Source organism: Peromyscus californicus, unplaced genomic scaffold (assembly GCF_007827085.1).
Source record: "Peromyscus californicus insignis strain IS unplaced genomic scaffold, ASM782708v3 Scaffold_14__1_contigs__length_90479793_seg_1, whole genome shotgun sequence".
NCBI classification, from domain to species: domain Eukaryota; kingdom Metazoa; phylum Chordata; class Mammalia; order Rodentia; family Cricetidae; genus Peromyscus; species Peromyscus californicus.
In genome coordinates, this window is record NW_026294435.1 from 4,143,673 (window position 1) to 4,215,761 (window position 72,089).

Genomic DNA, 72,089 nt, shown 5'->3' on the forward strand with positions numbered 1-72,089 from the left:
GTTTTTCTTTTAGGTCAGGATGTTTGGTTCTGTCTTTGGTCTCTGGACCATCCATTCAGGCAGCGTTGGGAATGGGATCCCTCTCATGGCCTATGCTCAAGTTAGACCAGTCATTGGTTAGCCACTCCAACAAACTCTCAGCCACCACTGAGTTTTAAAATGTGATTCATAAGCCATTGAGTGGGAAACCATTATAACAATTTAAAACACTGATTCTAATGCAATGACATGATTACATTGCTATGAATAATGCTACATCTCTCATTATGAAGAGAGAAGAAATAATGCGTAGGATTATTTCATATCATATGGTAATTTTGAAAACATTATCCCAGTCTTTGTTTATACAACACATACACACACACACACACACACACACACACACACACACACACACACACACACACACACTCGTACATAAGTAGACACAAACTGCACATTTATAAAAATTCTCATTGGATGTGGAAGATTTTTCATAGAAAGTAATATCTAGATATAAACCTGAAGCATGGACACAATTATCTATAGAAGGGAAAGTTCTGAGATTAGAGTGTTTGAAGAAGAACTAAGCTTGGCACATTTGAAGAGCTGAAAGGTGTTTGTTCTATTGAACATGAATCATTATCTTAAGAGTATCTAGAGATATTAGATCAGTTAAGTTCATATAAGAAAGGGATTTATAAGTCTAGATAAAGTATTAGCATTTGAGAAAGGAGGTTTAAGATGTAAGAATACCATGTGTTCACAAGATGTGAATCAGTAAGATCCCTCCATGCAAGCATGAATTCTCCAGTTCAGATTCCAGGCACACACAAAAGACACAGAGGCACAAATTTATAACCCCAATACTTAATGCAGATGTGGAAACACTGGGTCTCATTTATCAGACATCTTACCATTTATTGAGTTCCAAGTTCAGAGAAAGACCTTGTCTCCCAAAAATTAAGGCAAAAGCTATAAGTAAGTACACCCAACAAATGTCTGACCTCCATATGCACATGGATTCATACATCATGCATTTACATCCATACATGCACATGCACAGTAAGTACTGACCAGATGCTGATGAAAGAATAAAGTTGAAGAACAAATAAAGAGGAGAAAACAAATGACTAAGGAAGTCTCTGTTGGAAGTAGTGTTGGGATTTACCTTGTCTTTTTGTGTCACTTGAGGAAATGTGCTCTTTTGTTTGTCTTGTATCCTCACACTCACACTTTCACGAAAGTGTTATCTTTCTTTCCTGGCTGCTCTCTAGTCACGTTCGTCACTCTTCACCAACTATACCGATTGTCATCTGTGCTCACACTATTGAGCTTATTGACTCAAAAATTATCAATGATTTCCTTTTACTAAATCCAATGTATAGTTTATCTTACTTATGAGTTGCTCAGTGAGCTTTTTTTTAAATGTTGATTACTGCTTTCCTGGCACAGAATGATTTCATGATGCTTTTGTGTTTTCACTAAGATATATAAATTTCTCCTTCAAGATTTTTGGAATCAGCTGAAATTGGGAACATATCTCCATCAACACTATTATAGATAAATTAGTTGAGATAATTTTAGCTCATTGATGATTATAAAATAATAAAAGTGAATGGATCATTCTTACATTCCTCACATAAAGTGAAACATGCTTTGACTGTTGCAGCACTTAGAGACATCCTCACTACACAAAGTTCAGTGACAATGAATAATTAGCATTTTCTATGTCAAAGAGGTTAACAATGAGATTGTGCAAACATGCTTCTTCTCCTTCTTCTTCTTTATACACTGATCCCAGCTTTTGTTGCATGATTCAGTTTAAAATACAAAGTAGATATTTTATGTTTTATAAATGTTTCCCTGTGGATTTATTTCATCATTAAAAGATAAAGAACATTAAATTGGAAGCTATAAATATAATGAATCTCCATTTACCCTTATATCTTTCTCACTTTTATTGGCTATCATTAGCATCCTCTGCAGTATCAAAGTTTATATCAGTCTTAAATTAAGAATTGCCTGTCAATCACCCACCCCCCCCAAAAAAAGAACAGATCAACCATGACATTTTTAACAAAGCGAGTTCTGATATGTCAGTCCTCTGTTTGATCTTCTGGGTCACTTGAAGTTCTGTAAATATTTTTTACTTTACTAGATGACATTTATTAGAACAATTAATTGTGCCTTACAAAATGTGTGATGCATAAAATGTCTTACAATAAAGACTGAAACATTGCCAAACTTAAAATGTAAAAGAATATAATATTTCTCTGTAGTTACCTTGAAATACATGATCAGGAATTACTCTAACATTTTCAGAAATTGTGCTCTACACATATCTCATGCCAATAGAAAGAATGACCAGCTCGATCTATAAATATTTGTTTTATTGTTTTTTGCCAATATCAAATCAAGAAGCTCTAAGCATTGGGGGTTAACAAATATTCCTTCTAATATCAATGCCTGATGATACAACACCCTTATGTTCACCTCCTCTTCTCCTTTCCTCCTTTCTTCCTTTTTCCTTCCTCCTTCCCTTCCCTCTCTTCATATTAACATTTTTAAACTTCATATTTATCTTAAATAGAAAAAGAATTTGATATCAAGCAATCACAACACAAGGATAAGAACGTTCCTCTAGTTCTTTAATGTCTCCAACACTCAAATGAACAATTTTTCACTAATGCATACAATACTTTGTTTTATCAATCTTAAAAGCCCCTACTGAGTGAATAGTGCTAGAAAACATGAAGGTAGACTGTTCTTTAGGAATCTTTATTAAAAAATTCAGAAGAAGGAATCTAAGGGTATGGATAGTTAAAAACATGTACTATTCTTGCACAGGCCCCAAGTTTGGTCCCAGGACCCACATCAGGTGGCTCACAGTCACCCGAAACTTCAGCTCCAGAGAATCAAATGTTCCTAGTCTCCTTGGGTACCTACACTTATATGGACACACATATTATATTGACTAATCAAGTTTTATTTAGGGAGATATATATATATATATATATATATATGTGTGTGTGTGTGTGTGTGTGTGTGTGTGTGTGTGTGTATATGTGTGTGTATACATGCAATAACAATATAAATGAAATCATGAATTTGAAGGAAAACAAAGAGTGATTTATGGGTGTATATGGAAAGAGAAAAAAGAAAGGAAAATATAACTATATTATAATCTTAAACATAAAACCATTAAATAAGAAACATAAATAATTTTTTTCTTTTCTTTTCTTTTTTTTTTTCAAGACAGGGTTTCTCTGAGTAGCTTTGTTGCCTTTCCTGGATCTCACTCTGTAGCCCAGGCTGGTCTCGAACTCACAGAGATCCACCTACCTCTGCCTCCCGAGTGCTGGGTTTAAAGACGTGTGCCACCACAGCCTTGCTCATGAATAAATATTTTAAATTGCACTAGAATATACACTTGAAAACAAAATCATAAAAAGATGGCCTAATAAGAGGGGTTGCAAATAACTAATGAAAGATTAGCTTATGAGGTTTGGGAATGCACTATCAAAAAGTGAGGAGTCTGTGTTATTTGGAAGTAAGCAGACAAACGTAGAGGATTGTTAGGTCTCATTATATATATAATAAAAATTTTAAAAATAAATTAAAGAAAAGAGGACAGTAGTTGGAAATAGAGCAATAGGTGTATACATGGAGAGTTGGGAGTGGAAGGGGAAATTTTGCAATAATATTATAACTTCATCCAAACATTTTAAAATGGAATAGAGAAAGACTCAGAATGTCTTCCAGTAAATGTAGTCTGGTTATTTACTTAGCTACTATATTTCATACACTCAGATATGTATCTGCTCTACATTTACAAGTAAACCACAGCATAGTACTTACTGACTGAGATACCCAATAGTATTTAGGGCAAATCTTATAAACCAGCAATGAAGAATAATGGTTAAACATTCTCCTGAAGTAAAATGCAAAAGTTGAACAGTGCTGAAAATTCCCCATAGAAAGTATTTGAATGAGTAGGCGGTTTGGAAACACAAGCTTGTGCAGCTGTACATTGAAGTTGAGGTGTTGAGGGAATTGCATAAGTAAGGAGGTTGAGGACATGAGATTCTGAAAAATTCTTCTCAATTCTGACACTTTCTGAAAATGAGAACTTAGAAAATTCACTTAATCCTTTTGAATTAGTTTCTATATTTACAAAATATTGAAAAAATGATTTTGTCTCATTATGGAGGCATAAGGAAGATAAAGGCTAGCATCACCCGTGAAATAGTTTTATGAAAGTCATAGTCATTTTTAAGTCATCATTTTGTTCTAATTGTTACCAAGAACACTAGATACAGTGGTACAATTTTATGAACATGCCTTTCATCTTTTGGTGGATATTTGAAAGAAAGTTTTACTTCTGCATTCAGTAATAACTACAGTAGCTACTACTCCCTGGAGTCTGCAGCGTCAAAGCCAAGAATAAGGAAATGCAAGTACAGGTCTGAAACCCAACTAAAGATCAGGGAACTGGAGAGAGTCTAGTTGAAGGTAAAGCTACCTCTTGATAGCTTTCTCCAGGTGAAAAAATGAAACAGGAACATGAAGAAAGAGACTGCGACATGGATGGGAAGTCTTGATGTATAATAATGTCTTAATCTGGCTCCCTGAGAGTGGTTTAATCAGGGCTTTCTTAAGAAAGAGGCAGGAAGAAGGCCTGTCATCTGACCCCTGAGGAGAGAGGTCAGAGACCTGCCTTGGCTTTGTACAGCAATTAATCCCACTGCATTCTCCTTGTAAGATATCCTGGGGATGGAAAAGCCTTTTCACATGGGAATCTTTCTCATCATTATATATCTATGCTGCATGGAGAGTGTGTCCGTATGCTCAGTACAGTGAATATACTATGGCTAGAGAATGCTTCCAGAGACAGAAGAAAAAGTATGCTCAGTGTCTAACTGCTCACTTGCAGGTGCACTACATTTGGCTGTGGAATTGGCATATGAAAAATGTTTTAACAGAGTCACTGTCATGAAGCTTCAATGTAGGGAGTTGGGCTTTCCTGAAATGTTGAGCCCAGGATGAATTAAAATCAAATATGGATTCAATTCATTCAATTTTTTTGAAGCTAGAACCAAGAGGAAAGATTTGACCTTGACATACAATAAATTATGGCAGCCCAGTTTCATTTTCTTTGTGTCTTTTCTTCTTTGTAAAAGAATGCTAATTTTATTTAGGAGGACATGCGTTTCCATGTGTAAGCAAATGTGCACGCTGTAACCTCAGAGTCTAAAAGAGGGCAGTGGATCTTCTGGAACTGCAGCTATAAGATGTTGTAATCTGCCTGATACGGATACTGGGATTTGAACTTCGGTCTTTACAAGAGCCCATGCATTCTTAACTGCTTCACTGCACCTGCAAGAGAATAATGGGGCATTGAGCTTACCTTATATTTTCTGTTTTTATTTGTATTCTCTATCCACATTCCCACTATTTACTGTATTTAGCATGCAGACACATACTCTTTGTAAATGATATGCATATTGATGGCCCAAGAATTCAATGAACAACTCCTCCTCCTCCTTTTTTTCTCCTTCAGTTTTGTACTGAGAATGCTGAGGGAGCACTCTGCTACTGAACTATTCCCCAGACTTTGTGTTATTTTCTAAGGATAAGCAAAAGAAGGTACTGTGAGATTTGGCTTTCCCTTTCATAATACTCAATAGCCTAACTTCTTTTAAAGTCAGTGTCATTTTTGAGAAAGGCAATGGCAATAGTATCATATAGAGGCTAGCATGACCTATTTCAATTTTGCCATCTACAGGAAGTTCCATTTTTGTCATTTAATTTGTAGTAGAAGGAAATAGGATCCAGAAAAACTGAATGACTTACAAGGTCATAAAACTGAGTTATGTTTAAAGCAGCATGAGATGCTACTTTCCAGCTCCTAACCTTGTGAGGTTACTGAGTTGAAGCATCTCCCTCTCTTAACCCCAGAAATAATTTTGTGCCAGATGCATCTAACATTTTTGTCCTATAAATGTCACCTTAGATAGGCCTCAAGCCAGAAACTCTTGTGTTAATTTCTGCACTTTGATCATACTTCTGTGTCCAGAAGAGATAAAGAAGAGCTCACTGACACCTTTTTAAAGCACACCATACATAAAGGAAATTCCAGTTTGGAAATTGTACTTTTTAATTCAGAAAGTAAACATTCTAATAAATGTTTTGTGGGATTTTACTATAAATGCACCAATTTTATCACCTTTTTAAAGCAAAAAGCTGATAAAACTCTAAAGCCATTGAAGCTCTTAAAAGTAAGTGATACTTGAAGATGAAAAACAGTATTATTAGAACAAAATGTTCATTTTGAAATGAGAAAATATCACATGTGTTCCACCATCAATGCTAATTAAAAGATATATGGAGAATAGAGTGTACATTATTCTTATTCAAAACTTTTGGTCATCTTAAACATTATCTGGCAAATGGCGTTTGACTACAGATGTCTGCCACCTCTGGTCATTACAGTCCTCCAGCCCCGTCTCTCTCATTGATCCTTGAGCTTTGGAAGGTGGGAATGTGACTCCGCTGTTCCATTTAGAGCTGAGCACTCTACAGTTTTTCTTCCGTTCAAGTCAAGCAGTTGCTAGTCTCTATAATAGTCATCTTCTAGTGCAAATAAAAGCTTCTCTAATGAGGGCTGCGAGATCTATTTCTCTGCGGAGATAAAATAGGTGAACTCAAAATAATATTAAGTTCTTCCAAAGCGCTTATATACTACCCAAACATATTTTATTTCGTCCTGTTAACTAGACATGAATTACATTTTCTTTAGCGAGCTGTGAATGCAAGAAGAAGCTTAGTTACTCCTCCCTTTGGGCCACAACTGCATCAGTCAGCATGGTTTGTCAGGACTGCTACTGTTGTACCTGGCAGGGTTCACAGCTGGGTAAGACGTAAACTACTTACCACCTCCGATAGTTTGTATTGAACACCTAGCTCGATGAAAGCAGGGAGTTGGTATGAATCTTCCACAATCTGAACCAATTAGATCTCTCTGTGCCCTATGACTCAATTACGTTTTTGTCAACAATAATGTCTGAGAAGCTAGTTCTACAGGGTAACCAAGAGAAATAGCAATTGTCTCCAACGTTTAAGAAGGCAGTCTTTAGGACCTCACTGTCCTCCAACTCCAAAAGACATGACATGTACCTGGCACTGGGATAGCAAAATTAAGTTTTTATTTAAGAATATAGACTATACAACGCTTGTACATGGGCATGGCCAGAGTTAAATATGGAAAACTTACAAAAATTCTTCTGTGCAACACTATCATACACAGGTCTTATCAGGCCTGGGCAACAAAGAAAAAGGTAGATGAAATTATGTATGTCTTCTTCCCACCCTTGCTTCCTTAACACTGTTTATCTGTTAGCATGGCTCTTTTTTGGAGTGGAGGAAAATGTTCACCAAAGTAAGAGAGTCTCAGAAAGCAATAACTTGAGCAATTGGGGCTAAACTGCTTGTAATTTTGCATCGTGAAATTAGTTATTTATGTCATGGGCATTTTTAGAAGATCCCTGTAACAATAGTTTACCTCAAAAATAAGTTTTACTAAGCTTGTTTCCATGAATAATAGAAATTGTACATTGAAATTGAAAAGCAAAATCCACGGTTTCTATCTTCAAATTTCTTTCTTCAAAGCAGGACAGAAATCCACTGAAGTGGAATGCATGTGTATTGCAGCACTGTTTTATACCTTCTCTTTGATTGGGAGTGGAATCTGTGCTTTGCTCCTAATCGAAATAAGACAGCAAAGATGTGGGAGTGAGTGACGTGTCATGTGAAATCACATAAGACTCTGCATAAAAGCACAGTGATTCCTGCCATCCAATGAGAGAATCATTGGAAGAGAAGAGCTTTACTATGGAGCTGGGCCTGGCTTCCATAAGACAGTTACCACAAAGTTCCTAAGTCACAAAGCTGAAAGGAAAGTTTTTTTTTCTAACAAGTGGCGAGCTATGAAGGAGGTATCTGTGTACCAAAAAGGAACACAACTAGATGTTCACTTTCCAGCTACCTCTGGGGGACCTTGCAGGTCTAATTCCTTTACCACAGAATTTAGTCCATAATTAGTGTGTTGTATTAAACCACTTGGCTTGTACTAATTTGTCAAGAAGGAATATAAAATGACACCTAAAACATCTATAAGCCAACCTCCAAGACTGTTTATCAAATAATGTGTATAGCAAAATGATTACACAGAGATCTCTTAAGTTCAATTGTTTTATTATTTTTGAAACCATGGAATTAATAATTGTATTATTCTCTTTTTATCTATTAAAAACCTCAAATATTGAGAATTCATGTATCATCATTAGTCTCAAAATTATATAAATAATCTAATCAACCTGAAGATTTGAAACACAGTTCTTTCTCAATATTGGTCTGCTGTGGGATGTCTTTCTGAATGCTATGAATATGTGTTGCTCTGATTGGTTGATAAATAAAGCTATTTGGCCAATGGTGAGGCAGAATAAAGTTCAGTGGTACATTCTAACTGGAGAGAGGAAGAGGAAAGGAGAGGGGGAAGAGATGCTGTAAGCGGCTGCCAGGAGAAGCAAGATGTGAAAGCACGAGTAAGCCACAAAGCCACATGGCAACTTATAGATAAATAGAAAGGGATTAAATTATAAGAGCTGGCTAGAGCGAAGCTTGCTCCATAGGCCATCCACTTTGTAAATAATATAAGCCTATGTGTGTTTACTTGGGACTATGTAGCTTAAAATTAAAAGTACTCATTGATGTGCTCTTTGCTGTGAAATACTATTTCTCCTGCTCTGGGAATTCCTTAACTGCATATAGTACTTTGTGTAGGACTGGGGCCTTGTGGGTATTGTATGATATTTTGTTTGTGTTCTGACAAATAAAGCTTGCCTTGAGATCAGAGGGCAGAGCTAGCCACTAGTTAAGCATAGAGGTCAGGCACTCACATTTAATCCCAGCATTTGGGAGGCAGAAGCAAGAAGAACAGGAGTTCAAGGCCACCCTGGGCTACACAAGATTAAAGCAGTCTAAAAGAGAAACAGCCAGGTGGAGGTGGCTCATACCTTTGATCCCAACATTGGGAGATAGAGACAGGAATAAAAAGCAGATAGAGACAGGATCTTGACCCCATTCAGTCTAAGGATTCATAGAGACAGGATCTGCTTCATTTGGTCTGAGATGTTGTAGAGGTAAGAAGTCTCCTAGTGGCTGGCTGCTCTGCTTCTCTGATCTTTCAGCTTTTACCCTGCTAATCCGACTCTAGGTTTTTAATTGAAAAGACCAATTAAGATCATGCTTCCTGTGGGGTTCCCCTGTCTGTGTTAGGATGTCTGCTATTGTTGTTCTTGTTCACATGATCAACCCTGAAAACACATATTCAAGTAATATTCTACAGACTGATCAGGTTGAATTTATATATTTAGGAATGTACAAGTATGTAATAAATAAATATAACAACACTTAGTAATTTTAAGAAATAGAAAGGAGGGATATGGGTTTAAAGGGTGGAAAGGAAAGATGTAAATTACATAATTATAATCTCAACAAATAAAAGAAACAAAAAAGAAAAGAAACAAAAACAAAACAAGAAGACTGAAATAATCTTTTTTTCAGTATAAGCTGTGTGTTATTTTATAAGCATGTTATTGAATGTTAGTTTATGAGCATCATTATTATCTTCATAGACAGCTGCATTTTATTTGAATAAAGTATTTATATAAAGAATATGCTAAAGCTTCTAGACATGACCTTTATAAGGGTAACATAAATAAATACAAGAGTCAGCTGAGTAGCCTTTAAATCAATACCCAAAATTATATCCAAGCTTCATTCTGATGATTCGTTTGTCCATTACAGTCCCTTGCCATCTCTTGAGGTCATAGTTTCTTTAACTTCAAAATTAAAATAACCCTTATCATTAATGGTGGTGTTCATAAGAAATTTGTGCATTATAACATATAAAATTCATTTAATAATTTCATTTTACTGCTTCTTATAAATGTTTAAAAATCCCAGCAAGAAAAAAATTTCTATACTAGATTATTTTTCGTCGAATTATGTGGTTAGAATCTTCTGTGATAAGAGTTGGTTTATAGAGAAGTTATTTTAGCTTTTTATCCCTGTTCTGACAGTTGATTGTATCGTTTGTGGAGCTCTTATCCTTTCTATCTTTTCAGTTTCCTCTCATTCAAGTGAGAAAATCCACCAAGGTGATCAAAGAAAATGTCAAACACAGTAAGAACACTGAGTTAAATCATGCAGACATTTCAAAATTTTTTACTATGCCGCTGTCAGGAGGAAGTTGACAACTAGCAAACTGAAACAAAAAAGAATTACTGATTGATTAAGTTTTAGAAGAAATTAACTGTGGTACAAATTTATTTTTGTGATATAACATCAATATTTGTGTAAATTTTGCAAACCTGTATTCAACAGGAGGTAGCTTTGTGTGTGAATTGATGTGTTTCAGTAAATTAGGAGACAAAACTGGAAACACTGTTTAGTTTTCTAGAGGCTTTGTGTGTGTGCATGTGTTGGGGGTTACATATGCACATGTGTGTTCACGAATGTGGAATACAGAAGACAAACTCAGTTGTCCTTTCTAAGACACTGTTTTGTTTGTATTTTGAAAGGAAAAGTTTCTTACTTGAACTCATCATGTAGGTAATGCTGCCTGAAACATGAGTTCCAGGAATCTGCTAGTCTTCTGGGCCATGGGACTACAAGAGCATACCACCATGCTCTCCTTCGTTCTTTGTATACTATGGGGTTGGACTCAGTTCCCTGTGCTTAGCTAGCTATTTTCCCACCCACCAGGGATGCTTTGAAAATCTTGAGATAGTGTTATATAAAGTTTTATTTGCTCAAAGATATACAACTTCATATTTGGGTGTATTTACAAATTATGTACAGATTATCACTGACAACTTCTTGACAAATCCGTGACTTTACATAGTTAGCATGGTCTGTGTGTGTCTGTGTGTAGTATTTAATTCAAAAGCTATCATTTTAACAATTTCAGATGTACACTGGAGTGCTATAAACTTTACAAAAATGTTGTGCATTGGAATTCTAGAGCTTTTCACTTTGCATATCTGAAACTTGTAATGTTTTGACAAATGTCACCCCATTTCCCCTTCTACTAGACATTGACTTTTAATTTGATACATATGTAATTGCTGTTTTCTCTGAGTTATGCAACAAGGAAGACAATTATAAATACTATGCCTAAGGAATGCATAAGAATACAGTTTTCATAAAAAACATTATGTATTTAATTTATAGAGAGATAAATAATGCCAAGAGACAGATAACACAACTGCTTAGGAATGTTTATTCATAAATTAAATCTCAATGAAGTGTCACTGGGGCCACCCTTGGAATATGGTGGAGTATAAGTAGGTGGAGTGACACTGGGATCCTAAACCTCAGCCTTGTCAATGAATTTTGAGTTTATCTGTGTACTTCAGAGCATCTCATTTGTATGATCTTCCTAGTGAAAGTTTATCACTTGTAAATGACTACAAATACTTTTGTTTATCAATGTGAAGACTAAACTAACAATGTCGATACAGGAGTTAGTCCTATAGTTGGTGTATGGCACATCATAAATAAAATATAGTATAATAATCTAAGCTAGAGAAACGTATTTCTATAAATGCTTTTATGTTTAGAGTCCTCATGCTGAGCAGAGGTATGTCCATGCCTCAAGGGAAGGTGTTTTCACGGGAAAATTTGTCTGACCGTTGGCTGACCACAGGTCTCAAGTCGGACTCTTGTACGTTCTTCATGTTGAGATGGTTTCTTCACCCTCCAGCTTTGATGATGATGATACTATAACCATTATAACAGAGAAAGAAAAAAGAAATAGTTTAGCTAGTCTTCCCTAAAGTAAAGACCCTTGAATTTGCACATACAACTTCCTGACACATCCTATTTGAATAATGCAAATAAATACCATAGTTATTGTTAACTGGAAACAGATGAGAAGTGATTAGAATTATATATGTGCACCTAAAATACGGACCTCCATTAGTTAACAAGAGGAAAATGACAGACACTGATACAAGATGAACATACCAATCATATCTGCTGTGCAAATTCAACTGTTTCAGTTATGCATTATGAAAAACAGTTCCCATATATTTCTTACAAGCAATTAATATGTATTACAGGAAGGCTTATATTATGGAAAATACATTATACCCTTTAATAATATTTCTTGTTTTATTTTTAGAAGTTTTTAAAAAATTGTTTGTTTATTTTATCTAATGATCACATTATCATAGATATTTCATGTATATATCAATATTTATAATTTTATATATTTATATTTATATAATATATTTATATATTTGTAATTTTAATAAATGTAGTACAATATACATACACAAAAGGAAAGACATGTTTCCTCTCTCATATCTTTTCTTACACATCTATGACTAATGTTAGTCTAGTGTACAGTTCCTAAAAGGTTGACAGGCAGACACTGAGACCTGAAGTGAAGATCAGCATTTGGCTGGGACATAATATGAAAAAATACTATTTGAATAATGTTTTCCCACGGAGGTGTCAGGTGGTTGTGCCAGTGGTACTGAGGAGGAATGAATGACTGTATTACAAAGAACAGGCTGGAAAAGAAAACAATTGAAGACCTTTTCAAAGTTAAAAAGAATTGTGAGATCTCAGAAAGTTGGCTGAGGAATACAGAACATTACAACCACAAACAAGTATCTACTTAAACACATAAGAATACAGATGCAATATGTTTCATGTTCAGGAAACACCAAACTAGCATTTTTATTGTAGAAATTTTACTGATCAAATATTTTATGGAATAAAAATATCTAGGGCTCCCCTGACCCATCAAAGAGGTATTCCATTCCTACCACTGGGGATTTTTATTTTTTTTTTATTTATTTATTTATTCTTTTGATTTTTCAAGACAGGGTTTCTCTGTGTAGCTTTGTGCCTTTCCTGGATCTCACTCTGTAGACCAGGCTGGCCTCTAACGCACAAAGATCCACCTGCCTCTGCCTCCTGAGTGCTGGGATTAAAGGCATGTGCCACTACCACCTGGCAGGGATTTTTATTTAATGATCTGTTTTGTTGCCTGAAAGAAGTAAATAATAAGACATATTCCTTGAGACACATACACACCTGGCTTATAGTATATAGAGAAACAGGCTGGAACTGAACTACAAGCATCCTCCCTGCTGGCTAGACTTCATAATACCTTAACATGCTATACAGGCTTCTGGGAGAGAAAAGGCAACAGCAGTCTATCCTAGCTATGAATCCTGTGAACAATCATACCACATACCAACCTGACATGTATGATAACTGTTATGGGAGTAATCAACCATCCTGACTGGTTTCACAGCCTGGCCCACATGAGATATCTCAAGCCTGGTACAAAAACCTGCTTTAAAAAACAAGCAAACAAAATCTAACCATTGTACTGAGGAGGTCATAGCCCCTAAGAGTAACATAACTATTGTAGCTTAGCTAAATTGGCAGGGTATCCAAGTGTTTCTAAACATCGATGTTTATGTCCAACTATAAATTCTACCTTTTGCCTTAATCATTTATAACGAACAATGGTGACTACAGACTCTCAGAGCATCAAAGTGTTCCAAAAAAGAGACTGTTGAGTGAAGTATCTACAGGACACTTACATAACCCCTTTTACAAACACGTATTTTATCCTGCTCTCAACATTTCTTGGTATCCATATATGTCTGTAACAACAATTAATGGAAAATAAAGCCATGAATTTGAAAGAGAGAAAGGAAGCATACATGGGAGGATTTGTAGATAGGAGAGGGAAGGGAGAAAAGATCTGACTATATTATAATGAAATAAAAGAATAATTCAGGCCTGAAGAAGAGAATAAGCATATTTTATTTTTTTTGAAAATTCCATATATGAGTATTGTTGTTATAACATTCCACCCAACACTATTTCAATTCCTACTTTTCCTACACCTCCCAATTCCACTCAAATTAATGACCTCTTCATTTAAATTATTGTTGCTCAATCCACATAATGAGAGCATCTTTAACATCTGAAAACATAGAGGATAAATCTTCCAAGGCCCCACTTCTGTGTACATAGCTATAGGCAATTAATGGTTGTCAAGAAAGGATAAACAATTTTCTCCAGGAAAAAGCTCCATGACAGTTTATTCAAGCTCATGTTCATCGCTAAACACATATACATATATGTAACAATAAGTAAATTGACTCAGGAGGTTTATTCAAAGGCACCACTCTCTTGTAAGGCTTAGGGAATAGTCCATAAGAAACAGAATGTCACAGAGAGAAAATAGGAAGAAGGACAAAAATGCTATTTATTGGCCATGACAAACTGTTGTAAACATGAGTACAGAGTACATACAGGTGCAGGCACTGGGCCTGTTAAATTACGTATCAATGGACAGGTAGGGGCTCATGAAACCATATCTGTCCATGCTGAATTAAAGGCTACTCAAACTTTCTAAAAGTTGATTCAGTATTATCAGACGTGTACCCACCTGTGAGCTCATAAAGATATACTGAGTATCTCCATGCATATGTTCACAGAAATATTCCTAGTTGTATCAGGTGGATCACAAAATAAAACAAAAAGACATGAACATGCAAAAGCAACCTGTAGGAATAAGTGAACTTAACAGAGTGATGAGGGAGATAAGATGGGTTGTAGGGAAACAGTAATCAGAGTGCATTATGCAGGATTTATGAAGTTGTTAAGAATAAATTTAATTCCTAAAAAAAGAGATATACAGATAGATGGAATGATTACTTTAAAGACATAGATAGTCACAAAGTAAAAGAAGAATCTAGGAAAGCCGATTGTATTTATATATTTGCATATATTACACACACATATAATGTTACAAATATGTCTGTGTCAGTGTGTGTGCAAGTGTGTTTATGTATGTAAAAAGAAAGAGGCCACATGTCATGAATTTAAAAGGGGCAAGGCAGTGCTACATGCAGCTTGGAGGGATAAGATGTAAAGGGAAAATGACCTAATTATATTTTCGATTAAAAAAGTAAAAATCAAAAACAAATTATACAGAGACATACGTTGTCTGGAAATGCTTGGGCAACATGACACATTAATTTTCATAATAATAGTAACATTTTCAAGTTTCTTTTTTTTTGTGGTTTTTTGAGACAGGGTTTCTCTGTGTAGCTTTGCACCTTTCCTGGATCTCGCTCTGTAGACCAGGCTGGCCTCGAACTCACAAAGATCCACCTGCCTCTGCCTCCCGAGTGTTGGGATTAAAGTTTCAATAACATACTTTTACTAATGGGTAAAATGAATGGTTTAAAGGTAACCAATCAGTAGAGCACTTAAGTAATACAAAACACAAAAGGTACTGGACACTATCCAACAAAAATGAATCTTTGTAATCAGAAGCTTGATAAAAATGCTTTGAAAGATTTTAATTGAAATAAAATTATATCAGATTCCAATCTTCCTTTGCTTCTTTCAACTCTCTGAGATACTCTGCTTTCAAACTCTCCCATTGCGCCCAAATCTCAAGTTCTTAGCCTCTTTTTCTTTGATTATCTTTTGTTACATATATGTATATGCATATTCAAATATATGTATGTGTATGCACATATATATAAGTGTGTGTTTGTGTGTAAAACCTGGTAATTCTGTTTTTGTTGTTTGTGTGTATATAGTTTAAGAGGCAGACCTCTGCATTGGGGTGTTGCCTGCAGTTGTATGTCTAAAGGACAGACACTGTGAAAGTTTCCCCATTTTGCCTTTACACATCCATTGATTTTGCCTTTGTTCAGGTAATTTTTGTGCAGTAATTTCTAGAAGAGACTGTTTCAGAGCCAGCATCCTAGCATACTTCCTTCTACAGTCTGTCTGCTGCCTCTACGGCAATGCAGGGAAAATTCTTCAACATAAAGGATTGGACAGTGAGTTATTGACTTTAATTTAAAGGGAAATAGATAACCTAACTTCCATGAAAATCAGAAACTGTTATACAAGATCACAGATGGCTTGCTTCAACAAAGAGCATATGTCCTGCATGTGTTGAGATCCTCTAAGTTTTATACATAACACCAGATGCAAAACTATAATACCAAACAAACTTTGCACCGAGAATATTATCAACACATTGATAAACATTCTACAGAATGGGAAACTATTTTCTAGTCGTGCATTTTAGAAGAGGTGGGCCCATAAATTACCAGTAATTTTCAACAACAGCAGGAAAAATTCAAATAACTTAAATAGACCTTACTACAAAGAGATGTGCACTTCTTCACATCCATCAGGATGTCTGGGACAAGAAAATAAGTAAAGAGTATGATCAAAGATGTAAAGAATGTAGGAATCTGCATCATACAGGTTGGTACATGAAATGGCATAATGGCTTTGAAATGAACTATATTGGGTCCTTAAGAATTAGAAAGAATGAATAAATTACCTGGAAAATCTCTCTCTCTCTCTCTCTATATATATATATAAACACACACACACACACACACACACACACACACACACACACATATATATATATATGAACATTCCTGTTCATGGAAAACTTTTCCTTAAAAGGAATGGAATATAAACAGCCCAGGTCTGTGGCAGATAAATAAATATGCAAATAATAAAATGTGTATATGTAGAATATAATACTTCTGACCATTTCAAGGGAGGAAATAGTCATGCATATTCTGACACAAGTTAACTTGAGAACACCATACATAGTGCAACACTCCAATTGTAAAAGCACAAAAATTATGTTATTGCATACACTTAAGTTATGTATGTAAAGAACAGACAGAGAATGGCATTCTGGAGTTGGATAGCAGTGATGGTTATAAATGTATAACATTTTTGAAATTTATATTTAATATGGTTAAATATAAATAAAGAGTTAAATAGCTAGGAAGGTAAGATTTTCTTTGTTTGATCTTTATTTATTATTTATTTTTATTAAAATTTTTATTCATTCCACATACCAACCACAGATTCCCCCCTCATCCCTCCCCCTGCTTCCCCCTACGCAGCCTTCCTCTCCAGTCCACCCCCATGCCCTCCTCCAGTAAGGTTTGGCGTCCCATGGAGAATTAGCGAAACCTGCACTTGCAGCTGAAGAACGTCCAAGCCCCTCCCCAAGGCTGCGCAAGTTTTGTTAATATGTTTAATCAAAATATAAAACATGAATCTGCAAATAAATGTATAAATCTTACATCCCAAACAAGTGATCAAGGTGGACATTTGTAAATATTCATAATATATACACATATATGCATGAATATACATATATATTATATGTACATATACATATGCAGAGAAGCAAATAATGTACAAATTTAATTTAGTCAACTCTAACAAATGAAAACTTTTATGAATTATAGATAAATATTAAAATTCCTTACTCTGTTGAAGCAAACGTAAACTATTTTTATGTTCCTGTTTAAGATAATTTGTATATTGATACAAATACAAAACTATATTTGTTATAATGTACATATATTTCTGCTCTTATTTGAAATATTTGTATATTGATGCAAATGTAAATTTATATTTGTCATACTTTATGTATGTTCTACTTCTGTTTAGGATATTCGGTATATTGATATTTATTTAAGATTTTTGTCATATTGCATATCGCACTATATATTCCTACCTCTGTTATAAATATCTTGTGTATTGTCACAATTTTGAAGTCATCATTCTTTACCATACATTTGTTTATAGACTATTTACCTTGTTTACATGAAACCTTAGTCCTTAGGTTATTTCAGTAGATAAGACTTACAGATTTATAGTCACCTATGCTTGTCATCACTAGAGTTACCTTACTTAGGTTATTCAGATTTACAGATACATAGGTCAGATGGACAGGTAATCTTCAAACACTTCATAAACCTAGAGAATGTGGCATTTAAGTAACTTAGAATTCTGTTGACATGAGAGACACAATTGCTCCTGGCAGCACCAATTTGATCCCGAGAGAAGGTTGGGCTTCTAAGACATTTCCATTTGGAAGTTTGTCTTCTTGGCACAAAATGGCCTACTGGGCAAAGAACTGCCCTTGCCTCGACTGCTGAGAGTACAAATGCAATGCTGTCCTTTCTGGACAAGCGGGCCACAAGGAAAGCAATCACTGTACTCTGCTGCCAAGACAGGGTAAGATGGTCTTTCAGCATTCCTGCTTCTGAAAATGGTCTGTCAGATACTCTAGGCCTGTAGCCAATTTGAATGCACCAACAATGCTGAGAAACATTAGGTGACTGTCCAGGCTGCCAACTGTCTCAATCTACTCTTGCAAGATTCCCAAAAGTTGCTTGCATCCATCTACCATTTCTTAGGTACCATTATATTCCTTCTCAGGTCTTTGATGTGATTGAAGACTAGCAGTTATGGTTACAACTTAGTATATATATATATATATATATATATATATATATATATATATATATAATCTCTTAGATAGAACATATTAAGTGTTAGATTCAGGTTCTTTAGGATAGGACACCTTTTGGAATGATCTTTGTAACATACCATTTACCTACGCTCTAGACTTCTATGGATTTTAGTATGTGTTTCTTGCTTGATATTGTTTGCATTGATTGTAGTTCCATCTTATCTAGGTCACTATCCCTCATTACTCCTGGACAATATTTGGTAACCATTCCTTTGTATATAGTCTTGTATTAAGTTAGAACCTTCTTATTTAGACAAAAAGGAGGAGATGTAGTGGGTAGCCATTCCAGCTTTGGTCTGGAAGTTCCAACCCCCATTGAGGCTTTGGTAACTATCACACCTACAAGGCGGGGCCAAGGGAGGGCCCTGAAGACCCGAGATCTGGATGCGCGGCTCTCTCTTGTTCCTGGACCCTGAACGGTGGAGGTTGACCGAGCAGAGCTCCAAAGAACACGACTGGACTGCGATACACCTTCCCCAGACCCTGTGACCTACCTATCCCCTCATTTGTAAGTTGCACCACTAATAAACTTTCCTTTTAACTACGTGGAGTGGCCTTAATAATTTCACCAATATTACTCGAATTGTGAGTGTGTAATTGTGAGTATTTGAGAAGATCATCAAATCTACTAGTTAAATTGTGGATATTGCAGTTCATTTAAATTTAAACAAATTTTGTGTTGAATATAAAGGCAAAATGCCAGTTCAATTTAGCAAAATCTCAGGGAGAAAATTAGCATTTTATTCAGGAAAAATACATCTTGAAAACAGTGATTCTATTAATGTAATTTTTATTTGATTTTCAGTATTTAAACTCATGTATTGATTCTACATAGAATAAAAATATACTCAAAAATATTTAATTTTGTTATTTGAAAACATTAAACACAAGTTTCTTGTTTTTTTTGTTTTTCCTTACATTTTTCTCTTAGTGAAATATTAAAGGGTGACAATTGTACTTAGAACAACTAGGTAGTCAAACTAAAGATGTAAACCTTTCTTTCTGTAGTACTTCATCTCTGATTTTACTTTACAGACATCATACATAGAAAGTAACTCAATTTCCAACTGTGTGGGAAGACATTTGGGAAGTAGAATCCTGTAACACAAATCATTAAATGGTCTTATTAAATAAAAAAACCCAGAGCCAGACATTGTGGTGAATGCTGAAAGATCAGAGAAGCAGAACAAGCCACAGCTAACTTCACCTCACCAACTCCTCAGCCAATCTTGTTTCCTCAGACTGAAATTCTCTATGTCCTCACCCCAATGGATCTCAGCTGAAATGCTTAAAAGCATAAAAGCCTTTAGTTATTGGTCCTCATGCCTTATATACCTATCAGCTTCCTACCATCACTTCCTGGAATTAAAAGCATATGTCTTTCCCAAGCAAGACATGAGATTTCAAGTGCTGGGATTAAAGGTGTGTGTCACCATGCCTGGCTGTTTCCAGTGTGGCCTTGAACTCACAGAGATCCAGATGGATCTCTGCCTCCCAAGTGATTGGATTAAAGGTGTGTGGGCCACCATTTTCTGGCTTCTATGTCTATCTAGTGGCTGTTCTGTTCTCTGACCTCAGATAAGTTTATTAGGGTATACAATATATTGGGGGACGCAATATCACCACAGAATCCTATATCCATACCAATCCATTTGTAAACCAAAAGCTGCCAGGAGGTATTTGAAATTGTATTTTATTGCCTTAGCTGCATATACATACCTACATACACACATCTGTATATGTGTGTGTGTATACATATGTATGTATGTTTGTATGTGTGTGTGTTAAACAGACATGCTATTCATAAGCTATTTTTGTTGTCAATGTTAAAACATTAGGAAATAATCACCACTTTTTAAAAACACTGATTATTTTTTGAGTTGGACATGGCAGAAGGTACATAAATATGAGTGGTAAACATTTTTAGTTAGTAAACACAGGCTGTTTGCCTACATCCTAACCTTGGTTTCCTTATGCCATAGATGATGAATCTAAAGCATGCTGAGGCAGTATTTGCCTATTAATACAATGTGTTACATATTGGTTTTTAAAGTTTTTCCTTTTAAGCTTTCATGAGCATCCATAATCAGAGAATAGTTATAACCCTTCATTGTTCTTAGGGTCTTTCATATATCACTAAGTACACAAAGTGCTTTATTTGAGGAACTCTGTAAACAAAATGCTTAGATGATGAATGTTTACAATTTGTTCTTTCATTACTGTGGGATTCTAATAAAAACCATGCCACAAAGTGAGAATGTATGCGTAGAGACCATAAACATACCTGTCCCACAGAATGTTTCTTTATTGTCATGTACCTCACCATCTCCATTGCTGTTTGCTGCTTCACTGCACATCAGTGACAAACTGTACACAACTTTTCTGCCCTATTCATAAAGAGAAAGTGCATGTGTTAGGGGGAAGTTGTAGTAAACGCCATGTCAAAATGGGGGGAAAATTTTTAAACAAATAACCAAAACAGTAGTAAGATATAAGGGAACACAGGCAAGAGTTCTGTAGCTCTGTTTAGACAAACCGGGTTACTTCTTTTGTTGTATGATACAGTATCTCACAGTAGCCCAGGCTCTTTATAAAGTTGCTGCAGTAATCTTCCTGTCAGTGCTTCTCACATGCTGAAGAAAATATTCATATGGATGAAATAAAGTTAAATTCTCAGTGTCATATATTGAACAGCTGTAGAAAGTTCTGCATTCTTTTGAATGGTAAGACAACATTGACTGCAGCTGAAATCTGACAAGGAACTTTCATTTCCCACAACAAGTCTCAAAGCCTCTAACATCAGCAAGTCTTCACTTGGGAAAACTGAAATACAATTAAAACAGTGAAAGCAATCCCATTTCTCTTCTTCTGAAAATTTAATTTCTTATAGTAACACGGAAGCCAGAGGGTCCTCTGCTATTACCTTCACAAGTGAGAATTTTCATGAACAATAATATATTTCAAAATTTATTTACACTACAATTTATAATCTTGTTTTTTTCATCTATTGTTAATACAAAAGAGTATCCAATGTTTACCTCACAATGTAAATTAGTCTGTATCTTTCCCTTAGGGAAATTGTTAAACCAGATGTGAATGCAAGCATGGTTCAGAATGTTAAACAGGGAAGGTGTCCTAATAAAGTAATGCTTAAGATCAGGCCACAAAGTGAGAGCACAAAGGTCATCCCTCTAAGGCCAAGGTTACATTGTAATATAAGGCTCTCTCTCTCTCTCTCTCTCTCTCTCTCTCTCTCTCTCTCTCTCTCTCTTTAAAATAGAATTTTACTTTAAATTTCATTAAGCATATTTCTCTTCATTATTTTTCAAAGGAAGACCAAATCAAATGTTATCAAGGTAAGAAAGGGAAAGTGAGAAATGATGAAAATGAACCTCACAATTCAATGTCTAAGTCACATTATTTCATACCATGGGAATATCATGATGTATTTCACTTATTGTTAGTGAGAAATCATTCATAATTAGGTTTGAAGAATATGCCACAATGTTTTTATAGTTGTAAACACTTCAAAATGTTTATTGTGAAAAGCATACAATACAACCTGCCTGTTTCACTCCATGTTGTGCCTCTATTAAGTTCCATTTTAGCATATTCCTGGCTTATTACACTGTATAACTGCTGCAGGCCATAGGAATATAACGTAAGAACTCAGTTGGTTATGGCAAAGTCACTACCTGGAGGGATTAAGGAATTCCTCAAGAGGAAGTCAAGTTCCAAGGAGCTTTTGATGTTACTTGGCTTGTTATATATCAGCTGTCTTCTGTTATGAAAATCATGTGTGCCTTCATAGTTTTCCCAATTGACTTTTCCCTAAGAAGGGCTAACAGTGTGGACTGATCACTCTCTGGACATACACATTCAAGGTATTTGGAGAACAGCCTTAGGAAAGACTTTCTCTGGAATCAGATATCTCCCTTGGCCACTTTCAAGGACTAGCAGTAACAACAGTCCACATTCAAGTCTCCTAATTTAAGGTAAATTCCAAAAAGAGACACCGCCCAGGTCAGGTGGACGTTAAGTAACAGCTTTACACAATTTAGCTCATACCCTCCTTTCTTACAGCCTTACTAACTTTGTAGACCGCTAACTCCTTACCTAACCACTTCTAGGAATATTTAGATAACTTTCTGTGCTGACAGCTATGCTCAGTCAGAACCCCAGTTCAAGCCTCCCTGTAATTATCATTATTGGCAGCATCTGGCCAGGTCCATCCCTAGATGGAGGAAAGTACCTTATCAGAGATACTTCTGTACTCTCTGAGAACAGACTTAAGCATCCAGGCTACCTGTTTGAGAAGGCCTGATGGATGTGCCAATTAAGCTTAACTTCCTCCTTTCCCAAACCTTACCTCCAGTTCCAGATCTCCCTTTAACTATCACCAGAGGCATCTAGCTGTACACAGGTTGCCTAGTGACTGAGCACACTTTCTCCCACCCTGAAGAAATAAATGGCAGATAGCTTGGACAGATAGGAGCCACAGGAAAAAAGAAGACAGTTTTATTTTCTCCCCTTGACCTAGCAACTTATAGATTCTTAACATTTTCTACCAATCACTTTTAAGACTATAGTTGAGCACATACGATTCCCTCTTCTTAGATATTACCTGAATTCAGCCTTTAGTTAATTCATTTCCCCATTGGTCACTTCCCTTTGGGGTTGCAAATGATAATAATGGTTACTGCCCCTCTATGTGATTCTTATCACCCCTCTGTTTGACCCCGGAAGCCTGGCTTTGCACTGCTAGGGAATACTGTATGTAAGTGTATATATACCAGGACTTCCAGGGCACAGTGGGTCAGAGAAGAGAAAAGAGAATGGAAGAACTAGATGGGTAAGAACTTGAGAGGACAGTGGGACAGCGAATGGGGAGGAATAAAGAGGATTTTGACCAGAGAGTACGTGTGGACAAGATGGAAGAAGAGGAAGAGTCAGATGGGGAAGTACTAGCTAGTTAAGAACAAGATAAAATGGATCTAAATGAGGCAGAATTAAGATGAGAGAATTAAGATAAAACTTAGAGGGAACAGTAGATAAATATAGAGAGAAATCAGGCAAGAAAGTAGCTAGGCACGAGAACAAATCTGAAGCTGTCTATATAGGATGTTATGCCAGAGGAATTAAAGCAAGTGGACTGTAGAGCTCGGTGTGCTGAGATTCTATTTCCTGAAAATAGTCCTCGCCATTAGTAGTTCTCTCTCCTGAGCACCTGGGATGTATAATATTAAGGCTGGTCCCGCTAATATTATACAAGATATAACTAGCATTTTCATCATATTGCCACGCTAGGCAATTTGTGGATATATACTCAAATGACTCTAACGCCCCACCATAGTGATACTTTCACATCCATGTTTGTTGCTACTCTTCTCATAATGTCAATGGAACTAAACCAACCTACATATTAAATGTATAGATCACTGGATTATGAAAATGTGTTACTCTATACATTCCAATTTATTTTCAGCCATAAAGAAAAAGGAAATTGAAAAGTTTCCAAGAATGTGGATAAAGATAGAAAATAATATTTTAAGTAACACAACCTAGGTTCAAAAAGACAAATACTGTATATTATCATTTACATACAGATCCTAGCTTCTAGCTATCATGTATGTGTAATTAATGTTTGAAGAAGTGTGGACAGAGTTTGTTACATCAAAGTTTTTTTTTATAATATTGTAAAATGTGTTGAGGATCATGGCAATAAATTAACACAGAATAAACAAAAAGGACCTGTCTAAGCTAAACTATGATCCTATGATATAAGGCTTGGGTAGAGTTCAAAAATAGGCATCAGAACCTGCGTTAACTGGGTTGATGTTGACACAAAAAGATTTTAAAAGAACATTCTCAGTAGCAAGGAAACTAGCACTTGTGATCACTAATTGTATTTCCATGATTATATAACCTACAGCTAATGTACTAAAAATTGCTGTTATGATGTTACATAGGTGGCAATTATCATGAAAGCATTTGACTATACCCATTCATATTAACGGTACAGTCTTCATTTATAGGTCTGTAAACACTTGAGGCTCTATTACCTACTGACATTATTTTACTCTGTTGACAGAACACATTATCTTTTGTTTTATGCATGAAATAGTGTGAATCAAGGAAAGAATCACCAAAAGGCACAGTTAAAGTGCCTGTAACAGTGACTGTAAAATCACACTTGAGCATTCGAGGAATGATTGCAGGCACTATTTACATTTTTGCTATTTGAATTACTTTACAAAAAAATGGATAGAGTGTCTCCAATTACATGAATAATCCTGTTATTTAAAATGTCAGAAAATAAGGCAGGGACTGTAACTCATCACTCTCCTAGCTTGTGGAAGGGCCTGGGTTCAATATTCCCAACATTAATATTCAAGGTAGAAATATGAGAGTCATTGAACTGAGAAAAATTTTCATAAGTAGACAATTTTACTAATAAAATTGGGAGCTCTTAAAATAGACACTCAAATATAAATACAGATGATTGGTAAATAATCTTTAAACAATGTAATAAGTTCATAATCAATTTCTGCTTCCAGGCCTTGAATTGCTTTCTCTACATTATTGTTACCATTTCTATGTGTCCTTAATTGAAGATATTCTTTGAATGAGAAATTGCATAAGATACAACTAATAGGGTAGACCCTAACTCGATGATTATTATTTATTCAGAAAATAATATGAAGAGAAAGACAGTGAGGAAACCATGTGACTAAAGACAAGACATTGCAGGCATACAACTATCAGCCAAGAAATACTAGTCACTGATGGCCACCAGGACAGCTAGGGAGTAGAAAGGTAGGATGCCACTCAAGGTTTTGATAGGAGTATTTGCTACTGACATCCTGGTTTCAGATTCTGTGCAAGCAAGTAGTACTCTTTTAATTCATTCATTTATTTCACTTGTATAAACTCGAAGTATAGGTTACATTGTAAAATTAGAAAATCATATTATTAGTTTTATATTTTTTAAATATTTTTATTAGTTTAAAAAACAGGAGGTGATAACATCGAATGTCAATGAGATCAAATAACATTTAATTACTACTACACATTATAGCAAATAGAGGAATGATAGCGGGCGGGGGGGGCACTATGTCTGTGTCTGTATGTTTCTTTGTGTTCACATTCCATGTGTGCAGGCTCAAGTGGAGGTAAGAGAAGCATATTAGATCCCCTTCAATTGAACCTACATGTAATTCTAAGATGCCTGATGTAGTTGTTGGGAAATGAACTCAAATTTCTGGGAACTGCGTTAAATCCTCTGGATAAACAAAAAGAGTTGTTAATTGATGAGCTATCTCTTTCTCCAAGAAGATAGGGCTTTTATTGTTAAAGCATATGTTGTAAGTAAACAATAAAGGTCTTTGATGTTGAGCAGGATAATTATTCAATATGCATATTATTCAAAATATCACACTGTAATTAATATTTATTTATAAATATGTACCAATAAAAGTCAATAAAACAGAAAACCTGAGAAAATAGCAGTCATTTACTATAATTGTAGCTGAGGTTAGTTACTGGATTGGCTTTCCAAGATCGTTAGACTTCCATGCATTTGGAGCAGGAGTCCACATATTTGTAAGAATAACAGATGATATAGACTTACATAATTTGATATGTTTTATTTGCTGTTTGTGAATGTGTTGGTGTGTGTGTGATTTTTGTATTTAAGTACTGTCAATCACTACTTGTATAGCAACCTGGAGAATGATTTTGAGAAACATGGGTCCAAAGGCTTTGGCTTTGATATTAATTCTATAATAACTTTTGCCAATATGAAAAAAAAATCACATTTTAGAGACTTGGATGATAGTAAAAAAAAAGGAAACAGGAAAAGAAGGAAAACATACAGGAAGACTCAGAATACTAAAATATGAAAACTATTTAAACTAATTTGAATTACACTTTTAAGTGTGAAAAAAGAATATAACCAGGAAGAGAAAAACTGAAAAGTCCCTCATACATTAACACAAATTCGAGATCTGAGATTTTGTATTGCAGGGAAAATTCTCAAAGCTTTCAGACTATTGTAAGATCAATATTCATTAATAATGCATGACACATCAGCTTGTACTCTACTTTTGAATGAACATTGTACAATTTATGCATTGCATTTTTACTATATTTAACTGTTAGGTGAAAATAAAAGGGCTGTTTTAAAGATAAGTGCATTAAGTGGGTTATATAGAGCAAGGATTTTGAATGAAGCATCATTACATGTTTATCATCCACAAAGAGTGATACGGTGAGAAAAATCTTCAGACATAGTCAGTATTAACCTTGTCATGATAGCTCCATGTCTGAGTGCTCTGTTTATAAGCCAAGCTAAAACACCTACATGAAATTGTTGAGAATTTAAAGAGATTCAGAAAACCCTTCCAGTGAGAAACAGAACTTCTACAGATGTTTTTTGTGATCATTAACACATATGATATAGGTAGTATATGATACATTTTAGTAATTAATCATTTACCATAGAGTCCATCACTGCACAGAATCATTCTCATTTTTAATTTTTTTCATTATTCTGACAATAGCTAAAAACACTGATTTAGTAAGATTCTCAAAAAAAATACAGTTTTGTATTTTTAGTCTTCTTTCTGTATATTAGTTGCCTAGATTTCTTTACCTAGCATATCTGCTATTTTGTCCAACTAGTTAGTTCACTCTTTCATGTGGGAAGAATATTATTTAGAGTTGAATGACATTCCTCAATATGTGTTTGCAAGATTTAATATGCATCTTGATTATAAACAATGCTGTAATGAAGATGGTATTGAAGAAATTTTATGAGCTGTCCCAAAAGGAAGAAGTGTCATTAATTGGGCTGCTTTACCTTAATCTTATTTCACAAGCCATTTTACAGGCATCCCTATTGCCTGCAAAAATCAGTATCCTAGTCACCAATATTAAGGATTCATGTTCTCTACACTCTCATCAATATGCATTACTGCTTATATTTCTGGTAATAACTATGATAAGAGTATATGGTGACATTTAATATGTGTTTTTATTTGTGTTTCTTTGAGATTAATGGTGGTAAGCATATTTTCACAGTCCTGCTGTCCATTATGATCTTTAACATAAAATCCCAGAAAAATATTTATTCAGGTCATTTACCTATTTTACCTAAGTTTATTAGTTTATTTAATTTTCTCCCACTGAGTTGTAAGAGACTTTACAATTTTAAATGATAATCTCATTGTTCTTTATATGGTTTGCAATTTTCCAAAACACATATGCCGTTTGCCATTTCCTTTGTTGTTTGCTTTGCAGATATTTATTTTGTATAAATCATTTTGCTAAAGTGATATAGAATTGATATTTCCTCTACATATTTATGTCTATGTCCATATAAAAAAGCTGTTCTCAGTCCTAGAGAGCCCTTTATTTCCAGTAGACCATGATGAATGCAGAGATTGTACATATGTTGAGAATGAAGGATTAAGGGTCAGTCTTAAACAGGACATCTCTACAATACTGTCCATAGCTCAGAGAACATAGTTCTGGTGACAGAAAGATTTTAAAAGACAGAAAATAGAAAATAGAGCTGGAAATGTAATCTTCTAGATAAGACATACACATTGCAATCAGCAACTCATAGTAGCTATGGATGCCTGCAATAGATTTGCAAAGAATGAACCTATTGATAGTCAGGAGGGGACAAAGGAAAGATTCAGGGCACTCTAACCCTCATTGATTAGTTATTTTCTAAAAGATTCAAAGATATGTAGAGCTATTATCTTCATGTGTATACTGTGCTACCAAGGAGGCCAGGACAGATCAAGGGACACCAGGCCTCAAAAGCCCTAGAGGACACACCCTCCAGGAACTGAAGTCATGCTAGTCACCAAAACTCTTGGCTATTTGGGCCAGAAGACCAGAAAGGCAAGAAAAGCCAAGAAACAAAACACACATCCAAGGAAGAGAACACCTAGACCTTTAATCCCAAATTCAGATGCCTAAACAACAGTGTAAGAACACAATCAATAACCAAGAAGGCAATATGGAATTACTAGAACCCAGCTTTCCAATAACAGCAAGACCTGAACAAATCAACACAGCTGAAGCACAAGAAAATGACCTTTAAAATGACTTTATGGGGCTGGAGAGATGGCTCAGTAGTTAAGAGCACTGGCTGCTCTTCCAGAGGTTCTGAGTTCAATTCCCAGCAACCACATGATGGCTCACAACCATCTATAACAAGATCTGGCGCCCTCTTCTGGCCTGCAGGCATACATGCAGACAGAACACTGTATACATAATAAATAAATAAATCTTTAAAAAAAATGATTTTATGTAGATGATAAAGGTCATTAACCTTTAATGACCTATTATTATTATTATTACTGTTATTATTTTAATGAAATGAAAAAGATCACCTAAAGAATTTAAGGAAGAGACAAACAAATAATTGGATGAAATTAATAAATCCCAAAAAGAATGTCAAGGAAACCAAGAAAAAACAAACAGGTAAAGGAAACAGTTAAAAACCTGAAAATGGAAATAGAAGCAATAAAGAAAACACAATCTGAGAGAATTTAGGAAATGAAATATCTGAATAAGCGAACAGTAACTACAAATGCAAGCATCACCAACAGAATAAAAGAAATAGAAGAGAAAATTTCTGGCTTTGAAGATACAATAGAGGAAAGAGTTTCATTCATTGGTCAAAGAAAAGGTTAAATCTAGAAAATTCCCAGTGCAAAACACTCAGGAAATCTGGGAAACCATAAAAAGACCAAATTTAAGAATAATAGGAATAGAAGAAACCCATCTGAAAAAATACAAGAGAATATATTTAAAAAAATCATAGAAGAAAAATTTCCCAACCCAAAGAAGGATGTACCAATAAAGACACAAAAAACTTATTGAGCTCCAAATAGATTGTATCAGAAAAGAAAATCCCCATGCCTCATAATTATCAAAACACTAAACATACAGAACACAGAAAGAATTTTAAAAGTGGCAAGGGGAAAAGGCCAACATATAAAGGGAGACCTATTTGAATAACACTTCAAATGTCAATGGAGACCCTAAAATTTACAAGGGCCTCTGGACTTATGTCCTGCAGACTCTAAGAGACCATGGATGCCAGACCTGACAATTATACCCAGCAAAACTTTCAATCATCAAAACTTTCAATCATCATATATGGTGAAAAAAAGGTATTTCAGAAAATCTCAAATTTAAACATCTCTGAACATGTCCAACCCTACAGAAGGGACCAGAAGGGAAATCCTAACCCCAGGATGTTAACTATTCCCACCAGAACAAAGTCAATAAATAAGACACAACAGCAACACCCAAAGAAGGGCAGGAAAGCACCCCCACACACCCCTCCACACACACCCCCCACATACACACATTACCACAACCAATATTACCAACAACAAAATAACAAGAATTAACAGTCATTGGTGACTAATATCCCTCATTAACAATGGACTCAATTTGGCAATAAAAAGATACAGACTAGCAGAATGGATTAAAAAAATAATCATTCTTCAGCATATAAGAAACATACCTCAACATCAAAGATAGACATTACCTCAATGTAAGGTGTTGGAAAAATATTTTCTAATCAAATGGAACTAAGACGCAAGCTGGTGTAGCTATACTAATATCTAACAAAATAGACTTCTTAAAAAATTAACAAAAGACTCCCAGAGCTCCACCCGGGGCCTAGCCCGTGGATCTCTGCATCCAGATCCCTCAGTAGTTGAACGGGGTTTCTAGCACGACAATTAGGGTGTTTGGCCATCCCATCACCAGAGTAGGTCAGTTCAGGCTGTATCTCGACCATTGCCAGCAGTCTGTTGTGGGGGTATCTTTGTGGATTTCTGTGGGACCTCTCTCACACTTTGCTTCTTCCTATTCTCATGTGGTCTTCATTTACCATGGTCTCCTATTCCTTGTTCTCCCTCTCTGTTGTTGATCCAGCTGGGATCTCCTGCTCCCCCAAGCTCTCTTTCCCTAGACCCTCGCCCTTTATTACCCCCACTCATGTCCAGGCTGTTCATGTAGATCTCTTCCATTTCTCCGTCATTGGGTGATCCCCGTGTCTTTCTTGGGGTCCTGTTTTCCAGAAAGAGGAGGGTTTATATGAGCGAGAATTGTTGAGACCAAGGTTGGATAAAGCACAGGGACAAATAGCCAAACGAATGGAAACACATGAACTAATGGCTGAGGGGTCCTCAACTGGATCAGGCCCTCTGAATGGGTGAGACAGTTGATTGGCTTGATCTGTTTGGGAGGAATCCAGGCAGTGGGACCGGGTCCTGTGCTCATTGCATGAGTTGGCTGTTTGAAACCTGGGGCCTATGCAGGATCTCTTGGCTAGGCCTGGGAGGAGGGGACTGGACCTACCTGGATTGAGTCTACCAGGTTGATCTCAGTCCTCGGGGGAGGCTTTGCCCTGGAGGAGGTGGGAATGGGTGGTGGGCTGGGGGGAGAGTGAGGGGGGCCGGAGAGGGGAGAACAAGGGAATCCGTGGCTGATATGTAGAACTGAATTGTATTGCAAAATACAAAAAAAAAAAATAAAAAAAACATGCATATTGAAGAGTTACCATTTCACAAGCTGAATGAAAATGTGCTTGGGAGATGTAAGAGAAAGATGTATAACATTAATAAAACTATCTTTAGATGTACTAAAAAAAATTAACAAAAGAGATAGAGAGGGCATTTCATATTCATCAGAAGAAAAATCCACCAAGATGATGTCTCAATTCTGTACATATATGCCCCAAATGCAAAGGCACCCATATTTATAAAAGAAACATTACTAAAGCCTAAATCACACTTTGAATCCCACACAATAATACTGGGATACTTCAGCACCCCATTCTCACCAATGGACACATTATCCAGACAGAAAATAAACAGAGAAATAAAGGAAATAAAAGATATTATGACTCAAATGGATCTAACAAATATCTAAAAAACATTTCACCAAAACACAAAGAATGTATTTTCTTGTCAGAATCTCATGTGAACTTCTTGAAAATTGAGCATGTACTCAGCCACAAAGCAAGTCTCAACAGATACAAAAAAAAAAAATGAAATAAGCCCCTGTATCTTAACAGACCACCATAGATTACAGCTGGAATTCAACAACACAAACTACAGAAAGCCTACAAACATGTGGAAGCTAAACAACTCTCTACTGAGCTGCCAGTGGGACAAGGAAGAAATAAGGAAGCTAAAGACTTCCTAGAATTCAACGAAAATGAATTCACAATATACAGAAACGCACGACACACAATGAAGAGGTGCCAAGAGGAAAGGACACAACACTAAGGCTTACATAAAGAAAGTGGAGAGTTCGCATATCTTAACAGCACACCTAAAAGTCCTAAAAGAAAAAGAAGTAACTCACCAAATAGTGCTTTACTGCAAGAAATAAACTGAGGGCCAAAATCAGTAAAGTAGAAACAAAGAGAATACAAAGAATCGATGAAAAAAGAGTTGGTTCTTTGAGAAAATTAACAAAATAGATAAACCCTTATGCAAACTAACTAAAAGGCAGAGAGAGAATACACAAATTAAAACATCAGAAATGGGCATAGGGACATAACAACAGACTCCAAGGAAATCCAGAGACTCATTAGGTCATAAAAGCACAGGGACAAATAGCCAAACAAATGGAAACACATGAACTATGAACCAATGGCTGAGGGGTCCCCAACTGGATCAGGCCCTCTGAATGGGTGAGACAATTGATTGGCTTGATCTGTTTGGGAGGCATCCAGGCAGTGGGACCGGGTCCTGTGCTCATTGCATGAGTTGTCTGTTTGAAACCTGAGGCCTATGCAGGATCACATGGCTCGGTCTGGGAGGAGGGGACTGGACCTGCCTGGACTGAGTCTACCAGGTTGATCTCAGTCCTCAGGAGAGGCTTTGCCCTGGAGGAGGTGGGAATGGGGGGTGGGCTGGGGGGAAGGTGAGGTGGGCGGGAGGGGGAAGAACAAGGGAATCCGTGGCTGATATGTAGAAATAAATTGTATTGCAAAAAAAAAAAAAAAAAAAACCTGTATTGCTCAAAATTGATAAATCTAAAAGAAATGGACAAATTTCTTGATAGATAATATTTACCAAAGTTAAATGAAAATCACATAAACAATTTAAATAGACATATAACCCCTAAGGATATAGAAGCAGTGATTGAAAGGAGCCCCTCCCCCAACAAAAAATCTACTTCCAGATGGTTTTAATACAGAATTCTACCAGACTTTCAAGGAAAAGTTAATGCCAGTGCTCCTCAAATTTTTATTCTTTCTATGAGGCCACAGTAACCCTGAAAGCTAAACCACACAAAAACTCAACAAAGAAAGAGAATAACAGACCAATTTCACTCATGAAAATTGATGAAAAAGTGCTCAATAAAATACAGGCAAACCAAACTCAAGAACACATCAAAAATATCACCCACCATGATCAAGAATTCTTCATTCACAGATTCTGGGATGGTTCAACATACAAAAACCTTTCAATGTAATTAATCTACCATATAAACAAACAGACAGAGAGAAGTCACATGATCATCTCACTGGATGCTGAGAGAACTTTAGACAGAATCTAACAATGCTTCATGATAGTAATCTTGGAGAGATCAGGAATACAGAAGACATATCTAAACATAGTAAAAACAATATATGGCAAGCCAATTGCCAACATTTAATTAAATGGAGAGAGGCTTTTGCATTTTCTACTACAATAAAGAACAAGAGAAGGTTGTCCATTCTCTCCATACCTATTAAATATAGCACTTGAATTTCTAACTAGAAAAATAAGACATCTAAAGAAAATCAAGCAGATACAAATTGGAAAGGAAGAAATAAAAGGTATCATTCTTCACAGATGATATGATGGTATATGTAAGTGACCCCCAAAATTCTATCAAGAAACTCCAACAGCTGATAATCACCTTTAGTTAAATGACTGGGTATAAGAATAACTAAACAAATCAGTAACCCTCTTATATACAAATGATAAATAGGCTGATACATAAATCAGGGAACCAACACCCTTTACAATAGTCTCAAATAATATAAAATATCGTGACGTAACTTTATCCAAGTAAGTGAAAGATTTGTGTGACAAGAAGTTTCAAGTCTTTGAAGAAAGAAATTAGAGAAGATATCAGAAGATGGAAAGATCTCCCATGCTTATGGATTGGTATATTAACATAGTAAAAATTGCAATCCTACCAAAAGCAATCTTCATATTCAGTGCAATTCTCATTAAAATCCTAAAAAGAATTGTTTACAGACCTTTAATGTACAAAACACAACATCGCATGAAAAAAACAAAAGATCCAGGATGACTAAAAATTCCTGTACAATAAAAGAAGTTCCAGATGTGTCACCATCCATGATTTCAAACTGTACTCCAGAGAAATAGTAATAAAAACTACATGTAATTGGCATAAAAACTGACAGGGGTACCAATGGAATCAAATAAAAGACCCAGAAGTAAATCCACACACCTCTGGACACTTGATTTTTGACAAAGAAGCCAAAATTATACAATGTAAAAAAGAAAGCATCTTCAACAAATGGTGCTGGTGTAACTGGATGCCAGCATGTAGAAGAATCCAAATAGATCCCTGCACAAAACTCAAGTCCAAGTGGATCAAAGACCTGAACATCAAACCAGATATACTGAACCTGAAAGAAGAGAAAGAAGAGAATAGCCTTAAACCCATTGGATCATGACATATCTTCCTGTACAGAACACCAGTCATGCCGGCACTAAGATCAACAGCTAAGACATGGAACATCACAAAACTGAAAAGGCAAAGGACACAGTCAAGAAGGACAAAGCAAAAGCCAACAGAATGAGAAAACATCTTCACCAAGCCCACATCTCACAGAGGGCTGATCTCTAAAATATAAAGAACTCAAGAAAGTACACAGGAAAAAACAAACAAACAAATAAGCCAATTTTAAAAGAATGGGGTACGGATCTAAACAGAATTCTCAACAAAGTAATCTCAAATGGCCGGGAAACACTTAAAGAAATGTTCAACATCCTTAGCCATCAGGGAAATGCAAATCAAAAAGACTCTGAGATTCCATCTTACACCTGTCAGAATGACTAAGTTCAAAAATACAAGTGACAACTCCTGCTGGTGAAATCTGTAACAAGGTGAACACTCTTCCATTACTGGTGAGAGTGCAAACTTGTACAGCCACACTGGAAATCAATATTGCAGTTTTTCAGGAAACTGGGAATCAGTCTAACACAAGACTCAGCTATACCACTATTGGGTATATACCTAAAGTATTCTCAATCCTACCACAGAGACACTTACTCAGTTATGTTCACAGTAGCTTTATTTGTAATAGCCATAACCTGGAAACAATCTAGATGTCCCTCAACTGAAGAATGGATAAAGAAAATGTTGTATATTTACACATTTGTTAAAAACAAAGTTATCAGGAAACTTGAAGGGAAATAGATGGAACTAGAAATAAATCATCCTGAGTGAGGTAATCCAGAATCAGGAAGACAAATGTGGTAAGTACTCACTTTTAGTGGATATTAGCTGTAAAATAAAGGATAAGTGCACTACTATTCCCAGACTCAGGGAGACTATATAACAAAGGAGGTTTCAAGAGGGACATCTGGGTTTCCCTGGAAAGGGGAAACAAAAATTTCATGGGTGTACTGTGAGCAGGTGAGAATGGGAATATGAGAGATCAGATTGGGTGGAGACAGAGGGCAAGAGTACTGAAAGAGACTACTAGAAAAGGGGGCCATTTAGAGTCAAGTGAAATCCCAGCACAAGGAATTTCTGAGGAATCTACAGGATGACCCCCACTAAGACTCTTAGCGATAGCGGATACGTAGTTCGAACTGATCATCTCCTGTGACCAGGAAAGACCTCAAGTAGAGGGAGTGGCACACCAACCCAGCCACATAGCCTTCAACCTGCAGTCTGTCCTGCCCATGGGATGTGCTGGGGTAAGAGTGACCCAGAGACTGAAGAAGTGGCCAACCAAAGACTGTTCTAGTCTAAAACCAACGGCAGTGGAGTAAACCCAGCCCTGACACTGCCTAGAGCACCAGGACTCACAGGCTGGATGACCAGGGACCTAAGAGACCCAAACACAACTGGAAGAAAAAAGTCAATATAATGATGCCTAATGGTATTCTGCTATACTCATACACTGGTGCATATCTCAATTGTCATCAGAGAGGTTTCATCCAGCAACTGATGGAAAAGATTCAGACTCACAGGCAATCACTTGGTGGAGCTCAGGGAGGAGGAAAAAAGACTGTAGGAGCACAGAGGGCTAAGAACACCACAAGAAAACTTACAGAATCAATTCCCTTGGCCTTACTGGGGCTCACAGAGACTGAAGAGACAACCTGGGATCCTGCGTGGAAATGACCTAGGCATTCTTCATGTATGTTACAGTTGTATAGCATTGTCATCTTCTGGGACTATGTAATTGGACCTTCCTTTGGTCTGCCAGCATGCTCCCAAATAATGACATGGAGACTTCTCATTAATTATGAAAGCTTGGCCTATACATTCAGTTTGTTCTGAACTAGTTCTGATAACTTATATTAGCCCATTTCTACTGATCTATGTCTTGGCATGTGGATCGTGGCTGTTACCTCTCCTCCTGGAAACCCTGCTTCTTCAGAGGCTCACTGGACTCCCTTGCATGTTTTGATTTTTTCCTCTTCCTCTCTCTTCCTGGAAGTTCCACCTGCCTCTCCTGCCTAGCTATTAGCTGTTTAGCTTTTTATTACACTAATGACAGTAATACATCTTTACTGTATACAAATATCCACCACATGACTCCTAACAGTGGGTACAGGGGTTGTCTCTGACTTTTGCAGGCTTTTGGAACCCTACTCTTCATACTGTTCTGGCTTGCCCAGACTTTAATACATGAGGAGGTGCTTGGTCTTACTGCAACTTGATATGCCATTTTTTTTCTTTTTGATATCCATGGTAGACCTGTCCTTTGCTAAACAGAGACGGAGGAGAAGTGTGTTTTGGGGTTGGCAACAAAGAGGATGTGGAGTGAGGGATTGGGAGGAAAGGAGGGGAGAGAAACTGTGGCCAGGATGCAAAATAAATAAATAAGATTTAAAAAGAAAAGAAAAGAAAACAATTTGTACAAACCAGGATGGACAGGAGCATGTGGCCTCTGAATCAGTTCCTGACTACAGATTCTTCTTTTGAATTCCTCCCCAGACTTCCATGGATGGTGTATCACCAACTCTAATGTGAAATAAATCATCCCCTCTCTAAAAGATTTTTTGCCATAGAGTTTTGTCACCCAATAGCAACCCAAACTAAGACATGTAACTACTGATGACCCCAGCTGGATCAATGGGTAATTCTAATCTAATACTCACATAGATATCCCTGATTAAAATAAATTGATCAAAGAACAAAACAAAAAATTATGAACCTTGGAAAGTGGCTGTTAGGGATGTGGCATGAGGGTTGATATGGATGAAAGGAGATAAGTAATTGTGGAAGGAGAGAGTAATTAGAATGTATTACACGAAGGTATGGAACTATCAAAGAACGGACAATTTGAAAAGTCTCATTTATTTTCCTCATTTAAACCTATGCTTTTGTTTTATACACAAAATATAATTGCCAATTCCATTGTTATTGTTATGAACTAGATGTGTTCCCTTAAATGCATATGCTAGAAAGATTATCTCAAAAGGAACCCTGTGAGGAGAACGGACCTTCAAGTACTTGATCAGGTATAAATGTTACACTATCTTGAAATGATTAATGCTTACACAAGAAAGACATTCAGGATAATGCTCACTCTCCAAACTCCTATCTCTTCATGTGTAGACACAACACGGATGTTCTATGAATTCACACTTCCTTTTATGTTGGATTTCTCAAATTTGAAAACAATGAAGCAATACGTTTTGTAATTCATATATTGCTCAATCTAAGATATCATTGTAAAACAGATGAATACATACCAATTCACTTTATTTCCTCAGTTCCCTATGTTTATATGCAATCACAAGATAAACAGATATCAAATGTAATTATGAGAATGAAAAATAAATTTGGAGGTATTATACTTTCTGATTCCCACAGAAATTATAAAGATGTGGCATTTGATGAATAGTGAAACAAAAATAAATGAATACATAGACTGGTGCACAGAGCAGAGAAACCCCAAACATGCTCAACACCAAGGTCAACTACATTTTAACACAGACAACAAGGCCACAAAGGATGATGCCTTTAATAGATTGTACTAGGAAATTAAATGAATCTCAATGTTTTTACATAAAATGTATCAGAATAGCCCAAAGATATATTTTTTATATGACTGACTCTCTTGGGTTGAAATACCTCTCTTAGGAGGAGGAGGGAGACTTAAACAAGACCACCCTCATGAAGCCACATTTTTGGCTATAGCAGCAACACATAATTACTGTAGGAAAAACTAGTCCCTTTGGCAAAGCTTCCTGAATGTTGCACAGGCAGCTCCAATGGTGCCGATATCTTAATTGTGAATGTTCCTGTAAATAACCCATAATAAGTGTTGTGGTTCATCAAGTGCTATATGCATATAATTTTCTTCCTCTGGTGTCTTATTTAAGATGAATGGATCTTTATGTTGACCAGAAAATCGAACAACGACAGAATACCAAGTTAATGCTTTTCTAAGGTACAGGTTATAGAACAGTTCTCAAACTACATTTGGAAATCTAAAATTTAGAGCTTGTTTCTGAGGATAATATTCCATGGAAATCAGTGTGGTAAAAGCATAATAAAATATTTATATTTGATTTATAAATATGTTAAGGCCAGTGCCTATTTATGGGCAAATGTTATTGCAACCTCCCTATTACTGATTCAATCTCCACAAGATGAATGAGCACTTTCCACCACATTACTGCATGTGTCATACATAAAATAAGAAAATGTAACAACACTATTAGCAAAAACAAAGGTCCTAATGCATTTATCACCCACATTTAACCATACATGCCTGTTGCATATCTATTTCATCCTAATTTTAACACTCTTTTCTGGAAGTAGCCAGGAAGCTCATAAAACTTGAGAGGATTATGGAACTTACAAGACTCAAGGAATCCAGAAAAGTTAAAAGATTGACAAGACCCTTCCTCAAGGCTATATAAGCAGTAACAATGTCTAGATGATAGGGTCTTCAGTGTTTCTGACTATAATTTGGCAAGAAATTCTAGGGATGCAGCTTTCATGAATTTTAATTCCTGGTTTCGTGAATGGTTTTCAGGTTTGAAACTGCTAATGACTCATCCATTATCCTAGTTTGCTTCTATTTCTGTGTTAAACACCATGATCAAAAGCAAGTTATGGAGGAAAGGGATTATTTCATTTTATAGCTTAGAGTACATCATGAGGGGAAGTCAGTGTTTCCTAAAGTCTCAAAGTAGGAGCTCAAGTTAGGAACCTTGAGTAAGAAATTAAAGAATAGACCATGGAAGAAAGCTGTTTATTGGCTTGCTTACCTAATTTGCTCAGTTATCATTCTTATACTATATAGGACCACCTGCCAAGAGGTAGCAAGGCTCACAGTGTGCTATGACCTCCAAAATTCTACATAATCATCAATCAAGAAAATGTTGCACAGAGTTGCTGATAAGCTAATCTGACTTAGACAGTCCTCATTTGATGTTTCATCTTCCCAGATGATTCTAGCTTGTGTCAAGTCAGTAATAATAATAATAATAATAATAATAATAATAATAATAGGCACATCAATATTCCCATAAATATCACCACTAAACTTACTGGTTCACTAAGCTGAATTTACATTAAATTGTTTTATTAGTCTATCACTGGTACCCAATCTAAGTTGAATATATAACCTCAGAAAAAATATATATAAAAAATATTCCTCTTTAAAACAATAGCGTGAGCATAGACAATATGGTCTCTGGTCACTACCAACCCCCATAGTAGATCAGGATACATTTTTATTCAAAAATTATCATTTGTCACCCTTATATGATTGGATTTTTTATATTATTCAGAAAAATGAAGCCTATTATCAAGTTGTACCATTGGTAACTATTATTGTTATTCAACTATTTAATTATTTTTCAATTTTGTTCTTAAAATAATTCTAGAGAAATTTCTTAGCATTCTCTTTTTTTCAACTATATATCAATTTTTCATTTGGTTGTTTAAGAGAAATTTCTCCGAATTTCTATATGAAGGCAAATGGTAAACCAATAAGTCCCTGAGGAGAAACTTGAAAAGAAGAAGCACATTGATTTTAGGAGCAGCTACTTTACAACATTTAAAGAAATTTTGTTGTTTAAAGGAGTTGAAAATAGCAAATTTACAGTTTTTTCCCACATATAGACATTAAGTGTTGTTCAATATTTTATCTTATTATTCCTTACTATAAAATATCCCAAATAATATTGCAAATGAAACATTAACAATACATGATAGTACATTGCTTCTGTTATAGACACTAATTGGCAAGGATTGAATGATGATGACTGATGACTTATAGAATGTTATTTTCCAAAAAAAAAAAATGGCATTACCTAAAGGAATTCATTCATCACATTTTTGCTCTCTTCTTTGAGAAATTAGCTGTTGTTCAGCATTAGTATATGAAAGAATTTGTTTCAAGCCACAACAACACTAAACATTTGCCTCTCACTAACCATTTCATTTCCTCTCTTCTTAGTCCCCCTTTCCAACATAAATTCTTCACAATTTACATATGCTCTCTATCTTCCCATCCATATATTATTTCCAGGATGTTACTCATTGACAGCAGACTTTCAAACAGATCACCTGCTATCCCATTGAGCACAAAGAACCCTTACAGTAGAATATCTGTAATATTCTAATATCAGCCTGTAAAATTACTGAGAGACTACAAGAATATTTGTAGGGCCCTGGTCTCCTCCCATATTGAGTAAAGCCATTGCCTGCTTGCTGACCTTGACCAGATGTCCTCCCTATGCTAATTCCCTGACGGTTTCCACCCTCCTGAGTGCTTAAGGGAAGTTCCTTGTTTGTGTATCCTGCATATTGGGCGTTAACAGCTTAGATGCAAGATTTTAAACATCAGTAGCGAACTTCTGCCCTCTGGGGTTCTCCCATTGTGCTGTAAACCTGTATTTAAGGTTTCCTCCCTCTTTCAATAAATGGCATTGTCTCTGTTTTTCAATCCACAGTCCCTCTCTCGGACATGTGAACGGGTGGTGGTAGCGCGGGTGTTATCGCTACAAATATTGAGTAAGATGAGGCAGTGAAAGAAAAATCATATTGATGGTTAATTACTGAACTGAGCATATGAGAGGTTTCAGAATCAATGATGCAAATAAAATGGACACAAATATTTTTTCTGTGTGTCATGTAGTTTATCTGTTAGAATACCTAGAAGACCATAGCACAGTAAGAATTAATTACAACAGTTTATCATCATAGTCTCAAGACCTCCCTGGTCAAAAGAAAGAAATCTCTGCTGAAACCTCAAGGCAAGGAAAGTTGGATCATAATTGTAATAACTCTTCAGAACTAATGTAAAGTCTGGAATAGTTAGAGAATTGTCATTTAAATAGGAATGCTTGAGTTGTTCATCTGAAGTATCCCAGCAACTTAAATTCTGCTGAACATTTTCTCTCTGTTGATTACACAAATTTTTTCATATCAACATAAAATACCATCTGGTTTGTGAAGATTATACAGAGATTTTGGCACTAATAGTTAATCGAAACCCATTTATGAATCAAATACAATTTTATTCTCCATCACCATTTCAAATATTAGGCTCAAATCACAATGTAACCTGTGTTGACAGTTAAGGAAGAAAACGATACATCAATTAGGTGGCACAATATATCCAAATCTACTGGCAGATACTTTATTAATGTATATGTAATCATATGCTACAAGCAAACTATCTTATTAATGTGGGAATAATCAGTTTAAATAGTTTTAGTGCTTGGCAAGCATGGTAGGAGACAGTTTTAGCATAATTAAGAACTAATAAGTAGAGCACCGGAAAAAGCAGAAGCCCCCATGAAATAAAACTGGCAATTTTGAACCCCATGACAGATAACGAGATAGATTCGTAAGTCCTTTAGTGAAGTCTAAAGAAATAGACACTCAAGCGTTAAAGAAGTTCACAGATTTGGTTGTTCTTAGGATGTCAGAGCTGATGGCATGAGTTGTTTGCCTACATATGGGTTCTCATTTGAAAATTGGGATTCTAAGTATACAAAAATGTACTTAGTGAAAGAAGAGAAAGCTTAATGAACAAATAATTTGTTACACAAATGTGAGTATGAATGTTGGAACCCCCAACTTCTATTTAAATCTCAGGCAGGTTGCCCAAGTATAATCCTAATCCTTGGGAAGAGCAACTGGATAAATAGACTAGCATTATGTGAACTCTATGTCCAGCCAGACACAATAACTCTTTGTACAAAGTTGAGAGTCATTGCAAATACACTCTCAAAACAAATCTATGGCACACACACACACACACACACACACACACACACACACACTTATAAATATGTCTGATTTCCTGTTTACCATGCATACACATTTGTAGCTATACAATCTTATAAAAATAATTAAATAAAAGTGTAGCTAGAGTTTTCCTGGTCCTGCCTGGCCCACGGTCAGGACAAATCTCTCTCACCCACTAGTCCCGCAGCTGCTCAGACCCAACCAAGTAAACACAGAGAGACTTATATTACTTATAAACTGTATGGCTGTGGCAGGCTTCTTGCTAACTGTTCTTTTTCTTAAATCAACCCATTTCTATTTATCTATAAGTTGCCACATGGCTTGTGGCTTACCGGTATCTTAATATCTGCTTCTCATCATGGTGGCTGGCAGCATCTCTCTGCCTCAGCCTTCCACTTCCCAGAAATCTCCTCTCTCCTTGTCCTGCCTACACTTCTTGCCTGGCTACTGGCCAATCAGTGCTTTATTTGTTAACCAATCAAAGTAACACATTTAGCATACAGAACATCCCACAGCATTTCTCCTTTTCTTTTTTTTTTTTAAAGGAAGGTTTTAACTTTCACATAGTAAAATTACATATAACAAAACAATTATCAAGGAAAAATTACAGTTATAATATCTAGTCTATTTATAATATCTAGTCTATTTGTATTTGGCAAAATTAAAGAGGATATCCTATCTATCCTATATTTGTGAGTCTAGGGTTTCATATCAAACTTTTCTTTTATCATAACTAAGGAAAATTGTAACTATCTAGTCTTCAACTACATCAAAGACCTCAAAAGGATATAATGTTACCTGAGAAATGGGAGAAGGACGCAATCAACTTTGAAGACTCTTGTGAGAGTAGACAGAGACAGCTGGAAGCCTGGACAGTTATTCAAAGTTCCTTTGCAAAGTTGGGGCGTCTGTCTTCAGCTCACAGGCCTAGAGTCAAGGTACCTTTAAAATATACATATTGGCTTAACTCAACAGCTTTTATGATCAAATGTTTTTCTACAGATAAAAATCCCAAAGACAACACAATCCAGATGATCTGTGTAATATCCATTTTTATGTGACTTATTTTTTATTTTAATTTTACTCTATCTTTAAAGACTTTATTTTTTTAAACTATCTTTTTTTACATAATTGTATATATTTCTTTTTCTCTCTCTTTCAAGCCTACATACATTTTTTTACACATATTGTAAAACATTTAAAGTCTTGTTTCATCTGAATCTGCCTTATTGCAAACCTATTGCTTTAAACTGCAGCATTTGTAAAACTGAAACAGCCACTGTGGCTGCCGGCTCCGCCCACTTCAGCTTCCCAACATGGCGGTGGTATGTTTTCTGCCAGCTCTGGGAGCCATCAATTCTTAGAAACAGTAGTTTTATGCTTCTATCATAAAGCAGCGTGTAGCCCAGAAACCTCTTTTTTTTTCTTAACTAGCAAAGACTAAATTCACCACGCAGCATAATGTGCTACTTGTAGACACCTCATTCCTGCCACACTGCTGTAAAATGCATATGCCAGGAACCCGCCATAGTAGCTCTAGCATGCAGGTTGCAGCTAACTTGAGAGAGACAATTAGGAAGCTATTTTTAGCTCCATTTTAGAATCTTCTTTCTCAGGTTTTAGGTGGAAACTCTTGACAACCCGTTGGGCACCATTTGTAGCTGGAGTTTTCTCCAGTTCTGCCTGGCCCACAGTCAAGACAAATCTCTCTCACCCACTAGTCCTGCAGCCATTTAGACCCAACTGAGTAAACACACAGAGACTTATATTGCTTACAAACTGTATGGCCGTGGCAGACTTTTTGTTATCTAGTTCTTCTATCTTAAATTAACCCATTTCTATAAATCTATACTTTGTCACGTGGCTTGTGGCTTACCAGTACCTTACATCTTTTCATGGTGGAGGCTGGCAGTGTCTCTCTGCCTCAGCCATCCGCTTCCCAGAATTCTCCTCTCTCCTTGTCCCACCTATACTTCATGACTGGCTACTGGCCAATCAGTGTTTTATTTTTTAACCAATCAGATCAACACATTTAACATACAGAACATCCCACAGCATAAAAGTTTTAGGCTAATTACAGAGCTAAAACTCATAAGCATGAAAGCCAAGGAAGGATAACTAAAGATCCTGACCTATAAAGAATGTACAAAAGTTACATAACAAGGGGAAATATATAGTCAATGATGAAACAACTTACTTTATCTCATCAAAAGAAGTTTAGGATACATGAAGAGAAGGATATTTTCTCAAAATTTATGTATAAGACAGCTTCCTGAATATTGTTATGGCATGATGACCAAATTTTCAAATTTGGTCTTCTATATTTATGAATTTGTTCAAGTCAAATCTTCTCTCTTTCTTCCTTGAAAATCAACTTTAAAGGTATGAGAGAAATGTTATTAAATGTATCTATAGAATGAATGAGCAGTAGATAAATATCTGTCATGTGGAAGAATAAACTTATTTTCATGGTAAACAGGAAAGACAGAACTCTCATTCTGGCCAACATCAGTCTTTATTATAAAGCCTTTGACACTGCAAAGTATGATAACAAGATCAAGCACAAAGATCACTCCTTCTCTGATTAACCAAAGCTCTTGCTTCTTTTTTCTTTCCATTTTCATTTTATAGTTCTGAAGGTGTAGATGCTGACAATACATTAACAACTCTCAAAGATATCAAAACAGTCAACTCCTCTTGTATCATATGCAATGTAATATAGATGGTCACTTTAAGAAGAAAATAAAAACTAAGTCTATTGTAAGTTAAATGATATTAAAAATTAATGTTTGATGGCTTCCTTTCTTTTACAAATATACCAATGACATTTGCCTGGGAGTGGCATCACCCACATGGGCCTTCCAATCTCAAGCATTAATCAAGAAAAAGCTCTCACAGTCTTGCATACAGACAATCTTAGAGAAGCAACCCTTAAATTAATGATCTAACTTCACAGGTGACTGTATTTTATGTCAAGTTAACAGAATACATGTAGCATAACACACATTTATTAAATTTTCCATTATAATGTTGCTTCTAACTGAACAGATATAGTTTGAGTAGAATATTTTCAGGAATACTTTCAATGTATGCTTAGGTCTCAGTCTGACTCATATCTTACCAGATCTTTTAATATTGTATTTCAAAGTAAAGTAGTTCTTACATTCCTCTTCTCTACACATATTAGAGGGAGTCTTTAGCTTTAGTAGATTGTAATTTTGGAACTCTGTCTCCTTAGATAGATATTTCTGAATTTTGCTGCATAATAGATATCCAAGCATTATTCAGTTAAATTTGCATATACCCAAAGCACATGTTTCTTTCAGGATACTGTCTATTGTCCCCTATTTCTGCCCTTCAGTTTAACTAACTCTGTAATGGGAATAAGAGCTAACATCCAAATGTCTTCAATTTCAGAAGATAAATCAGTTGAAAATATACTCCACTAAACATATTAGTGTCTTATTCTTGTGCAGTGGGGAATCTTCTTTAGCCTTTTCAATCATGACAATGGCCCAGTACGATCACAGTCATAAAGAATAAACATAAAAGAATAGCTTTGAGTTTTCCTTGTCAAAAGAGAATGAATTGACCATGGTAATTTTAAAAATATCTTTCCAGGAATCATGGATATAAAAGAGTCCTTTATTCTGGTTACCTGAGAGTTAGCTTTAAGTAATGTTGGGAACTGTAAATTTTCACAGTCCATGATGAAAGATATCATGCCTTTTTATTCCAATAAAAATGTATGTATTAGATTTTAAGTATTAATGCTTAAAATTCAATCAGAAGACAGCAAGGACACATCTATCAATCACAGTGTTAGGGTCCATGATAAAGTGAAACCCTGTGTCCGAAAGGTGAGTGTGCTGCACTGGGTGGTAACTGAACACATGGATTCAGATTTCTGTGATCATGGCTTTAATTGAAAGGACAGTAAGATGATTCTGCTCTGTATTTTTTTCATTTACAGTTCAACTTAAGTCTACTGAGTCTCATTCATCTGGATGCTTAGTATCCATTTACTCATTTTTCTTTTGCTTTTTGATTGGATTTTCCAAATGTATGAATTTATATCATACATTTTTATAAAATTACCCTTCTATCCTTTCCCTCAAACTTATGTCCTCTCCTACCACCACCATTATTTCCAATTTCACATGTTCTTGCTATTTTATTTAAACCCACAGAGTCTACTTAGTAGTGTCATTATGTGCATGGATGAAGTGTCATCTACTGCAGCATAAGTAGCTTCTCAGAAGCTGTATTATTAGAAAAAGACTGTGTTTCCTCCTCGCAGCAGCCATCAGTTTCCAATAGTCCCTTAGTTAGAAGTTGAACTTCTTGAACATCTTCCATCTCTATTTTGTAATTATGGTTGGCTGGAGCTACACTAGCAATCAGCCTTTCAAAATATGCCTACTTTTAAAATAGTGGCATAGATGTTATGGGAGTAACCAACATCCTCACTACATCAAGAGAGAACTATGCCTAACATCATTACTGAGGACAAGAGTCAGAGGTTAGGCTGTTCATGTAGATCTCTTCCATTTCTCTGTCATTGGGCAATCCCCGTGTCTTTCTTGGGGTCCTGTTTTCCAGGTAGCCTCCCTGGTGATGTGAGTAGCAGTCCAGTCATCCTTGTTCCACATCTAGTATCCTGCTATGAGTGAGTACATACCATGTTTGTCTTTCGGAGTCTGGGTTATCTCACTCAGGATGATTTTTTCTAGATCCATCCATTTCTCTGCAAACCTCATGTTGTCATTTTTTTTTCTCTGCTGAGTAGTATTCCATTGTGTATATGTACCACATTTTGTTTATCCATTCTTCAGTTGAAGGGCATCTAGGTTGTTTCCATGTTCTGGCTATTACAAACAATGCTGATATGAACATAGCTGAGCAAGTGCCCTTGTGGTATGATTGAGCATTCCTTGGGTATATGCCCAAGAGTGGAATAGCAGGGGTAATGAAGGGCAAGGGTCGAGGGAAAGAGAGCTTGGGGGAGCAGGAGATCCCAGCTGGATCAACAACAGAGAGGGAGAACAAGGAATACGAGACCATGGTAAATGAAGACCACATGAGAATAGGAAGAAGCAAAGTGCTAGAGGCCCACAGAAATCCACAAAGATACCTCCACAACAGACTGTTGACAATGGTCGAGAGACAGTCTGAACTGACCTACTCTAGTGATGGGATGGCCAAACACCCTAATTGTTGTGCTAGAAACCCCATCCAACGACTGAGGGATCTGGATGCAGAGAATCATGGCTAGGCCCCGGGTAGAGCTCTGGGAGTCCAATTAGCGAGAAAGAGGAGGGTTTATATGAGCGAGAATTTTTGAGACCAAGGTTGGATAAAGCACAGGGACAAATAGCCAAACGAATGGAAACATATGAACTATGAACCAATGGCTGAGGGGTCCCCAACTGGATCAGGCCCTCTGAATGGGTAAGACAGTTGATTGGCTTGATCTGTTTGGGAGGCATCCAAGCAGTGGGACTGGGTCCTGTGCTCATTGCATGAGTTGGCTGTTTGAAACCTGGGGCCTATGCAGGGTCGCTTGGCTCTGCCTGGAAGGAGGGGACTGGACCTACCTGGACTGAGTTTACCAGGTTGATCTCAGTCCTCGGGGGAGGCTTTGCCCTGGAGGAGGTGGGAATAGGGGGTGGGCTGGGGGGAAGGTGAGGGGGGGCGGGAGGGGGAAGAACAAGGGAATCCGTGGCTGATATATAGAACTGAACTGTATTGTAAAATAAAAAAAATAAATAAATAAAAACAAAGAGAGTCAGAGGTTAGGTGTAGGTCATGGACTCTAGAGAAATACATACTGCTGTTATTCTGCAAAAGGGCCACTATATTAAATAAGCACTCTAAAGATTATTATTATAACCATAGATAGTTCATCTCTCAGTTCTCATCAGAGAAGTTTCTATTAGCAATAGATGATGACTAACACATATATACACAACACAATGTTTCAAAGATGATTATTGAAAGCAGAGCTGAAGGCTGTAACACCTAGAGACAGTTGATAAGTACAGTGAAACAGTATTTTCCGGGCATAACAGGACAGCTAACACATACGAATTGGCACTAGCTGTGAATGTAAGTACAGGTATATACTTACATCAAAAATCATTCATCTAAAATACCATCTGTTTTTCTAATGTGTAAATATTTTTACAGGGACTAGTTGATCACTCACCACTTTCTCATCTATTAACTACATTATGAGTTCTGGGAACTCTATAAAAACAAAAAGGTTAAAACTTATAATTAAAACCAAGTTTAGGAGTAAGTAGTTCAGTTAGTGGAACTCACCATGCTTGAAGCACTGGGTCTGATCCCCACAAGAGTGTGACAAGTTATGGTGGTGCACCTCTTTAATTCCAGCACTGCAGAGGTAGAGGCAGAAGGAGGAAGATGTTCCAGGTCACTCTCTGTTGCATAAGGAGTCCAGTCTTGAATAATGAACCTTTGTGTCAAAAAGAAAGAAGCTACACACATTTAAAAAAATAAGTGAGTTATTGACAGATTTCAGATGATTTTAAGAAATGTGTAATTAGAAACATTATTAGCCACCTTGAACAAAAGAATAAAAATAAAACACACAGAGAGAAACAGTTTAAGAAAATAAGTTCATCTTTACATTTTAAATTAATGTTATAAGGATGAAGCTGATGATAATTTTAAAAAATTTCCTTCAGAAAATGAAAGTAGTCTCATTTGTCTCCCACTGAATTAATATTAATAGCTATCTTTCACAAACAGTTTAGCGTATAGTCTAATTTATCTCAATTAGTATGTTAGTTACTTTAATAGATGAATGCATTAATTTTAATTGGGTAGTGACTGAATTGGCTAGGTATCATCCTAAATTGTTTTACTTAGTGAAAATAGTTCAATAATATCAGAATAAGCTAATTTATTTTTTAACTTAAACTCATTTTTATGTGAGACAAATATAAAAATTTATACTTCTTTTAAAAATAATTCTAAATCAGGTCATAAATTTCAATTATGATGTTAAAATTCAAGTATAAAAAATCATATTATCTAAAATAATTTCAGAGAAAATGAAATAGGAAAATAGTTCAATATTTCATTAATAATGACTGTTTAGATATGTCCCTTGAATTCTGCTCTGTCTACTGATGGTTGAAGCAGTCTAAGAACAAGAAACATACTTTAAGTTTATAATTCTAAAATAAAAATTGTACCAAAACCTTGTGAGAAGATTTTTGGATGGATTATCTGAGACTTTATAGCTAGCATGTCACTTGTCTGACAGCTAGGAAGATTTAGTAAAAGCTAGCAGTAATTATTGTCATTATCACTATTAGCATAATTATTGTCTTTGAAGTTCAGTTTGGTAAAAAAGAGTATGAATGCAAATTTTTAATCTAAATTACATAATATTAATTTTTTTAAATTTTCATACCTATTACGTAATTTTCTAATGAGTATCTGTAATTATCATACTTCTGTAAGGCCTCAGTTACTAGGATGTTACCCTCCATAGAAGCGTACTTGGGGACACCTGATGTTTACTCTTGGAAGCTAGTTGCCTAATTTTTTATTTAGAAGAAATACAAATAACAAAAACAATCATAAAATTATTGTTTCATTTCAGTTCCAAAGAAATTCACACAAGTTTCTAATTAATGTTTTTGCTTACTAATTAAAATGAGCTTTGAATTTATGAAGCAAATCAATGATTCAAAGATTCCTCTATGTTATTAAATGGGAACCTGGCTCAAATTACTAATAGATTTTTTTTAAAAAGTAAAAAGAAGTATAAAATATTCACTGTAATCATCAACGTAGTTACGTCAAATTTAATGCATTTTAACCTTTGTGTTGATTTCAAGTCAATTTTAAATAATACTAAAAGCAACTAGTGTTTTATATTCTTTTATTCTACAAGAAACTTTGTAAACATTAATTTCTAGCCAATCTTGTCTCCAAATTGGAATTGTAAACTCATACTTTTAAACTTTCTTTTAGCTGGATCATCTTCACAGTTACTTAATTATTTTTCATGTTGTTAACTGTAAAATATACCAACAAAAGAAACTAAAGGGGTAGGTTCTTTTATCTCACACTTTGAAGGTAAAGTACACATGCAGGATGTCAGGAAGACCAGAGTTTGGGGCAACTCAAAATAGCACATTCACAGTCAAGAAGCAGTGAACAATAAATTTATGTGCTAATGTCAATGACTACTTTTTATATATCTCAATACCCCAGCCCAGGGAATGGTGCCATACATAGTGAGCAGATCTTTCAACCTATTTTCCCAGGTGACAAGATAAGTCTGTCCTAGGCCTATCCTACAGATGATTTGAGACATCATCAGCTTGAAAATTAATTTAATATAATTTAATATAATGATAATTTTGACTTCCAAGTCACCCATAAAGCTTAAGAATTGTAATAATTCAAAGCACAATGAAATTCTAATGTTAGAGAAAGTAGAAATATGAGGTTTAATGGACCTTGTTTTCTCATGGCTCAAATCTTCCCAGGGAATCCTTGTGACAAAGACAAGAAATCACTCATCTCCTGTACATAAATGATTTTGTCAAGGGCTGTTGTTAGTGTGCATAGAAACAAGGCCATTCCTAAATTGACCTTAGCCCATGGACAGAGGCAGAAGAGATTTCTATTAAACTGTGCTGTCTTGATAGGTTCCTGCACATAGCCCACAAACCACACAGTATTCACTAAGCAAGATTACAGTATTCTGTAAAACAATGCTACTCCTAAGTAATAATTTGCTTATTATCTTCAGAGAGTTTTTCAAAATCAGTATAGTATGTCCTTCCTTATCAACAAAGGAAAACAAAACAAACATCAAAATACCCAAGTTATAGGCATTTTACTCCTGGCCCCTGTATTATTGACCACACACACACACACACACACACACACACACACACACACACACACACGCACACGCACACGCACACGCACACGCACACGCACACGCACATATGCACGCAATATTATTTGATGAAAGCAGAGGTCATGAATTTGAAGAAGAGTGGAAAGATGTTTATTGGAGGGTTTGCAGGAAGGAAAGGGAAGGAAAAATGTAATTATAATTTCAAAAATAAAAAATCCAAAAATAAATCCAAAAGGATCTCTCAACTTCTCATTTCATCTTTGGTATCTAGCCCTCACAGAAATTATTCTTCTCATTTTTATAATATAAAATTCTGTAGACAATGACAGTTATATATTTACATGAAGATATCAAAAATAAAACAAAACAAACAAAAAAGACAGAAATCATGAAGCCAATTGCCAAAGTGAATTATGAAAACAATTAAGTTCAGAAAGACGCAAAAGACCTATCAGACTCTCCTAGAATAACGAAGTGGGAGGAGGTTTAAGGTTAAATTTTATAAATTCCTGTAGGCTGACTGAAGACCATTTTAAATAAAAGGTGTTCAGATTGTATACTCAAACTCCATCACATATTTTAGAACTTTAAAATTTTATACACATGGAATTCCATAGTGCAGAGCCTGGAGAGATGCATCCCTTTCTCTGGGAAAGATAGGATAGGTGACTGCAGAAATCACAATGTAGAATGCCTACAGAATTTTCCATGTGATTACTACTTTGCAGAAGGAATAGACAATACCTAATCTTGATTACCCTAAAGAATGAGTTTCACTTCCATGCTTGTCTGATTTAACTTCCTATGGCCCCTAATGTGAAAGAAATTCAAGTAGGGAACATAAAATTGTATGGACATGAAACACTCCAGGAAGTGAGCATGCAGGAACAAAAGCCCCAGATGAAAAGTTTAAATAGAGCCTCAAAGACCATTCCCCTCCCAACACTAATACTTCCTATAAGCCAAGAGGCTAGCATCAGAATAATCAGTTTCAGTTCTAAGACCTGCATGGTGCAGTATCTCTGAGAAGAAACATCTGGATGTCCAAAGATAAGAGGTGAGACAAAATATGAACCAAACTAAGACAAACCAAACCGAATAAAACTGTATTCAGTATCTATGAAGACTCTGATTATCAAACATGAGAAAGCCTAGGCAATAATGAATGCTATGAACAAAATGAATTATTATACTACATAATATTTGTATAAGCCTCTATTATCTAACTCAAGAGGACAAAATTCAAAAACATAAATAATATAGCATTATAAGTCAAATACAAATGAACAAATATAAGTTTATACACATAAAATGTGAATAAAAAGCACAGAAAAAGACTGGCATATTTAAGATTCAGACTCTAGACTTACCAAGATGGGAATTTAAAATAACTAACATTAGTTTGTTGAGGGCTCTTCAAAGTGTATAGAAAAGAGGAACAGATTAAATTGAAAAATTTAAATTCTAAGAATCAAAATAAAATTCTGAGTTAAAGTACTGTAACTCACATCAATTCCTTTATTATGCGTGTAAGTTTTTGGAAATTAACCCAGGAAAGCACAAGAAAGTTTAATATATGTTGATAGAAATATTTCAGTGTTTGAAAAATAGTCAATTCAGTACTGTTGATCAAAAAACAAATGCCTTAATGTTATTGCCTTTTCAAGTAGGAAATCATACAAAATACTGGGATGATGCAGGGACGTCTCCAGCTTTATTTACCTGCACAGATTAGATAAAAATTAGAACTCATTGTTGGTACCAAAGTCTGACTAACTGAGTGTTAGATCACATACATGTTATCTGATAACTCTGCCTCAGTAGCCAAAGTCTGACCTGCTTTGGGGAAAATCACTGTGTGACATGCACTCAAATATATTTTCTCCTGTGAATCCCTGGTATAATGATTGGTATGTTCTAGAGTAAGATCTTTATACATAAAAGGTATTATTTCCCTAACTGTTCATATTGCTTGGTAACTAATAGCAAAGGTACTTCATGACTTTATTTTGAAGGTGGTGAAAGAGCTATAGGAAAATTGATTTCACATTATATTAATGTAACACTAATAATGTTTTTTAGACATTTTGTAATTCATTAATAACTGTTCTGAAACGATGACAGCGGATTGTTACTTTACCATTTTTTGTGACTAATTGTACATTTAGCTCAGCACAATACAGTTATACTCACTGACTATAAAGTTAGAAAAAATATTCCATTATTATTATTTGGCCTTAATTATTTGATGTATTTGTATTGTCAATTGATTATATGAATCAATCTATGAGAATGAAAATTTAAATGTTCTAGAATGTTTTAAATATTAAATAAGGCAAAATACATAAAATTAGGTATAAGAGGTATATAAAATATTGAGCACTCAAAAGTATCACTTGAAGGCTAGATGAATTATTGATTAAGAGCAAACATAAGTCTTTAACAAAGTACTGTCTGATAAATACACAGAAGAGTGGAGATCTGACTCAAAAGGATTCTACTAAGGAAGCTTACCTCTGAAAATATATTCTTAGTACTAATTCCTCTTGGATTCATTCCTAGTTTGGATGAGGTGTAATGTATAACAATAATAAATGTTGTTTTACCTGCCAACATGAGTACATGCAGCCTCAAAGAAACACATTTAATTTGACACACGGTGACAGATTAAAATAGAGTCTGAAGGAGGCATAAAGTTTTGTGAAACCCAAACTTTGGCAGCTTTTTGGATTTTATTGCCAGTTCCTTGCCAAAATTATGTTTGATAGATGAGAACAATTTGTCTTCTTGGACATTCATGAATGAGACACTGCAGACACTGAATTATATATAGAGAGGTGGATTTGCCTTTCATATTTGAATTTGGTAGATGAATATGCAAGTAGAATTAAATGTCCCAGATGTCTCACCAGTTTAATCTACAATAAATCTAAATGTTCAGATTACTTAAACTAAAACACAGTATCCTATTCATAGAAATGTTCAATGTATGATTGCCTTCGATGCTGATGCTACCAATAACTCTTTAGAAGTGCACATACTATAACACTCATTGCTGAGCAAAACTAATCTGAAAATACCTTACAATCTCCACACTGGATGCATCCATCTGATATGCAATTCTGAGATTTTTTCTGACTTTGTAAGCATTTCCAAATGTAGACTGAAGTCTCAGAGAAACTTTTGATGATGTAAATATTTGTGAGTTTGCATGAAGCAACAGAATATCTAAAATATTGTTCATAACCAATCATTGAGAGGATTGTAGACTAGAATATTGTAAGAGTAAGCAACATGAAAATAAATTATCACAGTACAAACGTAAGTGTTAAACACAAACATGAACAAAACCATGCCCTCATTCAAAGACTAATAAGCATTTGAAGATAAAGATCACTCTCTTTATAGAATGAACTTTCAAATATATAAAGATTTAGCTCTTCAAAACACCTATAGAAATAGACATAGACTGTTGTCTTAGTACCAGATAACAATATACCCTGGGCAACTTCCTTCAGGCTTCAATGATACTTTTTCTAGTATTTCAATGGGTTTTACTTAGAATAATGAAGGATCAAATTTGTATTTCAGAATATCAGTATAGTCACAATATTTTGAACCATCAAGAAGGGATAGAGAGGAATGATTTGGCAATTTCTGGAAGAAAAATTACAAGATATTAAACTAACCTAGCAATGAAACTCAGTTCAAGGAAATGATTTAAGACCTACTTGAGGAGTAAAAATGACAGAAATTTGTAAAATATTAAACATAGGGGATGAAGGAAATGGGGAATAAGAAAAATGTGTTCAAATTATGAATACTTGCAGTCAATACCTCTTGAAATTATTTTTAAGATTTAGGATGTGTATATACATTTGCCCATTGAAAGAAGACCCATAGAATAATTTCATACTTAAGAAAAAAAGGAAAGACTATATTTGTTTGACATGATTATTAGCAGCCAATAAAATACCTAGCAATTGTTCTGAACTTATTAAAATACATATTTATACTATATGAAGATTAGAAAAGCAAAAGGTAATTTCATTCACTAAGAGTGAACATCTACAAACATCGTCCATGGAACAAAACTATGAAAATGTAGAAGCTGTAGCAGAGAAGAGGGAGCTTTCAGCTTCCTATGGAAAGAGTGCATTAGATTAACTGATTTTGCCTGTTTCTATGTGGAGTTATAAAATGAAATGAGGGGAAAACAAAGGTTATCTAGAACTTATCAACAAAGTTACATTTCATAATCATCTATTGGTTTTGAGATTATTTTTTCTTGTCCTGGATATGAATACATTGTTAGAATTTAGAATTTTGGAGAGTTTACACAAAATTTTAATTTACATGACAAAAGGATTTGCCAGTGACTCTCCAACAAAATCTGTGTTTAGAAAATTAGAATATAAAAACCATTTACTGTTCCTTTCCTATTAAGAGAGGTTTTACTGAGAAATGAATGCTATATACTCTAGTCAATATAAAAGTAATAGTAAGAGGACAATCCCACGAGGAATGAAGTAATTTATAATGGTGGTCCCTTCAGGTTTTATCAGAGCTAAACAATTCATCATCCAATAATATAATATAGCTGTGATGATGTCATATTAACAATCTATTGCTCATATTTCCCAGAAGCCAGATGTAAAAAAAATCCCACTGCATTTCCAGCTGTAGAAAAGCAGAGTACATGCAATTACATGTAGTATCTAATAATCGATAAAGAAAATAAACAAATTTGCTACTTTTTATGTACTTAATATAATTTTAATTAATGTTTTAACATGTAATAGTAATTTATACAAAAATAATTATATAATAAAAACGATACTGTGTTGTACTGGTCAGTGGCCTTATGAATCCCTTTCACTTTGTATTTGATCATATTAACTAATTTCATGACTTAACTTTTTCTTTTCTAATTAGTTTTATGCTTGTGGAATGTAAGTTTCACAAAATTTCAAAACTCTTTAATGAGTATTTCAAGAATAAATTCTTACAATTTGGTGACATTAAATGCATTTTATATCTCATGAGTGTATGTGTTTTTCTTTCTTTTTTTTTTTTTTTTTTTCGAGACAGGGTTTCTCTGTGTAGATTTTCACCTTTCCTGAAACTCACTCTGTAGCCCAGGCTGGCCTCGAACTCACAGAGATCCGCCTGCCTTTGCCTCCCAAGTGCTGGGATTAAAGGCATGTGCCACCACCGCCCAGCTGTGTGTTTTTCTTTTTTATTTATTTTAGAGTTTATAATTACATTTTCCTCTTGCATTTCATCCTCTAACACCTGTCATGCATACTTCCCTGCTCTCTTTCAAACCCATGGCCTCTTCTTTTGCATTGATTATTGTTACATGAACATGTGCATATGCATATACATATATATTCCTAGATATAACTACTTAGTTCATATAACATTACCTGTGTATAATATTAGGGATGAACATAATTGCTTTTGGATAACCAATTGGTTTGCTCATTCCTGGATGTGATTATTCCTCTGCTCTCAGCATCCCTTTACTTCATGTAGCTCCTGGTGTGGGATTGAGGCCTGATTTTTCTTTTCCACTTTGACATGTGTATTGCTGCTCTTCTTATTCAGATCAAGTTTGACAGTCTTGTTGGTGGGACTCTGTTTAGTGTAGCTTAGTACAAATCGACTATCATGGGATATCTAGTATTGGTCATTTTCTACTTCTTCTAAGTTTAAATTTAGCACTGTAGAAGACCACAATTTCTTTGTTAAGTCAGTGTATAGATTCTTGATTTTCTTTGAGGCTATGGTGAATGGGAATATGTTAAAATATTCTGCTCTGTATGTTTGTTGCTGATGTTTAGAAAAACTTTTGATTTATGCATGTTAATTCTATGTCCTATCATGTTATCAATTTTTTTTATCCATTCTAGACGTTTTCTGGTAGAATTGGAGTGATTTCTAATATATAGTATCATGACATCTGCAAATAAGGATAGGTTGAAGTATCCTTTCCCTATTTATAATCATTTATTTTTCTACTCTTGTCTTATAGTTCCAGCTAGTACTTTGAAACAACATTGTAAAGAAGTGGGGATAGTGGCTATCCTTGTCTCATTCCTGACGTCACCAAGCTTTTCTCCTGTCTGGATGAATTTGTTGTTGGTTTTTCATATATAGCTTTTTATTTTTGCATGTTGGAGGATATTTATTCCAGTCCTATATCCTTTAGGACATTTCCCATGAAAAATGGATGGATTCTGTCAGAGACATTTTTCTGCACCTGTTCAGATGTCCATGTGATATTCATGCTTTGTCACATTATGTGCTTTATTAATTTATTCACTCACATATTATAGCCAGAAGTAATTCTTGCTTTTGAGAGGTAAATCCAACATAGTCATGGTGAATAATCCTTTTTTATGTGTGTCTTGATTCTTTAGGTAAGCATTTTATTGATACTACTTTAGTCTATGTTAATTTAGATTTGGGCTGTAGTTTTCTTTTTTCTTGTGTCTTTAACTCATTTTGGTGTCAGAATGACACAGGCTTTAGAATGAATTTTGGAGCTCATCTTCTATTTCTATTTCTTAGTGGTTGAAGAAAGATAGTCTGTAAATCTTCAGTGAAACTCTGATACACTTTTGATATGAATCTATTTGGCTCTGGAACTTTTTTTTTTTTTTTGCATTGCAATCTTCTTATTTGTTATAAATATTTTCAGGTTTTATATGTCCTCTTCATTAATTTTGGTGATGTGTCTGAATCTAGACATTCATCCATTTATTTTAGATTTTCCAGCTTAATGGAGATAAGTTTTTTAAGTAATACCTTATGATATTCTGAATTTTCTGGCGTTTGTTGGAATATTTCCATGTATATTTCTTGAGTCCTTTATTTCTTTGTTTTGGCTAGTTTGGCAAGGGTCTGCCAATGTTTTTTTGTTTTGGGTTTATTTTTTTAAATCTTCTAAGAGATCCAATAATTAATTGATTCTTTGACTTTTCTTTGTTTCTATGATTGGCTTTAAATTTGGTTTGTTCTTATTTTTTTTCAAAATTTTTTGTCGCATCAAGATACTTATTGGATTTTTACTGACTTTAAAGTGTAGAAATGTTCAAGTATAAATTTACTTGGTGGGACTGTTTTCAATATATACCAGAGTCCTGTTTTGTGTTTTAATTTCATTTTTGTTTTGGAGATTTTTTTTACTTAATTTTTTTCTTTGACCCATTAGTCATTCAATAATTAGTTGTTTAATCTCCATGAGTTTGTGTATTTACTAGGTATTTGTTTGTAGTCAGTTTTAAATTTAATTGCATTGTGGTCGAGTGATGTTAAACATTTTTTTTTTTTTTAATTTGAAAACATTTGTTTTGTGTCTGGCCCAGGATTTGGTCTATTTTAGAAAAGTATCCCTATACTGAGGAGTAGAATGTGTATTATTTGGCATTTGGTTGACATATTCTGTAGGTATCTGTTAAGTCCATTTATTGTATTGTGTCAATTAATTCTAATGTTTCTCTGTTCATTTTCTTTTGTTTGTTCAGATAATCAGCCTATTTGATAATGTGGCATATTGAAATCACCTACTATTAATGGATTGATTTTAGTATGTGCATTTTAATGTATTTTTTATGAAATTGGGTGCACCAGAGTTTGGGTCAATAGATAGCAGTAATAGTAGATATAATAGTGGATAGTAATGTCTTCTTTCTCTTGTTTTTGTGATTATAATATAATTGAAACTTTTTTGCTTCCCTTTCCTCCTTTCCAACCCTCCCCCATATTCCTCATACTCTCTTTCAAATTCATGACCTCTTTTTCATTAATTGCTATCACACACACACACACACACACACACACACACACACACACACACACACACCACTAAGCATAACCTGCTCATCTGTATACTGTTAGTTGTATGTTTGTTTACAGGGATGACTCTTAGGTACCAGAGTCCCAGAGTGGTATGAATTTAAAGTCAATGTTCTTGTCTCTTTTCATTTTGCCATAAAATACTCTCTTGGTTTCCAGACTGAGTATTACAGTGGTCAGTATAACCAGAATAATTCACTGACTTAACTTGTTTGACAGTATTCTATGTCAATCTCTCTTATTGTTTCTCAAATTCTGGTATGATATTTTTATTGGCAATAGAGGTTTTTTCATGCAATATAATCTGATTACAGTTTCCTCCCTTCCAGCTCCTCCCAGATACTCATCAAACTTCCATATCTCTCAAATGCATACCCTTTATATCTCATTAGAATTCAAACAGGGTTCCAATTAATAATAATTCAAAATTGTTATTATTTTATAGAAAAATAAAAGCAATTAAGGTACATTTCAAAACAATTTTTTTTTTTGGTCTTTTCGTGACAGGGTTTCTCAGTGTAGTTTTGGTGCCTGTCCTAGATCTTGCTCTGTAGAGAAGGTGACCTCGAACTCACAGAGATTCACCTGGCTCTGCCACCTGAGTGCTGGGATTAAAGGCATGTGCCACTACCACCTGGCTTCAAAACAATTCTTAATTGTATTTTTATGTTTCATATGGATATGTGTGTTTGTGTGTGTGTGTGTGTGTGTGTATGTGTGTGTTTTCTATGCAAATATACCCATGTACCCCATATGTGCCTGGTGCCTGTGAAGATCAGAAGAGAGAGTAAAGCATCTTATAGAATGGAAGCTATGGACAGTTGTGAGCTCTGGGTTCTGGGAATTGAACCCAGATTCTCTGAGAGAGCAGTAAGTGCTCAAAACCATTGAGCCATCTCTTCAGCCTTTTTTTTTTAATTTAATGAGCTATCATTAGTATTATATATATTCACCTTGTTGTTGTTGGTAAAATGTCTTTTCAAATGGGTTAATAATAAATTACATGGTTTTCTAGCCCCATTCCTTCCTTTTGTTGTTTTGTTCCTCCTTCATTTCTCTTTCTTCTCTGCCTTTTAAAATTTTTCTTTTCTTCTAATTTACAAACACTAAAATTATATAACAAAAGCTTTCAAAACAATTTAGGTTACAATTTTTGCACAGTTATCTTATGTAGTTGGAAGGTTTCTCCTCTTGGCCCACCAAACCCCTGCAGTCCCGTGGCCCACTTATAAAATAATAATTCAGAAGCTAATATTAAATATAACTGCTTGCCATGAGCTTTGACTCATTACTGACTAGCTCTTACACTTAAGTTAACCCATAATTTTTATCTATATTTAGCCATGTGGCTTGGTACCTTTTCTCAGTTCTTCCTTGTCATCTTGCTTCCTTTGTGTCTATGTGGAAACTCCTGACTCAGCCTTTCTTTTCCCAGAATTTTCCTCTTCTCTGCTTATCCCACCTATACTTCCTGCCTGGCTACTGGCCAATCAGCATTTTATTTATCAACCAATCAGAGCAACACACTTTCACAGCATACAAAATGACATTCCACAGCACTTCTACTTTTCTTTCTCATTGAAAAGGAAGTTTTTAAATTTAACATAGTAAAATCACAAGTAGCAAAATAGTTATCAAGCAAAAATTATAGTTATAATATCTAGTCTATTTGTATTTGGCTTAATTAAAGAAGATACCCTACTTATCCTATATTTGTGAGTCTAAGGTTTCATATCTACCTTATCTCTTATCATAACCAAGGAAAACATAATTATAACTGTCTAGTCTTCAACTACATCAAAGACCTCAGAAGGACATATTACCTAAGTAAACAGGAAATGCATTATAAGCAACTTTCAAAAATCTAGAATGACAGAGACAGATGGCTACCTGTACAGTCATCCAAAGTTCTTCTGCAATGTTGGGAAATCCATTCTTTAGCCTACAGGCCTAGAGTCTCTTGGTTACTTCACTCTGTGTCCTGTAGAATGTCTGGCAGTTTCTTCTGTGAAGCAGGAACCTGAAGGACCAACTTTCCTTGCAAAGTTCAGTGGTCACCTTCCTATGGGTCCTGTATGTTCAGTCTATACAACATTTTGTCAAGCAGCCCAGGCAAAAACAGTTTCTTGCCCAAATGGCTATTTTTGCCAAGAAGATAAACTCCATATGGAATATCTTTGATGTCCATCTTTCTCTTTGAAGTAAATCAGTGCTGCCAAGAACAGACATATCTCACTGTCCAGAAAGTCTAAGTTTTTAAAACATTTTAAATGCCTTATTCTGTAGGTCTTTGAAGTGTTTGAAGATTACCTATCTATCTGAAATATATCTATGTATACCTAGAAAACTAAACATGACTATAAGTTTGATTATCATAGATGACTAATTATTAATAGATATTTCTCAACTATACACTACAATTTCAAATGAGTTGCACAAACAAAATACCTTTAACTAGAGTAGAAATATACATACAATATAACAAAATTAACTTTAAATTTGTAATAAATTAAATATATAGCAATGTAAAACATTTTAAACAAGTTGCTATTTAAAAGTAGATTCAATAATCTACCCTTTAATCTATTATATCTATATCCTATATTTCTATATCACACCCCCTTTCTTCTTTTAGAAAGACATTGAAGAAAAGGGAAAATAATGGGTGATGTCGTTCTGTATGCTGTGAATATGTGTTGCTCTGATTGGTTGATAAATAAAGCTGTTTGGCCAATGGTGAGGCAGAATAAGGTTAGGCAAGACATTCTAACTAGAGAGAAAGGAAGGAGAAAAGAGAATTGAGGAGATGCTGCTAGTTGCCGCCAGGAGAAGCAAGATGTAAAGTATCGGTAAGCCACAAGCTATGTGGCAAAGTATGGATTTATAGAAATGGGTTAATTTAAGATGTAAAAATTAGATAATGAGAAGTCTGAACCATTGGCCATGCAATTCGTAACTGATATAAGCCTCTGTGTGCTTACTTGAGTCTGAGCAGCTGCAGGACTAGGTGGGACACAGTAAAAATTTCAGCTACAATCTCATCCACACACCATTTAATATATAAAGGTATGGTTTTTTGTTTGTTTGTTTGTTTTTGTGTGTGTCTGTGTGTTTGAAATTACTAAAACTATTTCCATAGTATCTTTGTCTGCAGCCACTAAACAAAGTTGGTGTTATATACATTATATAAATTGCCATTTATGTAAGGAGCTGACAAGGAACCAAAGACGTGAATGTGGACACTACCAGTACTAGAGTGCTGGGCATATTACTTCCTTTGTAGGCTAAGTAGATTTGTGTGCCTAGTAACATGATCATTCCTTTATGCATTCAAGAGTGGTACAATTACTTAGTCTGCTTGTTTCTCTAATGAGTTAATTACTCCTATAGTTATCATTCATTGTCCTTGGGAGTCCGCTATATTCTTTGCTGTTTACCTACTGATCTGACTAAAGACTACTGAGTTACACTAATAATTTTGCCCTCAATCAACCACGTACTTTAAGATCCACCTCAGCCTTAAGGACACAATATTCTATAGAAAAAGTAATAGAATGCTTTGTCTTCAATATGGCAGTTCAAAATAAAAAGCAGTTAATAAGAGCAATAAATCATGATTTTTTTTATAGTATCTGTAAAATGGAACTCAGCATTGCCTTCTAATTGTTGCATTAATTGGCAATTGGATGAAAAATTGTCCAGTATGGAACAGAAAAAGTGAATTGCATTTAGTCCTTTGAATAACCAAAATTTATGATGTAATTGACCCTAACTATGTTTCATTTATATTTTCATAAAAATAGAAACAGAGTCCTTCTGGAAAATATAGTTAGTATGTGAAGATACAATAAATAGCATAATAAATTGAACTTAATACCTAGCCTCTGCCCCTAGGGTAGCAAGGAGTAAATTTAATTTTAAAAAAGCTGACACTTTGATTCTATTTTAAAGTGATTACTTACCTAGAAGATTGCTAGCTCTATCTCTATGTTTCCTGAAGGGCAAATTAACTTTTAGTTTAGATAGAAACACATCCTTGTATGTAAGTGGATTTTTGTTCTTCTACATGTCCTATTCCTCTGTGTATGCTGCATCTCCTCTGACTCCCCTCCTTCTGTCCAGTGTCCTTAGTTGATTGTCCTTCCTATACTTCCTGCCTGGCTACTGGCCAATCAGCTTTTTATTAAACCAATCCTAGTGACAATCTTCATATTGTACAGAAGGATTATTCCACAGCATTTCTGCCTTTTTGCATGATTAAAAAGGAAGATTTAACTTTAACATAGTAAGATTAGATACAACAAAAATAGTTATTAAATTAGAATTACAGTTACAGGGATTGGGTATTTAGCTCAGTGGTAGAGTGCTTGCCTAGCAAGCGCAAGGCTCTGGGTTCAGTCCCCAGCTCCGGGGGGAAAAAACAAAACAAAACAAAACAAAAAAAAGAATTACAGTTACAATATCCAGTCCATTTATATTTGACAAAATTAAAGAAAATATACTATATCTATCTTATCTTTGTGAGTCTAAAGTTTTATATCTAATTTACCTTTTATCATAACTAAGGAAAACTTGAAGTCTAATTATTTAGTCTTTAACTCCAACAAAGACCCCAGAAGTGTGTAATGTTATCTAATGATAGACATATCTGGTTGCCTGGGCAGTCACCCAAAGTTCTTCTGTAATGTTGAGGCATATATTTTTGGCCTAAAAGCCTATTATAACTGACAGACTTTTCTGAGAAGCAGGTAATTTTGAAGGACTTTCCTAATTAGTCTTGGCAAAGTTTGGCAGTCACTTTTCTTTTTTTTTTTAATACTGCTGGTCAAGTTTGGACAGTATATTGTCAGCAATTGAGGCAAGGGCAGTTTCTTTGACCAATGACTAGCTTTTGCCATAAAGAAAACAAACTCCATACAGAGTTTCTTCAATACCCATCATCTTCTCTGAAGTAAATTGATGTGGTCAGGAACAAATGTGTCTCACTGTCATGAAAAGCCTTATGTTATTAAACATAAATGTCATATTCTATAGGTTTTTGAAGTGTTTGAAGACAATCTATCTAAATATATCTGTATGTGATCTTGAAAACATAACTAAAATGACTATAAGTTTGACTCTTATAGATTACTATTAACCTGTATTTTTAATTATATATTATATTTTTAAATGAGATGTATAAGCCCAATACTTCAAACAAGAATAGAAACACACATACAGTATAACAGAAATAACCTTAAATTTGTATCAATAAACTAAAATCCATATTAATATAAAATATTTTGAGATTAATAGTTGTTGTTTGGATTAAAGTAGATTCAATAACATATCCTTTTTATCTCATCATTTCTGTTATATCCTCCCTTTTTCTATCTGAAAGACATATTTGGGTTTAACTTCTTGTTATTTACTTTGTTCTTGACTATTACCAATAACAACTAGTAACTAACTCCCAACCTTAAATGATAATAAACACCCATAACCCATTTTTGGGGAATGTAGACATTGTTTCTAGACTACTTCCTGCTGTGTGGGAGAGCTAAGGTCTTTGGAAAAACATTGAAAAAAATCAGGATAATTGTGAAATCTTGGCTGAAGTAGTCTGTGAGGTTGGATCGTCTCAACCAGTAGCCTTGAAGATGTTTTGGATGTAGAATTTTGAGGATACTGTAACAGAGGCGTTTTGAGATGCTTGATCACATGAATCATCCATTTTTTTTTGTGTCTGGTCTCCTTGTTCTGAAAATACATAATGTTTTAAAGGTAACATACATTTTTTATATTAATATGAGTGTAGACTGTGTGTTGTATGCAAATTAGAAGATGATTTTTTTTGTTTTATATTTGAGCAGGGAAAATATATGTTACATGCTTTGTAGTTCTTTTAAGTTTATTTTTTTTAGGTCTGTGGTCAGAATTTTTAGTGTGTTTTCCTCAATTAAACCTGATTAATATCAATCTTAAATGAACCCACAGCCTGTCATTCCCTGTGGAAATAAAAGTATAACTTCTCCCACAAAGCAACATATCATTTTATTTCAATTTTGCAGTCAAAGTATTTTTAAAATCTATGGGTTGGTTTAATCTAGCAGTTTCCATAATCCAGTGTCTCCTAGTAGCCAAAAATTTAAAGACAACACAATAACATACAGGATCTAGACACTCTGTGTGTTCCATCTTTACATGGATTTTTTTCTTTTAAATTACTTTACTCCCTTTTTAAGGACTTTATTTTTCTTAAACTATTTTTATATACTTTTTTCCTTCTCTCCTAAGCCTATGTATGTTTTTAGACACATTGTGACCTGTTTAGAGGTCTTTTTTTCTGTCTGAATCTGTCTTTCCTGCATATCTGTAATTTCTTCACTCTGCATGAGCAAAACCCAGACTCACCATGCAGCGTGTTTGTTCGGCTCACACTGATGGCTAAGCCTACAGGCAGTGTCTGGGAGATGCTTCTCCGTACCACAGCCCATCTGAGAGATTGCAGGAACCCGACATGCCACTTAGCTCAGAGCCTGCGGGCATGCATGACTCACTCTGGCAGCTCAAGCCTGCAAGCAGCTGTTGGCATCTCTGTATTATGGCTGGCATCAGAGGCATGAGACTAGGCAGCTACATTTGGCTCCCTCCCTGCATGATTTTAGGACCTCCCATCAACTCTTGTCAGGTTCCACGTGGGAATTCAGACCCCGCATTGGAACACAATTTATATGTAGAATTTTTGTTGGGACCACCAGCTTCCAAATAATCACTCAGAAACTTAATATTAATTATAAATGATCAGCCAAAAGCTCAGGCTTGTTACTAGCTAACTCCTAAATTTTAAATTCATCCATATTTCTTATCTACCCTCTGTCGCATGGCTCATGGCCTGTTACCTCATTTTCTACATGTCCTGCTTCCTCTGTGTCTGCTGGTGTCTCCTCTGACTCACCCTCCTTCTTCCTAGTGACTTTAGTTTGGTTGTCCCGCCTATACTTCCTGCTTGCTACTGACCAATCAGCATTTTATTAAACCAATCTGAGTGACAAATATTCACAATGTACAAAAGTAGTATTCCACAGCATAAATGAGTAAGTGCTAACTCTCTTCAGGAAAGCAGTTGAATAGAACTTAAACATACTGGAGTCCAAAAACATTTGTATTGTTCAGAAAGTTAGCTTTACTGTCACATTATTCCCAAGAAGTTGATTATATTTTTTCACTATGAATTATAATCCATGTATTTTTTTTATCAAAGAACACAGCAAAATATGTATTTTATGCACTTTTGTAATTGCAAATTCAATCAGCAAGTACAATTGAGAATTAAATAAATACATTAAATTAAAATTATAAAATTGTGGTAAAACAGCCTGTTAACGTATTATGTTTCATTTTAACTTAAGTTAATATATATGCTACAATCCTTAAATGGCATTTCATAATAATTTAAAGGAAATACTACTTGTTTTTGCAAAGGGAGATGTGTGTTTGTTGGAGGTGCAAGAGTATGAGGGAATATTTATAGTAGATGAAAACAAATATCCTAAATTTAACCACACAATTCTTTATATGTGATGAATTTAAAATTATGAATGTATCACACTTTCCTTGGTTAACATTAGTTGTTTAAAGTGTGTTAGCTTATTTGAATGAAATATTTGACTATTATAATACAGAAACACAAATTTACATTTCAATCCTACATGTATTAGAATGCCCAGAACTGAATACATCTTATTAAAATACTGACCTTTTTAGGAAAAATTATTGATTTTTCAAAGAAAATCAGTGGAACATGTGCATTGCTTATGTTTTTCAAATTTGATGAAATGTAGCAATCTAAATATAAGTAAAGATTAAATTGATGAGATCTCATACTTGCTCAAAATCTTTAGTTTTACCTTGACTCCTAGAATAAAAATTTAACAGTTCAATGATGAAATAACCTATAAGTGCACACACACATGCATGTATTCACACACACACATGTGTCTCAGCAGCCATCACCATGTTTAACATTTTCAGCCCTCAGTCTATCTAGCATCTTTGCTTATTTAGTGGTTGCTAGGCACTGTTGAATACATACGACTATTGTATAAATTCAATTTAAGCTCATTTCTTTGGGTTTTCACAACTCACTAAATTTGTTTTTGAACTAAATGTGACATCCTCAGAGATGTTTTCCTTCAGGATGAGTTTCTTCTCTGATTCTAAACAATCTATATCCTTAACCTACACTAACATTCTGCTTTATAGATGTATCTTCTAATGGTCAACTCATCTATTAATATCTTTTGAATTTTTATGTTACTCAGATAATCAAAAAATGTATCTCTACCATCACCATAACAAAAATATTTTTGAATTAAAGTTACCATGTCAATTTTCTTATTAGTGTAAGTAAAATATATGGGGTTAGAAATGTCACTTTATGAATTTTCTTTTTTAAATCATTGTATAGAGTGTACTGAATTCTCCCTAAATATGTTAATAAAGTTTTATACCAATGGGTAATAAAATGTATTGAGGATAAATATGAAACTGTGCACAATATAGTTGTAAATAATGTGATATTCTACCTTTAGTTGCTGAAGTCAATTGAATTTCATTAAGAAAGTACACCACCATGGGAACATAAGGAGACTCTGTGTTACCACTCTATGAGTGAAAAACCAAGAAATAAAATGAATTTGTCAAAATGTGACCAAAGCCTGGAGATTTGAAGAAATCATGAATGCTTTCACATACAAAGTAAACTTTGGTATGGTTATATTGTAATTGATTATGTTTCTTTATTCAGGTTTTAAAATATTTTATGACTTCCTGCTGCCTGCTAATCTGGGTATAGAACTCTCAGCTCCTTCTGCAGCACAATGTCTGCCTAAGCATCACCATACTTCCTACACTGATGATAATGGAACTCTGAAACTGTAAGCAGGCCCCAATTAAATGTTTTCTTTCATAAAAAAATTTTGTAATCTTTAGAAATATGCATCACAGTCAGGCAGCAGTGGAGCCCACCTTTAATCCCAGCGCTTGGGAGGCAGAGCCAGGTGGATGTCTGTGAGTTTGAGGCCAGTCTGGTCTACAGAGCAGACACCAAAACAACACAGAGAAATTCTGTCTCAAAAAACCAATATATATATATAATGCTTCACATTGATAAAGTATTTGAAATGTGTTATTGATGCCAAAGGAAAAATAATTATCTAAGATGATCTGTGTGCCTTCATTAAACAAATATCTTGTGCTTCATTGGTCTGATAAATGTTATGGGTATGTGATTAAATTTTCTCCTCAAGAGTCCTTCTGTAAATATTAATCAAGCTAAAGACATAAAATCTCAGGCATGAAAATGTTACAGAGATTGGAAAATATAGCTGTTTTGTTCTTGTTTTCCCTTGACTGAAGAATCGAAAATAGCATTTATTTAGATTTTATTATTAGTCAAATTACCATTAGAGGTACTTTCTAAAGTCTTGTGTTAATCTTTACCTGAACACCGAGGAACTAGGAATTTCATTTAAAAAATGGTAACCTAACCAAAACAAAAATTTTAAAGATCAAATAGTTTCACAAGTACACAAAAACCTGAAGCCTCCTAAGAATAAAATGCAAAGTCTTGCTTATCTGACTGCTGACAAAGACAGTTTTTTTCTTCTGTCTCCTCAAAATGAGTAAATAGGTCTTGCCTCTACTTCATGTACCATGCTTTGTTTAAGCCCATGTGAGGCCTGCTCCTTTCTGAATGGAGACAGGAGGAGTGATGGAGATGGGGCCAGATGCAAAGTGGGAGAAAGAAACAGGAGGAGAGGAGGGAAAGGAAAGTCTTTTTTCCTTTTTCCTTCAAATAAACAGGAAATTATTACTAAAATAGTTTACGATAAACTACTTTTCAATGTCATCATTTTTCACTGAAATTCTCCATTCCAACAAGCATTTTGTGTACGCAATGCACTTTTGAAAGATTAGGGAATGGCTTGAATGGATACACTGGGTAATCTCGTCCTGCACCTGCCCACTATCAAGCATGTAAGATTTTCATCTTCAGGTATTTTGAATGCATCACAAGCCATTAGCTTCCTGGATATTTTATTATTTGCAAAGTGATTTTTGTAGCTGTCTTTTAAAAACTGTGCCAGTGATGCCTAATATAAAACAAGGAAAATGGCACTCAGAAGATTGAAGAAAGGTGTGAAAAACATAGAGTTAATGAGAACCTGAAATTTTGACTCATGGCTGTAGAAGTCAAGAGCTTCATCCAAAATCACATCAAAAGTATAATCTGTCAGGAGACATTTGAATTTGTTCCTGAAAATTAGTGGGATGATTCTATTCCCAAATACAATATGTACTACAGAAATTCCTAAAACAGGCATAAACCTAGATAAACAAAGCATGTTATGTTATGAAAAAAGTAGAGAAATTTTAGTTTCCACAAAGACCTTGAATGTCTACCAATGTCATGCTAACAGAAAATACCACAGCAAAAAAAAAAAAATATTTTTTATGTTTTCTGGAATGATTCTTGCAGCAATTATTGTAAACCTCCCCACTACTCACAATGTGGGATGGAAACGGAAAATGAATAGACTAGTAACAAAGTAAGCACTTGGGGAGGATATAATTTAGTGACAAACTGCTGTTTCACTCAGCAGAACTATGATTTCAGAACAATGATATGGTTAGTCATTTACCCAAATAGATTAAAATAAAAAGCACAATTTGCTGATCTTTTATTATATTTGAGAAGCAAAGGAATATCTTTCCACCCAATTACTCCAGTGGTTTCATAAATGGTGTGTTAGTTGTAAAATTTGCAATAGAGTTTTGAGATATTTAACTTCAGATATTTTTCTCCCATTTCCAGGTTGCTGAATACTATGCTGCTCATTGTTTGCTATTTAAAATTATCTTTTGAAGACTCTAGACATGTGCTCTGTTTATAAGACCATTAAGTATCCTTTTCTTCCCTAACAGCTTGTAAGTATAAAATATTGACAATATAGTCTGCAATTCCAAGAAAAAGAAATTGTTTTCATCATGTAATACTTCAGGTCAACTTCAATAATAGGTTTCACAATGAAAATTCTGTTGAATGTCACAAAAATAATTGACCCTAAAATGGCTTGAACTTCATTTCAGTGAGTGTGTATAGAATTTGTCAATATGATCAGTACAGATTACTTTAAATAAAAAATACAGTCTGTATAATGAAAATACACTACACGGCTGTTGAGTGAATTGCATTTCTGCTTAGTATTAAAAGGTATAAATAATTTAATTCAATTTTAGATGTTATAATTGATACTATTTATTCTGCTAAGTAGCTGTTTGGGAGTATTTTGATTAGAACTAAAAATTAGAAATGATAGATTAGTACACACTGAGTACTATAAAACAGAGGGTTGCCTAGAAAGCAATTTTTGAAGCCCATAGGAAGCAAACAATGTTTCCATTCTATTTTATACAAATATTCACAATCATAGTCATACCTATAAAAATCAAAGATAATTGATATCTCCTTTTTGTCCAAAAGCAGCTTGCAAATGTTAGGTCCTCTGGCCTATGCTGACAAAGGCAAGTTCCTGAAACTGTAGTAAAGCAGGAGTCAGCTGACTATCACCAGTTAATGCTGGACTAGTTCTCTGCTTGGGGAATTCTTAGATACTAAGTATTTCAGTGGATTTGATCCTTTTCAGTGATGTTCATGAGAGCCTAATAGAAATCTATTTATAGCTACACCACATTGGAAAAAATTCTGATAGCCTATATCCCAATTGTCATGGTGTATCTCTCAATGCCCTGCTCTGCCCCCCGCCCTGCTGTGGGATGGTGTTGCTAAAGTTTTCCTGCCTGGCCCACAGTCAGGGCAAATCTCTCTCACCCGCCAGTCCCAAGCTGCTCAAACCTGCCCGATCAAGTAAACACAGAGACTTATATTGGTTACAAACTGTATGGCCGTGGCAGGCTTCTTGCTAACTGTTCTTACAGCTTAAATTAATTCATTTCTATTAATCTATACCTTGCCACGTGGCTTGTGGCTTACCGGTACTTTACATCTTCCTTGTCCTGATGGCGGCTGGCAGTGTCTCCCCACTCAGCCTTCCACTTCCCAGCTCTATTCTCCTCCTTGTCCCACCTACACTTCCTGCCTGGCCACGGGCCAATCAGTGATTTATTCATTGACCAATCAGCAACACATTTGACATACAGACCATCCCACAGCACCTCCCCTTTTCTTTTCTTAAAAAGGAAGATTTTAACCTTTACACATCTCCAAAGTCAGCTTGGTATATTTGGGAATTTGGGCATAGCTTCTCTTACTACTTCCTGCTGGAGGGGGGCGCTGTATCTTCTGGGGAAACAAAGAAAATTTTAGGATCATGGAGTAGTCCGTGAGGCTGTATCATCTGAGCCAGTTGTCTTGAAACGGTTCTGGATGTTGGATCATCTGGGCCATGGTGTCATCGGAGACCTTTCAGGGGGTCTTGGCTGGTCAAACCTGATGTATCTTACTCTGGAACAAATCCATAGCCTCTTGCTTTCTGTGGAAACAAAAGAGACTCTTTTCCAAAGCAACATATCCTTACATCCAAATTTTGAAGTCAAAGTATCTTTAAAATATACGTACTGGTTTAACTCAGCTTCCTTTACAATCAAACATCTCTCTGTAGTTAAGAATCCCAAAGACAACACAATCCAGACTCTCTGTGTAATAGTCATCTCTATGTGGCTTATTTTTTATATTAATTTTACTGTCTCTTTAAAGACTTTATTTTTTAAAACCATGTATTTGTTTCTATACTGTATATATCACCTTTTTTTGTCTCTTTCAAGCCTACGTATATTTTACACACATTTTAAACTATTACATCTGAATTTGTCTTATTGTGAATCTATTGCTTTAAGCTGCAGCAGCTGTGGCTGCTGGCTCCGCCCACCTCAGCTTTCCAACATGGCGGCGGTATGCTTACCGCCAGCTCTGGGAGCCATCGTGGGTCTATGCTTTTATCCAAGCACCATGTAGCCCAGAAACCTCTTTTTTTTGTTTTGTACTAGTAAAGGCTAAATCCACCAAGCAGCTTAATGTGCCACTTGCAGAGGCCTCATTCCCACCATACCGCAGGTCGAGCGCGCACGCTAGGAACCCGCCAGTAGCTCAAACCGGCAGCGGCCACTCATTTGAAAGAGACAATTAGGAAGCTGTTTTTAGCTCCGTTTTAGAATCTTTTCTCTCAGTTTTTAGGTGGAAACTCTTGCCCCACGTTGGACGCCATTTGTAGCTAGAGTTTTCCTGCCTGGCCCACAGTCAGGGCAAATCTCTCTCACCCGCCA

The 72,089-nt window shown here is 35.2% G+C and overlaps 1 long non-coding RNA gene across 1 annotated transcript; it reads right to left on the reverse strand.

The window, feature by feature from the left end:
• Positions 1-11,248: 11,248 nt before the first annotated feature.
• Positions 11,249-48,887, reverse strand: LOC128109265 (uncharacterized). The gene is made up of 4 exons (XR_008217773.1): positions 48,314-48,887; positions 42,788-42,931; positions 20,748-20,850; positions 11,249-11,826 (listed from the first exon to the last, which is right to left on the reverse strand). It is a non-coding gene; the product is annotated as an uncharacterized LOC128109265 (long non-coding RNA).
• Between the last annotated feature and the right edge of the window lie 23,202 nt (positions 48,888-72,089).